Source organism: Agelaius tricolor, unplaced genomic scaffold (assembly GCF_023055355.1).
Source record: "Agelaius tricolor isolate 1412-34295 unplaced genomic scaffold, bAgeTri1.0.p SCAF_29, whole genome shotgun sequence".
NCBI classification, from domain to species: domain Eukaryota; kingdom Metazoa; phylum Chordata; class Aves; order Passeriformes; family Icteridae; genus Agelaius; species Agelaius tricolor.
The window spans coordinates 878,330-947,884 of NW_027269289.1; the positions used below are offsets into that span (position 1 = coordinate 878,330).

Here is a 69,555-nt window from a genome sequence, read left to right on the forward strand (position 1 = left end):
GTGCAGGGTAGAACAGGGGCTGAGGCTCTTAAACTGTAACCCTGAGTTTTCCTGGGAACCTCAGCAAGTGCCTCCACCTGCCCAGCCTCCAGACCCATCCAGCATCACCTTTCCGTGGTGCCCAGGCTGGGGGAGCTGTTTGGACATTGCTCAGCAGAGTCTCCTTTGACTTCTCATTGTCACCTCCTTCAACAGAACTCCATGGCCAGCCACAGCAAATGTCCAACAGCAGCTCCATCAGCCACTTCCTCCTGCTGGCATTGGCAGACACACGGTAGCTGCAGCTCCTGCACTTCTGCCTCTTGCTGGGCATCTCCCTGGCTGCCCTCCTGGGCAAAGGCCTCATCATCAGCGCCATAGCCTGTGGTCACCACCTGCACACGCCCATGTTCTTCTTCCTGCTCAACCTCTCTGTTCTTGACATGGGCTTCATCTGCACCACGGTCCCTAAAGCCATGCAAAATTCCCTCTGGGACACCAGGAACATCTCCTACTCAGGATGTGCTGCACAGGTTTTTTTGATTTTCTTCTTCTTTGGATCAGAGCCTGCCCTTCTCACCATCATGTCGTATGATCGCTACGTGTCCCTCTGCAAACCCCTGCACTACGGGACCCTCCTGGGCAGCAGAGCTTGTGTCCACATAGGCACGTATCCATCTGCAAACCCCTGCACTATGGGACCATCTGGGCAGCAGAGCTTGTGCCCACGTGGCAGCAGCTGCCTCAGCCAGTGGCTTTCTCTATGCTCTCATGCACATGGCCAATACATTTTCCCTGCCCTTGTGCCATGGCAATGCCCTGGGCCAGTTCTTCTGTGAAGTGCCACAGATCCTCAAACTCTCCTGCTCCAGTTCCTACCTCAGGGAACTTGGGCTTCTCATAGTTTGTGCTTTTCTGTTATTTGGTTGTTTTGTGTCCATTGTTTTCTCCTATGTGCCGATCTTCAGGGCTGTGCTGAGGATCCCTTCTGAGCAGGGACAGCACAAAGCCTTTTCCACCTTCCTCCCTCACTTGGCCGTGCTCTCCCTGTTTATCAGCACTGCAGTATTTGCCTACCTGAAGCCCCCCTTCCCTGCATCTGGCACTGTCAGTTCTGTACTTAGTGGTGCCTCCAGCCCTGAACCCCCTCATCTACAGCCTGAGGAACCAGGAGCTCAAGGATGCCCTGAGGACAAAGATGACTGGATACTTTTCAGAAGCAAAAAAGTGTTTGTTTTCTGCTGCATAGTTTTCAGAATGGAACTCATGACTGGACCAGTCTGCCTTCTCAGGTCTTTGGTGATGCCTATGGGTTCTTCTTGCCATAATGTGCTCAATTAAATGTTTCCCGCACCTAATTCCCTATCTGCCTCTTGAATTTGATCCAGAAGCTCTCTAATCCAGGATCTGTACTATTGCTTTGTTTGAACAAAATAAACTAGCTTGCAGTGCCTTGTTTTTCTGGGATCCCAACTCTGGGACCTGCATGAAGTTATAGGGGGGAAAGGGAAGGGTCCCAGCACAGCAGCACTGCCAGGGAGCAGCAGCACTTGGTCCTTTCAGAGCTGCTCTTCCCAAGTCCACACTCTCTTTCCCAGCCCTTCTATGGGTTTAAGGCCGGAGTGCTCTGGCAGCTTCGTCACTGTCCTACTGCATGACCATGCTGTGACTACAGGCAGAGACAGGCCATGGGCACTGCTGGGACACTGCTGAGCTCCACCAGAGCAGCTCCATCAGCAAAGGGCATCTCCTGAGCACAGGGCAGGAAGGCTTTGCCCTCTCTCCGTTTCCTGCTGTCAGGAATGTGCCCCAGGAATGCCCTGGCAGAGCAAAGCCAGTGCCTGGGGCAGGGGGGGGAGTGTGCAGAGGGGGCTCACAGCAGTGTTCTGGCACAGCCAGAGCTCCTGGGATGGACCTGAGGGAGCAGCAGAGCAGGGTCTGGGCTGTGTCCTTGTTCCAGGGACAGCCTGGGAAGGTGCCCCAGGGTAATTGTCCCACACCAGTCCCTGCAACCACCATTCCCAGCACTGGCCTCTGCCCTCACCTGCAGGAGGTTGTTTGTCCCTGCATGGAGGGACACCAAGTGACCAGGCCAGCGGGCCATGTTTGCTCTAAGGAGACTTCAGGAGCGCATCGTGTGTGTGTGTGGAGGGGAGATGAACCTGAGTGAGCACAAACACCATCATCAGCACTCGGGGGTGGCACAATTCCAGTGGCACAAACAGTGCCTTGAGGCCACTTCACTCAAGAGGAATGTCCTCTGGGAAACCACCTGAATTCTTTGCCTGGCTGTGCTGAGGACTGCATGGAGAGAAACATCCAGGGCAGGGAGGCTCCAGGGAAAATGCTCAGGACTGCCACAGACTGCACAGAGAGACATTGGAGTGGTGGCTCTGTGGGGAGAAATCACAGCTGCCTCCCTTCTGAACCACCCCCAGGACCTGGACAGGGCTCTGCTGTGTCCTGGGCACTAACCTGGCACTGAGGGATGTGGAAAAGGCCTTTGGTGTCAGGGATGTTGAGAAGGCTGGGCAGTGTCACTGTGAGACTTCTCTCAAAGCCCTTGGAAAGGCCAGAGCCATCCCAAAGGGTCCTGGGCACCTGGGAAGGGCAGACCTGGAAGCAGTCTGCAAACATATTGCAGTAGCTCTCTGGCCACGGAGAGCAAGGCACAACTTTCCCAGGCATTGTCCTGGGGAAGGCTGTGAAAAGATCAGAGAAAAGAATGAGAAACAATTATTTTCTTCACTTGCTGCACCTGCTGTTGTGAACATGTGGAATGTGTTATGGAGATTTGTTTACCAAAGGGTGATTTTTTTAATTGGCCACTGGTGATGGTGTTTGGATTCAAGGACTAATTGGGTCCACCTGTATGGTGACTGGCTGTAAGGGTGATGGGTTTCTTAATAAGTATAGTATAATAAAGTGATTGATCAGCCTTCTGAGAATCATGGCGTCAATGCTAATTATTACCCCTTTGGGGACCCCTGGTTATGGCAAGGGGTGAACTCTGGTGTGACCCGGGGGGAGCTTGCGGTTGGGAAAAGGCGCCTGCAGAAATGGGCATCCAAATTTCTATGCCAGAAGGTGAAACCCTTGCAGTGTGGGAACTTATGATTCATCATGAGACTTCTATGTTGGAAGATGTTCTCTACAGGCTTTTCTGTTGGGCCAAAATTCATGGTTTCCTTGTGGATGTGGAAACCTCACTGGATCTGCAGGCCTGGGACTCACTGGGTCTCTGTCTCTGGGGGAACTCAGGTGAGATGTGAGTGTACCTTGACTACTATCAATCTGGTCAATGCTTTCCAGAACTCTAAGGGGCCAGATCCCATGGGAAAGTGAATCCACCTTGATAGGCACATGCCAGTTGGACTTGGAGGAGTGCCCTCTGTGTGGGCAGCCACCAGCCCCTCTGCCACAGCCAGCTGTGGATCTGTTTACGGACAGCCACCACTGGCTCATTGCTCCCCTGCCCTGTGGGGGAGGCAGGGGGGCACTGCACCCAGAGCAGCTTGCTCCTGGCTTCCCGGTGCATGCACAGGAAGGTGTGAGAGATGGTCTGGAGTTCCCCTCATTTGCCTCACGACCGTCCCCAGGACAGAAATCGGGACCCTGAGGACCCAGATGGGAATTCTGGCCTGCGGGTGGTGGATGAACACCAAATAATCCTGAGGCCCCTGAGCAGAATTCTGGCCTGCCAAGGGATTGTTTGCAGCTGTGTCTACAGTGACTGCTTCTAGCAGGGCCTGCCAGGGGGTGACGCGCCCAATATGCTTGCACCTGCTTTGCGACAATAGCTTATGAATTTCCCCACCTCTTGGCCTGGTTGGACTTCTGCTCTTCAACCACCGTGACAGATGGACTGAAATGGGAGAAGCCTCACCCTCAAGGACTGAGACATGAGACCCCTATATGGAGAACCTCCCCCCTCCCAAGGACTGAGACTGAAACCCCCAACATGGGGGAGGTGTGTGGGGGAGCTGACCTGACCAAAGTGAGATATTTGCCTGCAGGTGTGGCCATTGGACCAAGAAGACAATGGTTCTCACCTACTGCTGAGAACATGGACTGTCTGTACCCGTCTTCAATACCTTCTTTCCCCCTCAACGATTTCAATAGACTTATTCTTTATTGTATCTGTTCCCCCTCAACAATTTCAAGATTTGTTCCCCCCCTCAGAAATAGACTATAATAAAACCTTGAGTTAACCAGGAGTTTTGAGATCTTCCCGACGTGACTGGGCAGACTCCATCAGCTGGACTATGAGGACTGCGTCTCTCCAAGTTTGGTAGCTATACTCCCTCTCTCTCTCTCCCACTCTTTTCTATTCTTTTCCTTTCTCTAATTCCTTTAACGCATTTGCTGTGGTCATTCAATAAAGGCGCATTTGTTCTGATTGATACTACAATCCCCTTTCCATGTTGGTTTTGCACTCTGAGATCAGTAAGCAAATAATCCGTTGGTATGAACGGATCGTGACAACTGACACCCATCAGGAGCAGGCAGGTAGACTGCGAGCGACATCATCACTGCGGGGATCCCAAGGGACATCAGTGGGATCCAACACACGGAGCGGTACAGGTGGGAACCCGGCACCAGCTGGTAACTGAGCTGTCCATAGACTTCTCTGACAGTGAATGCTTCCACTGCATGCCAGCGGGAAGACGTGGGCCATACGATGGTCCTTCCAATATATTAATTCTGGGAGACACTTTTCATGAGACCTGGAGAAATTTATGTCGTCCCCGAAGTCCAGACCATCAGCCCAGGGGAAGAAATTTTCGTACAGCTCTGTTGCACAGAACCTCCTTTTTATCTATCACAAGGGACTCCTATTGCACAAGCGCTCCTGTTACCTAAAGACAATTCGGAACAGGTTCCCCTCGACCCCATCATCCTGTGGCACAGGTTGTGAGCTCCAACAAACCCATCATGGAGTGTGGCCTGTTCTGCAAAGGGGAGAAGATTTACTACCTGGGCATGTTGGACACCAGGGTGGATGTTACCATCAGAATGGTAACATCCACAGAATGGACAGCAAATTGGGAACTACAGCCCGTGGTGGGGATGATTTCGGGGATTGGAAGGGCAGCGGTTTCCATGAGGAGTAAGAGAAATATTATAGTAGAAGGTCCCGAGGGCAAGATGGCAACCATCCAGTCATTTGTGCTGAGGGCACTGATCACCTTTAGGGGCAGGGACCTTCTAGCCCAATGGGGGGCCTCTCTAAAAATTCCCAGTAGGGATTCTTAGTGGGGGCCACTGTGGAGTGCACAAAACCCACCATTCCACAACTCACCTGGAAACAACAACATCCAGTGTGGAATGACCAGTGGCCCCTTTCTAACACCAAGTTACGCTAGAGGCCCTTGTGGAGGAGTAGCTTGCCAAGGGCCACATCACCAAAACCAACAGCCCTTGGAACTCCCCTATCTTTTTTTAAGAAAACCCAGCAAAGATAGGTGAAGGCTCCTCCATGATCTAAAAAAATAAAAGAAGTCATAGAAGATATAGGTGCCCTGCAGCCCAGCATGCTCTCGCCTTTGATGCTGCCCCGGGACTGGAAACATTTCCTGAAGGAAACAGGACAGGCTGTCGGGATCACATGCAGGGCAGAGCCAGGGAGAAGAATGACTTTTGCATTTTATGGAGTTGTGCCTTCCCTTGGCTTTGCTGGCTGACAATAAATGAACATCTCTCTGTGTCTCTGGCAGCTCCTTCTCCAAGGAAAGCAGGTGGGAACTGGAGCCAAGGAGCTGAAATCTTCAGGTGCAGCCTGGGCTGGAGGGAGCTCAGATTTGCACAAGGCTGCTCTGAGTGCCAGGGCTTGGATGGGGAAACTGGTGGGGCAGGGGTAGGGACAGAGTCTGATTGATTGTCATTTGTAAAGGGTCTTGATTTTCATATCTATTCCAAATGCATGAGGAGGTACTTGGGTTCAGTGTCAATTGGAGATTGCACATATCAATGAATTAACAGGGATAAAAAACCTAAACAGGACCAAAAAATCTTTTCTCACAGTCTTTGTAAATATAATACATTCACTTTGAACACAGTTCAGAAATCTATCGAATTAACCACGAAAGATTTGGAAATGTAAATCAAATTATTCCCAGAGGCTCAGCTTGTTAAGGTGTTCTGAATGTTAATGAGCCCTGGGGCATTGAATTCCTGAACTGAAGAGCTGAAGGCTGAACAAGCCTCTAGAGAAGTAAAATTCAGCATTAGCCTCCAAACTTTTAGAGTGTGTGGAGGACAACTTTTTGTCACAGCTGGTGAGTGAGCCCAGCAGGGGAGGGACTATGTTGGACCTGTTGTTTGGGATTAGAGATGGGCTGGGGGGAGATGTGGTGGTTGGAGGCCGCTTGGGGCATAGTGACCATGAAATGATAGACTTCTCAATATTTGGTGAAATCGGGAAGAACATCAATAAGACTCTTACATTGGACTTCTGGAGAGCAGACTTTGGCCTGATTAGGAAACTTATTCATAGAGTTCCTTGGGAAGCAGCCCTTAAAAACAAAAGGAGTTTGGGAAGGGTGGGTGTGCCTCAAAACAGAGATCTTGTGGGCACAGGAACAGACTGTCCCTGTGTGCTGAAAGATGAGTTGATGAGGCAAACATCAAGTCTGGATGGGCAAGGAGGTTTTGAAGGAATGTAGGAATTAAACGAGGATGTATCATCTTTGGAAGGAGGGTCAGGTCTCTCAGGGAGTATTTAGGGGTTTGCTAGGGCATGTTGGGGAAAAATTAGGGAGGCCAAAGGGCAGTATGAACTTAATTTGGCAAATTTTGTAAGGGATAATAAAAAAGGTTTTTACAAATACATTAACAGCAAAAGGAAGGATAAGACCAACCTTTGTTCTTTATTAGGTGTGGGAGGGAACTTAGTAACTGCAGATGAGGAGAAGGCAGAGGTGCTTAACGCCTTCTTTGCCTCAGTCTTTAGTGGGAAGACTTGCCTACCGGATAACTGTCCTCTTGGGTTGGTAGATAGTGTCAGGGAGCAGAATAATCTGCCCAGGACAGGGCCTGCACTGTCAGCCCAGAGCCATGTGGGGATCGCCCGGTACTGGCAGGGCAGCAGGGAAACCAGCAATGGGGGAGCAGAAACGGGCAATATGAGAGCTGGGCATGCTCAAGAAGCCTGGACACATTGGGAGCATGGACAGGGGGTACCCATGAATACCCCAGGACTCTGAAACAGGGACCCCAGACAGTGCTGACCCCTGGGATGCCTGAGATGCCAAAGTGGTGAGCCCAGAGAAAGGGAACCTGCAGGATTACCAGGAGCACCAGCAGCCCAGAGAAGGGGAACACCAATACAAACTTGACCTGGAGCAACCCAGACAGGGGGGGCCTCCAGGAGCCCAAAGTGGAGAGACCAGAGAGGGTAAACTCATGGTTGGGTGTTTTTGCTGCATCTTGGTCGTTTGTATATTTTGGGGGACTGAATCTTGGTTTTGGAAGTCTATATGGGCAGCAGATTCCCAGTGACTCCTAGAGATGGACTTGGGCAGTAGGAACTCCCTAACCCAATATGCTCATACATTGTATTTTTCCCCAAACCAGGATTTCCCATTCCCAAACCCTTGGCTGGATGGAGAAGGAGGCTGCAAGGAAGAGGAAGATGTCCTGGGACAGCCAGGCAGGTGAGGAGGAAGTCATTGCCCCTTTCCTCCTCTCTCCTGCTCCATCTCCCAGCCCAGCATGGCCCCTGGCTGCAGGACAATCCTGCTGCCGATGCCATCCTGCCAGGGACATATTGGGAGGATCTCCTTCCCTCTGGCATGGAGGCAAATCCCATCCTCTCCTTGTCCTTCCTCGCCCAGACAAGGAGCTGAGGATGGAGACCAGGGAGGACAAATCCTCAAGGTATAATCTCGTGGAAGAGGCTGTTTTGAGCAACTCCACAGCACACGAATTGAACAGGGAGGAAAATCCCCAGAGATCCTGCAGGTGGAGGGGCTGCAAACCCAGCCCAGGGTGCTCTGAGGAGGAAAGACCCATCCTATGCCAGGAAGGTGGACAGAGTTTCAGCCAGAGCTCGGAGCTGGTGGCCCATGAGTGGTTTGGAAAGTGGGAAGAGCTTCAGGCAGAGCAACACCCTGATCTGCCACCAGATGATCCACACTGGGGAATGGCCCTATGAGTGTGGCAAGCGTGGCAAGTGTGGAAAGGGCTTCAGCTGCAGCTCCACCCTCATCATCCACCAGTGCATCCACACTTGGGAGAGGCCCTACCAGTGTCCTGAGTGTCTGAAGAGGTTTCAGAGCAGCTCCCATCTCCTCCTGCACCAGCGGATTCACACTGAGGAGAGGCCCTTCTGCTGCCCTGACTGTGGGAAGGGATTCAAGCACAACTCCACCCTCATCAGGCACTGGCGCATCCACACCAGGGAGATGCCCTATGAGTGCTCTGAGTGTGGGAAGAGCTTCACCCAGAGCTCTCACTTGAACAAACACCAACAGAGGCACCCGTAAGGGAAGCCCTGGAATGACACAACTGAAGGACGAGCTTCATGCCCAGCTCTAGTTTCATCCCCTATTGGAGGATCCACGTTGGGAAGAGCCCTGGTGATCCATGTTCCCTGTGATCCATGCTGGGAAGACACCTGTCCCTTTTCCTGCCCCTGCCAATGACATGATGGGAGATGGAAGAATATGAGGGTCTGGTCTTGGCTGTGTCATTACATTCACTCCCACCTCAGGTCATTGCCAGGGGCAGGAAAGGGACTCTCTCTCTTCCTGAGAAGAAAGGTGTCCTTTCCAGGCAGGACGGAATACGTGGCCAGGAAGAGCCAGTCAGTGGTGATGTAGTTTTCCCTGTCAGTAGCTTTTCTTATCCCTTCTGTTATCAATATTATTTCTGTTCCTGTTTGTTCTTTATCTTGTTGCTGTTCCCAGTAAATTGTTCTTATCCCAGCCTGGGATCTTTGTCTTTTGTGCTTTCCATGGGAGGTGGGAGGGCAACAAGGGCAGCGCAGTTTATACGGGAGCAGGAATTTGAGGAATCCCGTTCCTAAACCCCGGCAGGTGGAAATCGAGCATCCCAGCTGGTCCCAGCCCTGGTGGCCATGGCAGCAGCCTTGGGAGCGGGTCCCTGGCTGGGGCTGTGGGAGCCTCTTCCCTCTGGTGCCCAGGGACAGGAGTGGAGGGAACGGCTGCAGCTGAGTCGGGGCAGGCTCAGGTTGGATGTCAGGAAAAGGTTTTTCCCCAGAGGCTGCTTGGGCACTGCCCAGGCTCCCCAGGGAAGGTCCCAGCTCCAGGGCTCTCTGAGCTGCAGCAGCGTTTGGACAGCACTGCCAGGCCCAGGCTGGCATTGTTGGGGTGTCCTGTGCAGGGCCAGCAGTTGGACTGGAGGATCCTGATGGGTGCCTCCCAGCTCAGCCAATTCTGTGGTTCTGGGATCCCATGACCCTGGATATGGGACTGCAAATGGTTGCCATGGCAACGGCCTCTGGCTCCAGGCCTGAGCTGGTGTCCATGGCAACTACCCCTGGCATGGGGTCTCCATGGAGCTGCCAAGGGATTGACCATAGCAACAGGGGGCTGGTGATGATTGCCATGGAAACTGACCCTAGCAACAGGGGGCCTGGTGATGGTTGCCATGGAAACTGACCATAGCAACAGGGGCCTGGTGATGGTTGCCAGTGGCACTGCTGCCCTTCTCTGCTGTTGCTGGGGCACTCGGGGCTCTGAGCAGCAAAGGTGACCCTGAGCCAGGAGCTTTCCTTGCCTGCAGCAAAGCCTCGGAATGCAAAGCCCTTCCTGGGGCTGTGCCCTGTGCCAGCAGGGATTGTGCCAGCGGAGCTGACCCGAAATTCCTTCTCCCAGGCAGCTTTAGAACATGCAACATGGAAAAGCCAGAGCCCACTCTCAGCTTTGTGCAGCCCTCCAGCAGAATCTTGAGTGTGAAGCAGCCTGGGAACAGGGTTTAGTGTCAGGGGAAGGGACCTCAGAGCCCTTCTCTCCCCTTGGGCTGAGGCTCTGCATTTCCAATGGCCCTGCAGCTGCCAAAGAGGCCTTTCTGACTCAGCTGAGAACAGTTCTGCTGAAAGCCTGTCCTAAACCCGATTTTCTGCAAATGAGCCCAATGAATTCTAATTTTCTGCAGCCCCGGGTCTTGTGTGAGTGCAGGTGTGACAGGTGAAGGATGGAACAGCTCTACTGGGGGGGAATGAGTGCTCTTTTTCTTGTTTTGGTTTTTTTATTGTATTGCTTTGTTTGTTTGGATTTTTTTTTTGTTCTTTATTTGGTTTTTGTTTGTTTCTGTTGTTGTTTTGGTTTGTTTTTTTGGGGTTTTTGGTTTCTTTTTTTTCTGATATGGTTTTGTTTGGTTTTTTTGTTGTTTATTTGGGGGGGTTTCTGTTTTGTTTTGGTTTTTTTTTTTTAATCAATTCCCCCGTCAGCTCTGGGCAGAGCTCTCTAACTGTGTCTGACACTTGTCTGTGGCACAGTGGAGGTGGGCAGGGGGACCTTCCCTGAGCTGTGTTCAGAGGAACCCACATCGGCCCAGGCTGGGGTGGTCAGTGGCTGCTCAGTTCCATTAAGGGTCACCTGGTCATAAAAGGAGACCAGGTTGGTGAAACACGACCTACCCCTCCTAAACCCCTGCTGGCTGGCTGATACCCTGGCCATCCTGGAAGTGCTGGGTGATGACACTCACTAGAAACTGTTCCATTACCTTACTGGGTACTGAGGTCAGTCTGACTGGCCTATAATTACCAGGACCCTCCTTCTCATCCTTGTTGTGAATGGGGGTCACATTGGCCAGCTTCCAGTCATCTGGAACCTCACCAGTGAGCTAGGACTGTTGGTAAATGATGGAGACTGGCTTGGGAAGCTCAGCTGCCAGCTTCCTCATCACCCTGGGGTGGATCCCATCTGCTCCCAGGGATTTATGAACATCCAAGCAGCTCAGCAATTCTCTGACAGCCTCCTCCTGGATAACAGGGGCCCATTCTCCTGCCTGATACACTTCTATGATGCTGTAGCTGCTCAATGACCTCACACAACAAACTCTGTGATGTCATAGCCCAATCTGTGATCTCACACAACCCACTCTGTGCTGTCACACAGCCCCTTTCTGACATCACAGCTGCTCTGTGCCTCTGTGACACAGCCCCATCTGGGACATCCCACAGCCCCTGCCAGTGCTGAGCCCCTGTGAGCACTGTCTGTGCACTGCTCGTGGGGCCCTGGCAGTGCCCCCAGTGAGGGGCCCTGGCAGTGCCCCAGCCCTGCTAGGCTGTGCACAGGAGCTGCTCCTGGGAGAGCTGTCTCTCTGCAGTGCTGCTCTTGCCAGGAGCTGCCTCTGGGCCAGGAGCCTGGCCCAGCTCAGCAGCAGACACAGCACAAGGACTTTATGACCCTCTTGGGGCTTTGGTGCTCTTTGCATCAGACCCAGTCCCTCAGAGTCTGCTCAAAGGACTTTTCAAGAACTCAAAGTCAGATTCAAAGTGCAAACTTTTATTCTTTTAATGGGTCTGAGGGACAAAACTCATGTGAAAGCATCCCCAAGTTCCAGTTGGAGCAGAACACTGGAGACAGTGATGACAGAGGAGACAAGCAAGGGAAAGGTGTCTCTGGTGCTGAGCAAACCTGGATGTGTGTCAGGAATGCAAAGGGCCAAGGCCTGAGCCCCAGCCCCTGACAGGGCAGATCCTCTCCCTCCCTCCTTTCTCAGGGCTCTTCCCAGGATGGGCACTGGGATGTGGGGATGTGCAATGCCAAGGGCAGGACCATGGGGTGGCCCCTGCCAGGCTGCTGAGCAGGGACAAGGAGCCAATGAGGCCCCAGGGCTGCAAGGGTCACTTGTCTCCTGCTCCTGGCTCAGGCCCAGGGCCAGCAGCCATGGCCAAAGTGCTGCCCAAGTTGGCTCTGTCAGGGCCTTGCAGCTGCTGCCCATCCCTGTGCCCTGTGCAGCCCAGGCTGTCCTACGGTGTCCCTTGCCCTGCGCCTCTGTCCCTGCAGACTGTTGTCATCCCCTGGCTGCCCCACCTTGCTGACCCCTTCCTTTGCTGACAGCTCTGCCTCCTGCCTGGCTCTGCCTGGGCACACAAAGCTTTGAGCTGCTCCAGGCCCCTTCTGAGGATGTGCTGCACCACAGAGCTGCCCTGGCAGAGGAATTCCTTTCTCCTGGTGCCCAGTCTGGGCCTCTCCAGCTGCCCTTGGCATTAATTCTGTCTCTCTCTGGCTGTTTTCCACTATGTCAAAAGGATCCACCATCCCTGAAATTGCTCTTTAAACACTCTCATGGCTCTGCTCCGATGTCCTCAGTCTCCACACCACTGAGCACAGAGCTCCTTTGTCCTACACAGTGCTCATGTGCCCAAGGCCTCCAAACACCACTTTGGGACATCTCTGGGCCCTCTCCAAGGTGTTCCCAAATGAAAACATTCAGCTCATAGTGTAAGAAAATCACCAGAGGACAGGGCCAGCCCAACCTGTCTGTCCTAGCTACTGTTGTCTGGGAGTTATCCTTGGATATGCAGAATTTGGGAGGCCAAATTCTAATTTTGGCCATGGTCCCTGGACAAGAAGGCTGGTTCTCTTCCATAGGAATGAAGGAACAGAGCCACTCTGTTTCAGGGACAGATGAGAGGTGACCACCAGAGGCCAAGGCCAGCCAGAGCTGGCAGCTTTTGTTCTGAGAGATACCCTTGCATAGAGGAAATTTTTTAGGGAGAGTACCAATTTTGGCAACAGGCACCTGAAAAGTCAGACAGTTCTTTTCCATTGCTAGGAAAGCACGGAGTCCCAGTGCTCCAGGAGCTGATGAGAGGCAGCCCTTGACTTCCCAAGATCAGCCAGACCTGTCAGGTGGCCCCTGGGAGGCCAAGCCAGCCAGAGCTGTTCCATGTTCACTGGGTTTCATGAGGCCCCACAGTGTCCCAATGGTCCCTTGCTTCCACCAGGCCCTGAGGTGTCATAATGCCCCCTTGGTGACACAAGGCCTGAAGGGTCGGAATGGTCTCCAAGGTTCCATCAGGCCCCACAGAGCCCTAATGGTCTCTGGGTCCATGAAGCCCCTCTGTGTCACCATGGCCCCTTGGTTCCATGGGCTCCGGTGGTGCCACCATGATCCCCTTGGTTCCATGGGCTCCAGTGGTGCCACCATGATCCCCTTGGTTCCATGGGCTCCAGTGGTGACACAATGATCCCCTTGGTTCCGTGAGGTCCCCACAGTGTCACAGGGATCTCCATGGGAAGGAAAGAACCCAGCCCCAGTGTGGCAGGGGCAGCCACCAGAGGCCAAGGCCAGCCAGACCTCTCTGTCCTGGTAGCTTTTGTCTGAAAGCAACCCTTGGATATAGGGAATTAGGGAGGTTGAACCCCAATTTCAGCCGTTTCTGCATAGATAAGAAGGATGGTTCTTTTCCATAGGAAGGAAAGCACCGAGCCCCAGTGTCTCAACAGCAGGGGAGAGACAGCCCCCAGGAGGCCAAGGGCAGTCAGACCTGTCTGTCCTGGCAGCTTTCACCTGGGAGCAATCCTTGGATGTATGGAGTTTTGGAGGTGGAATCCCAATTTTCGCCATGGTCAAGATGGGTGGTTTTTTTCCCATAGGAAAGTAAAGGACAAAGTCCAAGTGTTTTGGAAGAAGATGAGAGGTGGCCACCCTCAGGCCAAGCCAGCCAGACCTGTCTCTCCTGGTACCTTTTGTCTAGGGGCTTTCCTTGGACATTGGGCATTTTGGAGGTGGAATCTCAATTTTGGCCGTGGGCGCCTGGACAGTAAGAAGAGGTTTTTTTATTAGGAAGGAAAGCACAGAGCCCCAGTGTTTCAGAAGCAGATGAGTGCCAGCCCTCAGGAAGCCAAGGCCAGCCAGACTTGTCAGTCCTGGCAGCTTTTGTCTGGGAGCTATCCTTGGATATAGGGAATTCCAGAGGCAGTTGCCCAGTTTTGGCCATGAGTGCCTGGTCAAGATGGATGTTTTTTCCCATAAGAAAGAAAAGCACATGGTCCCAGTGTTTCAAAGGCAGATGAGAGGTGGCCCCAAGGTAGCCAAGGCAGCCAGATCTGTCTCTCCTGGCAGATTTCATCTGGGAGCAATCTTTGCATATAAAGGAATTTGGAGAAGGAATCCCAGTTTTGGCCATGGACCCCTGGAGGAGGATCAGGACAGTTTTCTCCCATAGGAAGGAAAGCCCAGAGCCCCAGTGCTTCAGGGGCAGATGAGGAGCAGCCCTCGACATGCCAAGGTCAGCCAGACCTGTCCAGCAGCCCCCGGAGGCCAAACCAGCCACACCTGCTCCCTGTGCCCTTGGTTCCATGGGGCCCCACAGTGTCCCAATGGCCTCCTTGATTCCATGATTCCCTGTAGTGTCACAATGTTCTCCTTTCTTCCGCATTGTCACAATGGCCCCTTGGCTTCCCTGAGCCCTTGCAATGTCACCATGGCCCCTGGGCTCGCTGTGGCTCCGCTGTGTCACAATGGCTCCTTGGTTCCATGGGCCCCACAGCTTCATCCTTGGCCCTTGGCTCCATAGGGGGCCTGAGTTTCACAATGGTCCCCCTGATTCCGTGAGGCACCAGAGTGTCACAATGGTCTCTTTGCTTCCACGAGGTTCCATAGTGCCACCATGGTGTCCTTGGATCTGCATTGTCACAAGGGCCCCTTGGTTCCATGAGTTCTGTACTGTCAGCTATGGTTTCTTTGTTCCAGAAGGGCCTTGATGTGTCACAATGGCTCCTTGGTTCCGTGACATTCCATAGTGTCATGAATGGAAAATCAGGCTATGAAAAGCCAGTGTCCATGAAGGAGATAGAGGAGTCCTTCAACTTTATTGGAACAAAGGGAGAGAATCCATCAGGGCACACACCCACGGGGTTTTCTCTCTCGAGGTTTCAGAGGGTGCAGCCTCCTTTTATCCTAAGCTCCTGGCTGCACACTGCCCTCCTCCTTTCCCCACTGGCTGAGGTACTAGGAAGGTACAGCCTTCCTGAACCTCCTACCCCACATTCCCCTCTTGAACCTGTCATTTTAACCCAAACATCAGAAACTCAAGCTTGTGCAGACCCACTTGTCTGTTTCAGGATCCAAGCTGTCCGGGCTCTGTAATAAAACTGTTGCTTGATGTTAGAAGAGACGTTAAGACCCATTTCAAAGATGTTAACACCCCCACCTTCACCCATCGAATCGTTGGTAAAGATATCTGTCCTAGGTTGACTATACGATGCTTTTATCCCCAATTGTCTTATTCTGTTTATGCTGAATAATAAGTTTTGCACCTTTAAGACTTGTTCCAGAGAGTGAAGAGGGGAGAGAAGAAGCGTGCAGTTTGTTTTCAGACACTGCACTCACTCCTCCACATTCCTGCTCCTGGACTGTTGTCTGCAGATGGACAGACAGAGGGACAGAGCTGTCCTTTGTTTTAACTAAAACTAACTAAAAAGGCAAAGAAATTCCCTGGACTGTGTTTTTCCCCCTTTTTTTTGGACCTGTTTAAACCTGCTCTGGACTGAACACCAGAAGAGCACCAGCAGCTCCACCTGTGGCCACCGGGCTGGGCCTGGGCCACAACATTTCCAGCACCGGAGGGACTGATAAGAGACTGAGTGAGCTGAGCTGCAACCCGGGGAGGGGACTTTCTGAGTTTGTCATCTCTTTTGGAGCAGCAAGGAGTTTTATAGTTTGATACTGTTTAGGTTTTATTGTTTAATAAAAAGGGTTTTTTCCACTTTTCTCCAAGGAGGTATTTTTCTCCCAGATCAGTTGGGGGAAGGGGAAAATTGAATCTGCTTTACTAAAAGAGCCCCTTTGGGGATTCTCTCCAAAATTAGCTGATTCAGGACAACATGACAGTTGAACTATTTTTAAAGGGAGCTTGGGAATTATTATCTGGAAATAATTATCCAAGTCCCCCCTGAATCGAGGTTTGTCAGCTGTTTGCAGACTCTGGGATGATTGTACATTATTGCAGAGATTGCTATTTACCTAATTCCACCTATGTTGTTATCTTTGTCTGCTATTTGAAATATTTCTGATTGTTGTATCCAAATTATTCCTAATTGCTGTAAGTTTCTTGTCCACTACATGTATTATTTTACTATGATGTTGTTTCATACTCATAACAAAAGACATACATCTCATTCTTAAAAAACAAAAAAGAAGAGGAATGAACACCTTGAGAACATTCAAATAATGCAATATTTACATGACAAATTTGGAAAAAAAGATCATCATATCTAAATCCCAATTGAGTGTACCACAGTGAAGCCTAATTGATTAATTAACTTCAGGAGAAGGTGTGCCTGTGTTTTATCATCAGCAGTTCAAAGCAGTCACCTGTTCATTCCATCAGATACTGATCAGCTCTGAAAAAATGAGGCCCAGTGCAAAGAGAAATAACCTCATCACCTTGCAGCCTTTGTGGCCAGAGCAGGAGCAGAAGGAGGACTGCCCAGATATGGCTGTGTCTGGAAACTGACAGAGGCATTTTGCCAACAAAAGCCTCCTGGCATCCTCATGGTACAGAGCTCCTACGAACCTTCTCCTTCTCTGTTATTCCCTGTTCCAGCTCCCAGGAGAATATTCAGTGATGTCCAAGATCAACATTTCCAGCTCATAGACTTTCTCATACTTCTCAACTCATTGGAAACAATGGTCATTTCTTTCCATTTCCTTAAGAGACATTGGACATAATTCTTTTGTTTTCTCATGCTGCAAAACCCTGTGTCAATGACTTGATAGAATTTGGTAAGTTTTGTTGATTGTAATTGGTCTTTTATCTATCTTATCCCATATCTAATAGATAACCAGTGATAACCTTGATGAGATAATACCCTTGTAAGAGTGAGCTGTTTCAGCATCAGAACATATGAGCCTTTTCTAAATTAACAAAAAGGGGGAGATGTCATAGACAGGCAGAATAATGATAAAAGAAAGGCCTTATGAAATCAGACTTTGTTCTGCCATATTAATAGCTGGCCTGTCACCTCTTCTGAGTGCAGCTACGCAGTTACAAGTTCCCATGTGAAGCTATTTTGAGAATGAGACTTTGTGAACAATCTATTCTGAGGGTGAAAAACAAATGCACCTACAATAACAAGGGATTTGTCCCATGAGAATCAGTGAAGAGAACAGGTAAACAATACAATAGAGAGATTTGATGCACAAGTAAAATCTATTTTATTAACCAATAATAGAATAAATGGCAAGAAATCTCTGAACTAACTAAAGTTGCTCACGAGGTCTGTCAAACTGTGTAAAATGAGTTGTGTGAATAAAGAGTAAAGAGTTCTTCTCCAACTCAGCTGGGTCCTCTGGGATTTCAGTTCCCCCCTTCTTTGAGGCCTTGGCTTCCCCCTTCTTTAGGGCTTTGGCTTCCCTCTTCTTTAAGGCTTTAGTTTCCCTCTTCTCTGGAGCTTTGGTTTCCTTCTTCTTTAGGGCTTTGGTTTCCTTCTTTTCTGGTGCTCTGGTTTCCTTCTCTAGGATTTTGGTTTCCTTCCTCTCTGGGAATCTGGTTTCCTTCTTTTCTGGAGGTTTGTTTTTCTTTTCTGGGAGTTTGTTTTGCTTCTTCTCTGGGAGTTTGTTTTCCTTCTTCTCTGATGCTTTGGTTTCCTTCTTCTCTGGGGCCTTGGTTTCTTTCTTCTCAGGGATTTTGCTTTCCTTCTTCTCTGGGGCCTTGGTTTCCTTTCTTGGGATTTTGGTTTCCTTCTTCTCTGGGGGTTTTCCCCTTCTCTGGGAGTTTTGGAGGTTGCTTCCCCACAGAGACACCGTTCTTTTCCTCCTTCCGCCTCTCTTCCTCCTCTAAGGGTTTTGCCTCCTCCTCAAGCTTTTGAGCCAGCTGCTTCAGCTCCCTTCTGCAGACAAAACAGAAAACATGGCTGAGAGTCCCACCAGAAACTTGGGCTCCCTAGTCCTGGCTGGCCCTGCACTTCATTCCTTGACCCTGAGGCCATTTCCATGAATTCTCCACAACCCACAGAGGTTAGGAACATCCCAAGTGAGGGCATTGGTGGAAGGGGACTTCCAGGACCAGCCAAACCTAAACTTTGCCATCATAAGGTCTTGACTGTGCAAGCTCACTCTTAAGGCACAGCCAGACTCCTCCAGCCCCCTGCCAAAGGCTGATCCACCAGCTCTCTGTGCTGATGCCTGAAAACGCCCTTTGTCTCTTGGCTTCCCAGTTTAAAGCAGAGCACAGATTGCTGACATCTACTTATCTCCCCTACAATTCTTACTCAGCTCATTCAGCCCCCTTCTCCCTGGGCATAGCTGAAGCATGATTTTAAAGAGTTCAGATTTCAGCTGAGGGTTAGAAGCAATTCACATTGATCAAGCTGTAAGTTAGACAGGCAGACCATAGGTTAATGATTATGAGATGCTTAAGCTGGAGCTGATTGTTCTATTGTTTACCATTAGGAGCTTCTTTCTAGGAGGAAGTAGAGTAAGTGAACTGTTATAAGAAACCAGGAGAACAATGGTTTAGCCCCTGGGATTGATGTCAATGAATCACTAAGCAGGGGACCTTGGATTGGTCACAGAGACCTGATGAAGACATTCCTGACTTCATTCTTTAAGACCACTGACCCAATTAGAGACCACTGACCCAATTCAAGGGAAGAATTGCACAGGTGTGAAGGACCAATGACCTCATTTGAATACAGAGCGGGGATGGGAGGTGCTGGGTTTGTGCAGATGTATTGTATATAAGATCTTGGGCAATAAAGACAGGGCAAAGAACCTCGGACAGCGCCTTTTAGGGAGGACTCTGGTGCCACCCGCCGGTGTTAATAAACATACCACTGTCTAACTTTAATTAGTTAGAGAGTCTCTGTCCGTGATCTTCAGTTTTAATGACTCATAGCCTGCTCCTTAATGAGAACAATCCTATCAGTCAGAAAGCAAATGCTGCAGGAACTCCTCTCCTGCAAGACAGGATCTTGTCAGCCAGATTTCCTGCTGGAACCCAGCTGTGACCAAGCAAACCAGTGCTGGCTGCCATGGAAACCATTGGAAGCAGCCTTGTCCGTCTCCTCCCCATGAAACCAACTTCAGAAGAAGTCCTGATACACAGGCTGGCTTGAAGCACCTCCACTCCCAGCTCCACACTGGGCCTGTGTGTCCTGAGCTGGGCTGCCTCGCTGGAGCTGAGCTTCTCCTGTGCTTGCCTACTGCTGCAGCTGAAGGAGAGCCTAAAGGACATGCGCTTTTCTGGGTGGTGTCCCACCATAAAGAGAACCCTGGCAGATCAGCATTGCAAGGATTTCATCTGTGGCAGGAGCAGGACCCAAAGCAAGGTTTGCTCTGTACCCCACACCTTCCCATACCACAATCCCACAGTTTTGGTGAAGAAGGGAGATGATGGAGATGCCACTCAACTCCATGGACTTCAAGACACCTCTGGAGGCAGTGCCAAGGCAAGCCCAGAGCCCAGCTCCCTGCAGGCAGCAGCTAAGCCAGGAGGGCTCAACACTCAAATAGAGAAGAAGATATTCTGTCTCAACAGAAGAAGGTCCTTCCTCTCTTGGCAGCCAGGGAGCTTAGAGTGGCCATCCCTGTGTTGCTGCTGGCCTTTGCTATGCAGCACCTCTGAGCTCAGAGTCCTTGGAGCAGGGAAGCCCTGCAGGGACAATAACCCATGGAAGAGCAGTAACCCATGGAAGGCTTACTCACCTCTCCCTGAGAGGGGCCTGAGAGCCACAGTTGATCTCCCGGGGGCTCAGGGAGGAGCTGAGAAGTGAGGCCTCCCCAGGCACCAGCACCTCGGAGGTGGGGCCTCCCTCCACGTGGCACAGCTCCGGGACACTGCAGGTGCTGCTGAGGTGGCCAGAGAAGGTGGAGGAGACCTGCTGGCTCTCTCCTGGCTGCAGCACACCTGACAGTGGCAGGATACTGAAAGCCTGGATGGAAGACAGGAGAGATTGAGGTGTTGAGCATGGGAATGGATGCAGAAGAGCATCTTGGAGCAAAGTGCAGCTGTAGCCAGAGGGGCCTATTCCCCAAACACTGCCAGAATTACCCTCACCTCATCCTGCATCCATGCCAGTGCAGGGACCATGGGGAAATTCTTCTCCCATACTCACGGGGTAATGCATTAATTAGTACATTACATGAAAATGAACTGGGATGTCTCCTGGCAGTAGAAATTCTCTCTGATGCACAACTTGCCTTAAAAAGTTTAAAAGCTTCCTGCTTTTAGAAAAGGAGGAGCCTCAGAGTGAGAGCTCTTGGAGCTGAGTGAAACGCAGCTCATCTGCGCTGAGCACAGCTCATCTGACTCCTGAGGCTCTTGCCCTCTCTCTCTGATTTAAATGCTGCTTTCTCAAGGTGCTACAGCAAAAGCTCCTGCAAAAATTTCCTGTGGACCACCTGAGGAGTTCCAGGGGAAGCAGTGCCCTCCAGAGGTGCTGCACAGCATCCTTGGGCAGCCCTACAACGTTTCCTGCACGGCCTCTCCAACAAGCAGCTGCTTCAGCAGCATTTTGTGATGGGCCTGCAGGGATGGGAGGCCCCTCTGTGGCCAATGCTGAGGGCCCCCAGTGGCACTGGGAGCTCCAGCCCTGCTTGCCACACTGACAATGGGCAAGTGAGACAGATTCCCTCTTGCCTTCTCCGCTCCCAGGGGAGTGTGCGCCACGTCCAGGGAGCACCTGAATCCCTCCAAGCCTCGTGGCAGGTGAGGGTTTGCAGGACTTGGTGCTGGCACCTGAAAAACAAGCCATTTTCTATGCTGGGAGGAAGAGACAGCCACTTTGCAAAGTCTCCCTTTGTAAGACAGCTTCAGGGCCAGCAGTGCAACAGCAGCTCTGGGTAAAAGCAGAGCCCTGCAAACAGGGAGTCTGGCTGCCTTGGGAAGAGGCTCCATGGAGATCAGGATCATCCCAGCTTGCTCTGGGAAGGAAGCTGGAGGTCTTACCATGATGATGCAGAGAAAAGCCTTATCTTACATTGGGAAGGAAACAAGGCAAAAAATCCCACACTCAACACAGGCCTGTAGGATCTGAGTCAGCTTCTCCAAGGAAAACTCTCCTGTTTCTCCCCCCCACTCAGCCCATGTCCAGCTACTGGCCCTGCTGCCCAGCCCACTGTCAGGGCACAGCAGAGCAGGGCAGCAAAAAGGGAGCTCAGCATGAGCAGGACTTAGTGCTGGCAGGCTGGGGAGCCAACACAGGCACTGGATGTACAAGAAAATCTACCTCTGCTCCTGAAGATTGGCTAAAATCCTGCACTTCTTTCAGGGCTGTGACTGGCTCCTCCACATTTCTGATCTTGAACTGCCTCCATTGAGATGCTGGGCAATCCAAACTGGTTCTTGTCCCCCTTGGTGGTTGGGGTTTGAATTTAGGTGGGTAGAGCTCATATCTGGAAAATAAATAACTATGAACAGGGGCCTGCAGTGGGAGGGAGCGACACCTGCACAAGCAGCTCCTGGTCAGGATGCAGCTCCTGGTCAGGATGCAGCCCCTGGGTGGGTGCTGGCATGTTGAACTGAGAAATGGTTTGATCCAGCCCTTCCCAATCCAGGCTGGAGCAGGTCTGTTCTAACGGCAGCCCAGGGATGACACTGAGGTGCTGCAGCAGCTGCAACTGCTTACACTGAGCAACTACAGAGGACAGGCATGAACACCTGGTGGGGATGCAAAAAGCACAGTGGGAGAGGGAAAGACAGAGAAGGCAAGCAAAAAGGTGAGATTTGAGGCACTCAGGGGCAGACCCAGCCAGTTCCCAGCCACCACAGCCCCCCCAGCGCCCAAGGCCAGAAACTCTGCAGCTCCACCAGGGATTTATCAGGAATGTTCCCCTGACACTGCTGGGGGGGTTGGTTGACATTTTCCAACACTCCCAGGTGACTCAGGTCGCATTCCCCATCCATCCATCCATCCATCCATCCATCCATCCATCCATCCATCCATCCATCAGCTGTGGTGCTGGGATCCTGCCAAGCTCTGCCAGCCTTGGGCTTGGGGAGATTTCTGCCAGCCGTCCTGAGCTCCGTAATTGTGCTCTCTCTTCCAGGAAGCAAGCAAGAAAGATTTTAAAAAAACCCAAAACAAACCACAACAGGGAAACCTAAAAAACCTTCAACAGCTCAACCCTGCTCAAGTTATCTCTTTAGGGACAGCTACCACTCTCCAGCTGAAATGATGGGCTTTTGGGGAAAAAGGAAATTACATGTTCACCTCCAAATTGAAAAGGATTAAGGTAAGAGAACTTTTCAAACTACAAATTATTGGCCCAAAGCTTTTACCTTTGCAAGAAATCTTTAGTTAAGACCAGGCTGACAGTTAAACAACTGGTTCTTCTGGTGGGGAGAAATTTCCTTCTCTTTAAGGGAAGCAGCCTGATAGTTGAAAGAAAATGTTTTGTCAAACTTCAGGCTCCCTGGCACAGCCTGCCTTGCCTGTCCTTCCTGTTCACTGATTTACAGGCAGTGCCACAATGGCCCAGGTTCAGATGTTTGGTGCCATCCAGGGAATTTGGCCTCATCATTTCCATGTGTCTTAATAGAAGTTTCAATCCTTGCAATCACTCTTCAGATGCCAGCTTTCCTTTCTTTTACAGAAAGCTCAAGGTTCCCAGAAGTTTTCTGACATCCTCTTTTGTGCTCAGAGAGATGAGATTTTCAAACAGATGTTTCCAAAGTTAACAGCATTTTAAAGAAAAATGAACTAAAATGACCCTGGATTCCAGCTTAGCTGAACTCCATTCTGTGTCATATAGTAGAGGAAATGTATTTGAATATAATTGGGCTGCAGCTGTGACCATTGAAGAGAACTGGGATAAAAGTGGGATAAAAGGGGGCAGGTTAGCCAGTCAGGGAGAGCCTTGGGAGGAGCCCTGACGAGAGAGAGAGAGAGAGAGAGAGAGAGAGAGAGAAAGAGAAAGAGAAAGAGAAAGAACAGCCTGCAGAAGAAGGAGTCAGTGAAGATCTGCAGCCATAAGAATACACCAAAGAGGTATGGACTTTAGAAATCTGATAGAACAACAGTATGAGACTCTAGAGAAATAATAGAACAACAACAGTGTCAGACACTGAGATTCCCACCTCTAAGGCAGGAGCTGTTTGTGCCACCCATCCCTCCTGTCCTTCTCCCCAGCAGCCTGTGCCTGTTTTCCCCGACAGAATCCCTGTCCCTGTGCAGCCTGCCAGGAGCAGTTGCACACAGGCACACATCTCCCCTTGCCCTCACCAGTGGGTTTCTCTCATCCCCAAACACGCTCATAACAACGTTGGTGCGATGAGTGCCCAGGGCCTGCACTGCCCCCACAACTGGGATCTCTGCTGTGCTCTGGGGCTGCACAATCCCACAGGGCTTGGGGCTGGAGTAGAGCATAGCAGAGTCCTCCTTGCGTTTCTGGAAGGGACAGAATGAAATGCAACTTCAGAGGGACCTTTGAAGAAACTTTAGACTCCTTAACATCCATTACAACAGCAACTTACACACATGTTTAAAACTCCCCAGGATAAAGGTAAAAGGCACAAACAAGATGCAAGAATTGTAGGCTTAGCACTTCCAGGGGATCCTGCAAGGAGGCTGCCAGCACAGGCTTTGGTGTCTGTGGATGCAGCAGCTTTTCACAACCCTGTAAGATCTCCCACAAGAAAACACTCTGAAGACCAGAACATCAACTGTTTCCTCAGGAGCTTCAACTGCCTCCTAAAGTTTACATTCAGATAAGATCCTGTTCTCAGCAGATCTTTAAGACTGAATAGAAACCAGCAAGGTCTTATCCAACCCCTTTTTCCCCCTAATAATCTCCTCAATAATATTTGACAGGAGGAGGTGGATGCGATGCCAAACCTGGGGAATAAGCCTGTCGCAGCCAGGAAGGTGCTTGGGATTCCTAATGAGGATCTTCCTGTCACAGGGCACCTTCAGGTGGCACTCATCATACAGCAGCACTTGGGGAGACAGTGGAGCTCCAGAACGAGACATCTGGGCAAAGAGATGACCCCAGGGCAATCATAGATACTGAAAGAATGGAGAATGTTTACCCCCAAAGATTGGGAAATGGAGCAGAACACATTGGTCACTGTCAAATGCACATTCAACAGCTTTACAGTGATAAATTGTCTTCTACCTCTTCCCACTCCAACATGTCTTGTCAAGGAGGGGCAAACCCTGAGAGGCAGCACCCAGAGGCTGCCAAGTGCCCCAGGCAGAGCACTTTGTGCCACAGCTGCCTCAGCCCCTCATTTACCCAAGAAGGCTTGCAAGGACTCCTGTAACAGTCCCAGTAACCCACAAGCTCTGGGGGAGCCTTCCCAACAAGGATGAGTGCTCACTAAGGCTCAAGGAACGCACAACTCCAGTGTCTCAGTAAAAATTACTCCCTTCTCTCCCATGGTGCTGTTGCCCTGCCTGAGAACTCAGCTCTTTGCCCCAGCCTTGGAGGGCACGAGACAGCAGCTGCCCCACAGAGGGGTTGATCAGCCCCTGCCAGGCCCTGCAGCTCTCTGGCTCCTTCACTGCACAGCTCCAGGCACTGACTGGCCCCAGCTCCACCTGCTTTACAGAATGGCAGCCCAGGCACTGACTGGATGGCTCTGCCTGGGACAGGGAACAGTACCAGGGAGCTGCATCCCTCTTGGCATTCAACTGACACCCACAGCAGCACGGAATTCTGCTGCAGCAACAAGGACTTTTGGTCTCAATTATGAGAACATCAAAGCTCAAAATGGGAAGCAGAGGGAAGGAGAATAACTGGAGCTGACCTGCCACATCAAGGGCTGCTTTCCCCTCGTAAGACCTTGCCCTTACCACTCTTGCTGGGAGCCACTTCCCCCTGCCATGTGCCCTCATGGACAGAGCCAGACCCTGACTCTCAGCAGGCTGCCTGGTGTGGCCCAAACCAGTGCACGGTGCTCACAACCAGCACAACTCCACCTCTTGCAGGAAGAAGGAGAGGAGGCCCTCGGGAAATTTGTTCCACCTCAAGCACCAAAACCCAGGCCAATCAATGATATCATTGCTGGTGCCTTTAGCAGAGGGCCCAGGACCGTGCTGGGCTGTGAGCAGGGGTGCTTTTCACCACAGGCTGCTGCCCAAGCACTGCTGTTCTCATGTCCAGCTGGCACAACATGAGGCCATTTAGCAGCACTTCTCCTTGGCAGCTGCAGCCAGCAAAGCCTGTGCAAGGCAGTGCCTGGGGGAGGCCAGGCAAGAGCTGGTACCTGGCTGTGATGATCAGGGTTGCCACTCCCTTGCCAATACCCTCCAGGCCCACCAGCATTCTCTGGTAGAACTCCATCACCGTGTTGGAGCACAGGGTCACCTGGTGGAAGAGAAGAACCGTCAATTCTTCCTTGCAAAAGCTCATTACCCATGTGTGATATCCTTCTGTTCCTGAGAGAGGATTTGGCCTTAATTCTTCTGCTGCTCCATGTGTAGAGCACAGTCTCAGAGTAACAAAAGCCTTCTGGCAATACCAGATTTGTTAAACACACCTTGCTATCAGGGCACAGGTCAGCTACATTAAAACATTAGACTACAGCTCTATGCACCACTGCATTCAAATTAAGGGTCCAATTTCTCATCTGACTACAGTGACATCCATGCAGAAGAAATCTGACTTGAACACAATGAGTTCAGCTTTACAGCAGGAAGCTGAGGGCAAAGTGTGGCCCAGCAGGTGCTGGGCAGTTCATGGCTGCTGTGGGACCCAGAGCCCGGGCTGGCTCTGAGAAGTCTGGCACCACACCAGGAGTGGGGAACTGCCTCAGGATGGGCATTTACCAGAGGCAGAACCCTCAGAGCCACTTGCTCTATGCTGCAAGAGACAAGCCACCACAGGGACCAGGCAGAGGAGAAAGGAGGAGGCTCTCTGTCCTGAAGTTCCACAAGGAAGGGTTTATTCCAAGCAAAGTGATCAGAGCCAAAAGAGCCCTGGGCACTCCTGTGCAAGGGCTTTTGTACAGACACAAATCAGGGTGTAGATACAAACAGCAAACCAATAGGGAATCCTCAGGGGAGCACTGAGGGGATTCATCAAGTGTCTGGGGCCACTTGGGGCAGGAGGGTAGAGAGGATGGCTCACAAGGGCCAATGGGGCCTCCAGGAATAGGGGAATTCCAAAGGGGTGTTGCAGACAGGGATTGGCTCCAGGTTAAATTGGCAAAGAAGGTTGTGGAAAAAAAGGGGCTGGGTTGCCTTGACAGGCAGGGAAAGAGCTCAAACAAGGGGCAGGGAATGGCATGAGGGACAGCTTTGAGCAAGGGTAAAACCCAGGGGTAAACCAACTCAGGGAGAACATGGGGGTACAACAGAACAAACCACTTAACAAGGAATCAATAAAATAAATTCAAACTGCTACACATGGCTGCAGAGTTTTTGTCTCCACTGGAGATTCCTGCAGTGAACACAAATCATTCTGCTCCCCAGAATGGGGGAAATGAGACCAAGAAAAGCTAACTGCTTTATACAATGACATCTCTCTAACAGCCACCTTCTACCCTCATCCTTGCTCTGCCCAGTTGCAATCAAATAAATCCCTCTCAGAAACACAAGAATGGCTTCAGGCCTTGACCATAAGGTATGTGACCTCAGCATATGATTTTGGAAACTAAACAGTGCTTCTTGAGGAACATCCTGAGTAAGCCAGCTAGCAGAGGCCTCCCAGCAGTGCAGATCTCTCACTGCCAGGATGCTCAAAGCTGGCACCAGAGCTAAAGCCCTCCCACACTGCAGTGCAGCTCCAGCCCTGGTGCTGCAGCGTCTGTGGCTGGGCTCTGGCCGTACCTCGATATCCTGGTGTCCCTGAGGGAGGATGGTGCCTTGGCTGGGATTCATGGTGAACTCCCTGGGCTCCACATAGAAATAGATTCCCTTCCTCCAGGCTAGGTCAGTGTCCCTGCGGATCTGATCCATGCTGTCCAAAGCCGGCTGCGTGCCATCGTCCGACATGCGGAGCTGGAACGTCAGGGGCACCGGGGAGCTGTTAGTGAGGCGGCAGCGCTGCGTGTAGGGAAAGCCTGGGGAAGGACACAAATATCCATTCAGGCACCCATTAGAGTGTGACTCCTGGTGGGAATATCCTGGCAGGATGAAAGCGGGATTGGAGTTGAGCTCTTTATTATCTGAACTACAGCTTACCAAGAAGCTGCATGAGGAATTAATCATTATTTGGTTCCCTTTGACACAGATTCCAGACTGCAGCCTTGAAAATGCCCACTCCTAGCCCTGCTGAACACTGCAAGCTTCTGTCTTTGTGATGGGGAGGAGCTCCTTCACCTGCCCTATGGAATATTATTCCCAATATTTCCAGGTGGGATGTGCCTGGCCTCGACTGACCCTTGCTGCTGGGCCAAAGGCGGCAGCAGTGGTGTTTCACCTCAGAGATACCTTTGGCTGGCGGGATGCTGCAGCTAGGCACTCACAACAAATCCAGGCATAGTAGAAACTCAGTTTACCTCTGGTGGAAAAGGTTCAGGTGACGGTGAAGAGAAACAGGAGAGGATTCTATCGTAGAGTTTTAATCCAGAGTTTATTCCAGGATGACAGACTCTGAATCTTGTAACAGCTCCCAACAGAATCCAGACTGCATGGTCCCATCTCCTTTTAAGCCCCGGGGACAGGGGGAGGGGAAGACACAGGTGAGACACCAACCAGGAGGGAGGAGGGGAAGGCTCAAGGGATAAAGACACTTGGACAGGCCAATGAGCCCGGACCTGAGGGGCACCTTTTGAACTTCTGCCAACCACACCACGACCCTGCTGGAATGTTAAGATTGACAGACAGCTCTCAGCAGGATGGAAAAGGGGGAGGGTAAAGGAGAGGTTGGCACACCTGGGGGGTTGGGATAGGTGAAACAGGAAATGGCATCACACTGCAACACTGCCCCAAACCAGCACCAGTTATCTCTCGGTGATGAGTGTGCATCCAGACCGAGCATTTACTCTGAGAATTGTCGTGGTTTAGGGCAAATTTGGAGGAGAATTTCCAAATTAGGGCTCCTCCAGTAAGCAAACCCACACAGCCCCTCCCCCCAAACCGGTTCGGGAAGGATTCCTTGGAGAGGAGTGGAAAGAACCTGTTTATTTAACAAGCACAGCACCCCCCAGCACACAAAATGAACAATACCGGATGGCACCGCTCTGAAAAAAGATGACAAATTCAGAAAGTCTCTCTTGGAGGGTGGTCACTCTGTTCTCAGTCCCTCCAGCGCTGGGCCAGCTGCTGCAGGCCTCAAGGTGCAGACTCTTGGTGTTTCCCAGGTCCCAGTCTGGTGCAGGTTCAAAATGAACTGAAAAAGGAAAGGAGAAACAGTCCAGGAAGAAATTGGACAGTTTAGCAAACTAGCTAATGAGCAAAAGCAAGCAGAAGCGAAGCAAGCAAGAGCGAGAGAGCAAAGCAAAAAGCAAAAGCAGCAAAAGCAAAAGCTGCAGTCTCTGTGTCCCGCCAGGCTGATAAGAAAACCAAAACAAAACTTTCCCTCTTCAGAGCCGGTCTTAAAGGTACAGAACATAATATCCAACATTAACAGAATACATGAATGGGGGTACAAGCATCATAACGTCACCCTAGGACAGAATTCAAGCTGCAAAATTCCCTGGTAAGCTTGCCAACACTCCCACCATTTTCAAAATATATGAACAGTGAGTCATCATTGAGAAGAAGCTACAGCAAAAGAAAGTGAGGATGGAACCAGGAACTAGAAAGTGAGGCAAAGCACCCTAATGCAGCTTCTCTCTGCAGGATCCTTAAGGCATCTCTTGGTTTGGGCCAAACAGACTGAGCATGCGACAGCTCAGAGCCCACTCAGCTGGGGGCACACCCAAGCCTTACTTTGAGATTAGCAATTAGGAACCAGGTCCCACCTCACCCAACAAACAGGGACATCACAGCCATGCTGCTCACTGTGATTGCTGCCTGCAAGGGTTTCCCCCACTTTAGCTCTGAGATTTGCTTTCCATCCTGCAAAGCCAGAGATACAGCCACTCGTGGTGGGGATGTCCTGCAGAGCCCGCAGAGCAGCCACAGCCTGCTCTGCAGTGCACATCTGGCTGGGCTGGCAGCTCTGTGGGGAGGAGACTTCTCCCCAGGCCTGCTCACCAAGAGTCACTGGAACACAGATGGGGAGAAAAAACAACTGCAGGTGCAGCCCGGAGCTTCTCTGTGCCCATCCAAGTGACCACTGCCAGCTCCAGCAGTGGCTCCAGCAGGGAGGCAAGAGAGGCGCAAAAAGGTCAAACCCAGATGTCAAAACCTCAAATGAGACTGAGGTCAGCACCTGCAGACAACAGTCAACAGTTACAAAGAAGCAAACATACAACAGCTGCCTTCAGCTGAAGAGACCTTAGGAATGAAATCAGATTCAGCAGGATCAATCTCCTGCTTCAGAATCATATTTCCATCTGTTACCTTTCTTGTTTCATTTCTTCAAAAGGCAACTTGACAAGTGCCTCCGTGGTGATGCAGGCTGGGAAAGAAGCAGCTCAGGAAAGGCAATGAGTTTCCTTCAAAAGTTCATGAACTTCATTGTTCTGGGTTTAGGCTTGGCAGTGAATGTTGCCCTTGGTCTGGGAAGGGGGATAGGGGTTTTGGCAGGTTTTGGCCCTGGGCTGGGCTTTTCCATTGGGGGTTTTTGGGAGTTGTGGCGTGATGCCGTGGGCGGCTGTGCAGTGGGAGCTGAGGCTGGGCAGGGAGCGGAGCTTCCCTCCCTCCCGCTGGGGATCGCAGCTCGGCCGCTGCTGCTGCGGGAGGTTGTGTGCTTGGCCCGGGACTGCCCTGGCTGCAGCTCAGCGCTGCCATCGACCCTGCCTGCCTGCCCTGCTCCTGCCTGCTGCTGCTGGGCACTGCCCACATCCCCCTGCCCTTTGGGGGTCTGCAAAAGGAGCATTTCCTTCCTGCCTGCCCTCCCTTCTTCCCTCCTTCCCTGCCAGTGCTAGCTGGGAGGAGATCACTGCCCTGAGCCCACAGCTCCTCCTGATGTGTCCAGAACTCCACCAAAGGGGAAAAACAGGACTTGGCACCTGGGAAACCTCTGTTCTTGCCTTGATGTCTGTGCTCTCCTGAGATAGTCTAGGAAAGAACTGTTATTCCTTTTCCCATAGTTTTGCCTGGGAGCCCTGTCATTTCAAAGGTACAATAATTTGGAGGGAGGGGCTCATTGTTCCATTGCAGGAAGATTCCCACCTTCCTTGGCAGACATCTGTCTTTTAAAGCAGCACAGAGACACCAGAAAATACTGACTTTCTATTCCTTGCTTCTATTGGATCTCACAATGGCAAAATGCCCCGTGAGGCAGCAGCAGCTGCCCTGCAGTTCACAGCCTGAAGAGGCTGCTGGGGCAGACCAGGAGTGAGGGATTCTTTTCTGTTGGAAGGCACAGATCCCTGACGCTGTGTCCCAGCCCAGGGAACACTCACCAAAGGAGATGTCCCCGAAGTCGAGCTCAGGGAGGTCGAAGTGTAAACTCGGTGCAGTGACGCTGCCCCTGGAGGCCGAGGACAGAGCAGGAAAGGGCTCGGTTAAAGGGATTGCAAAGGTCCGGCTGTCATGGCTCAGGGGCACAAAACCTGGGCTCAGGGCACCCTGGGTTTCCAACCAACACAGCACCATGTGCTCAGCACAGGGCCCTGTGCACAGGGGGCAGCTGAAGCCAAGTGGCAGCAGCCAACAGCCCCTGATGGGCTTTGGGCGCAGGGCAGGCAGGAGAAGCCCCCGGGTTGCTCGTGGTCCCATGAAGGACCCTGAACACACACCCAGACAGGGCTCTGTGCCTCAGTTTCGCCATCTGTAATGAGATGGACATCAAGGTGTCCCCACAAACTTCTGTAAGCAGCCCTTCCAGCCACAGGTTCCCTGCTTTGCTCCTTCTTAGCTGCCACTGCTGCTCCCATGGAGGAGCTTTCTCAGGAGAGTTTGACCCACACAATCATTACAGACAGAGTTCTGAGACATGAATCCAGGGCATTCCCAAACATCCTCTGAAAAGAGCAGCAACAGTTCTACCCAGGGGACAGATGAATCCTAGAAGAAAGGACCAGCTTGTCAGCAGTGCCCCAGCTGGCACAGCCAAGAGCAAGAGCTTCAACAAGCAAACAAGGCTGTCCTGAATCTAGCACAGCCCCTCACCTGTCCTTGAACTCAGCAGACAGACTCCAAAAGTCACCAACATCCACTGAAATCAGCACTTGGAGCTGCACAACACTCACCAGTTGATTTCATGGTTGATGCCAATCTGTGCCCACTCTGCCTTTTGGTTCAAAATCAAGGAGCACAGAACTGGGCCTTCTGTTGTATTCACAGGACTGCCCTTGGCTCTGCTCTGCACATCTCAACAAGAGACACCTGCCCTTGCTCAAGGAGAAAGCTGCTTATGCAGAAACACCCCATGACCACTTTGGGGGAGGGAGAGAGGAGAATCAATTGTTTGATGGTGAAAGATTCCCTCTTGATTTCCAAAAGAAAAAAGCAGCTCTTTTCCTCCAAAAACAAAGCCAGCATCATTGTGTCTCCACTATGGGCACACCAACTCACCACTTTTCTCTTGCTAAGTAATAACTTCCTTGTTCTTCTTTATCCATCTCCCTTATCTTATTGGTATCATCCAGTGCAGATTGCTTTCATTTCTTTACTGCCTTGAGCCAGTGCCTGCCAACAGCAGCAGCCCAGCTCCAAAGCTGCAGAGCTGCCAGCATCAGCTCTCCTGCTTCCACTCCATTATCCTAGCAGCACATGGCTCAGGCTAGCAGGGACAAGGCCTTACGCTGCTGTGGTGCTGAGGACTGAGCTCTGCCTCCCCTATGATCAGCCCTTCTCCCTTTTGCTGGGCCAGGTTTGTGTCTTGCCATGGCACCAGCCCATGGGATGGTGCCCCAGTCCTTGGCACAGTTCCTGCAGCACCGTTCCCTGACTCCCACATCAGCCCTTTGCTGGCTGTGCAAAGGAGGCACCAGAGCACTCTGTGCACAGGAGCTGGGAGCACAGCTTGTCCCCCACAGCATGGCCATGAGAGCTGAGCTGAGGCTGCTGCTGCCCATCTGGCATGGATTATTCACACAAGGTTTTACAAACACTGCTGCTGCTGCAGAATCACCCAGGCTAGCCCATCTGCAAAGCCCTGGAGGCCTTGCTGGTGTTCAGGTGGGACATCCCAGAGCAGCTGCTGCCCAAAGCTGATCCATCCCACTGCCTGCCACGGCCCAAGGCACCGGGAGATCCCTGCAGGGAGGAGTCATTCCAGCTCCCAGGCACCACCCAGGGCAGGAGGCATCCTCACACTAAAGCAATGCCAGGATTGGAGCAGAGATTCAGACCTCAGGAAACACCTTTTTTCTCTGCTCCACCTCAAAAGGAGGTAGGTGGGGGATTGTGGGATCTCAGCACATCGTTCCTGATGTCCAGAGATGCCAGGAGAACCCTTGGGGGTCTCGGAAATCCTGGAATGTTGCCAAGAGTGTTTGGTGGCTTGATTTTGATCCATCCACAGAAGTAACAAGAGTCTGAGGACAAGAGAATCACTTTAGAGTAAAAGGTGTAAAAGAGACACAATTAGAGGGTGAGATATAGACTTTAAGGTTTTTGGTACAGGGGGGTTATGGAGACAAGATGGAGGGATCAGGGCGCGTCTTGTCCTTCTTCTTTCTTCTTCTTGTCCTCCATCTCCTGTGATGATGTTGGCACTTAGAGATTGGTTTATGGTGAAGGTGCACTTGCTAACATGGGCGAAAAGCATTGGGAAATAAAGGTAAATATTGTATACGTAGGTTTTAGTATAAAAAGACATGACCGCCCCGTGGGTGGTCAGAGAGTGCCTGTGACTGCTTGCAGATCAGACCTCTGTTGGGCAGACAGAAAAATTTTGTAGATAAGAAATAATAAACAACCTGAAGACCGAAAGCTGAAGAGTCCAGACTCGTCCTTTGCATCGCGTGCCACCCAAGAACCACTCTACCCGTGTCGGGGCAGAGACAGACAGCCGGACCCGACAGGGGATGTCCCAAAGACAGCCACAGATGTGCCCACCCAGCTCCCAGGGTCCTTACTTGATGGTCAGGATGGCAGGCCTAGGAGATCCAGCCACACTGAACTGGAACTCTTCCTCAAAGCTCCCCAGCACGGTGGCACTGAAGGAGATCTGAACACTCTGGCTCCCACCTGCTGCAATGATGCCCTCCTTGGGTGCAAACTTGAAGCAGAAGCCCACCTTGGTGGCTGAAGGGATATAGGTGAAGGGAGCATCAAGAGCTCCTTGGTTCATCAGTTTCACCTGCAGCAGCAAGAAAGCAAAGTGGAAATACATGTGGAACCTTCCCTTCTTGTGAGATCTTGTCTAATGATGCAATGAACACCCAGAAAAGGCAGAAGATGCTTTGTGCTGCTGAATGGCAGAAGTCAAAAGATACAACAAGACAGGTTCTGCCTTTAGGTTTTCATGCAGAGCAGTGGCAACTCCACAGAACTGCAGTCACCCTGGGCTTGTCCCATGGACACAGAGCAGTGCACCTCTGCTCAGTAGCACCAAGCTCATTGGGAGCTGGCCCTGAGAGCAACGTGTGCTCTTTGCAGCTGCAGAGTGAATCACCCCAGAGCTGCTGCTGCCCCACTGAGCACAGCTCCAACAGCACCATCTACTCATTCACCTTTCCCATACCATGAAACAATACATTGAGAATGAGGCATTAGCATCAAAATGTACAGACAGCACCATCTTTTGGTAAGAAAACTCAGGGTGTCTTTCTCTTCCCCAGCCAAGCTTTTGAAAGTGTCTGGCATGATGCAGTGCCTCATTTTCTACCTCTTCAGTTGCTCTCTCATGAATTTTTTGCAAGCTTGACACTACTGTGGGGGAGGCAAATAGGTAGAAAAATCCTTTGCTTTATTCCCAGGAACACTTTTCTCTTTCTAGAGCCAGAGATGCACCAAGGCTGAAGTGTGGTGAGGGACTGGTCAGCAAGAGAGAGAACTCCCAAGGCTTTCCTGTGACCTGCAGGAATAAGCAGGAGACACTTGACAGGGAGCTGTTTGCAGGGGCTGAAGCTCACAGGCAGCCAGTTTGTTGCAGCTGCTTCTGCAGAGCCCAGTCCAAAGGTACCTTGTGTCTGGCACTGCCACAAAAGCCTCTGAACATGCAGCTTTTGGAGCCAGTGCTGGTTTCATGTGCCAAGGGCTTGTTTTGAAGGAAGCCTCCCAGCTGATCCCTAAGGAAGGCTGCCCAAAAGCAGGGACTGGGGCTTCAGGAACAACAGACACACCTTTCTGACCCTCCCAAATTTGAGCAGTACATCAAATATTCCCTGCTCACAAGTGCCCAGGTTGGCAGCAATTCCACAGCTCCACCAGGCTTGCTGCTGCCTCAGGAGCTATCAGGATCCATCTCAAGCCCTGCTGCTCACCTCATGGGCATGGGGGGTGTTGACAAAAACGTTCCCAAGGTTCAGAGTATGAGAGCTGTGTTCAACCAAGGGTCCTTGGCCTTCCCCTCTGAGCTGCAGGGTCAGCCTGCTCTCACGGCCTGGGGAGAGATGCCCATTGCAGTACAATCATTGCCTCTGTCACACTGGATTTTCCAGGCTGCCTCAGTGCTAGTCCCTGACTCTGAGCTGGATGCAACCAGCTCCTGATGCTGCAGGAGAAGATATGGACCCTTCTCTCCCTTCAGGAGATACCTTGGGGCTGACTTCTAATTTCTAACCCATTCCTCCAGCTGCTTTCCAATTTGAGCCACCCGTTTGCTGAGTTTAAAACATCTCTGGTGTCCTGTAGTGACAGGCCAAGGAATAATGGGTAGAAATTGAAAGAAAGGAAATTTAGGTTAGATATTAGGGTAGAAATTTTTTACTGTGAGGCTGGTGAGACACTGGAGCAGGTTGCCCAGGGAAGTTGTGGAGGTTCCAGCCCTGCAAGTGTTCCAAGCCAGGCTGGATGGGGCTTGGAGCTACCTGGTCTGGGGGTAGGTGTCCCTGCCCATGGCAGGGACCTTGAGACCAGATGATCTTTAAGGTCCATTCCATCCTTAACATACTGTGATTCTGTGGTTTCCTTCCCATGCACCTAGAGGAGCTTTGAAATCCATTCAGTGAAGGCACAAAGCTCATACAGAGTTTGGTAATTACCAAATTCCCTGGCCCAGTAGCACAGGACTTTGTTGCCCAAGTGCTCCCCTTCTGACACTCAGCACTGTGTTCTATTTGCACAGACTGAGAGCTGCAAGGTGACAACTCCCACATAGGGAGAGAAGCAGCTGCTGGCCAAGGCTGCTCCCTCTACAAACAGCCTGGGCTCAGTGGGGCTCAGCCACCTCTGCTCTGCTGCTGTCTGGGCACTGGGAGGTGACCCAGGCTCAGGGAGCCCATTTCTAACTCAGCTCCTACCACCTGATGATGGATCCATGGCAAATGGACCCATCCTGGAGGCCAGGGGCCTGGAGGGCCTTAGTGCTTGTTCACTAAAGCTGTTCTGCTCTGGAGCTCTCTGGCCTTTGAGGGAATGCTGGCAAAGCCATGGCATGAAAACCTCTCCCTGCACTGCCTGGCTTGTTCTGGGATCAGTCAGGCAGACACAGCATTCTGAGCCCTGGCCTTGCACAGGAGACTCCCTGGAAGCTGCAGGGCCAGGGGGGGATGTGCCAGCACTGCCCTGCTGAGCAGGGACTCTTCCCAGCAGTTCCATGTGAGCCCAGTGGGTTCAGGCTTGCACTATGGCCTCACTGAGGGGGAGAGAAGCAGGGCAAAGGAGCTGCACCTGAGATGCTGCAGTAAGCCACACTTCCATACTCCAGTGCTTCCAGGGGTTTGAAGGTCACCTTGATTTCAGCTGAACAATTTGGCCCAATTTCTCCCTCCTACAGCAGAAAGAGACAGCAAAACATTGCTCTTCAAACTTCACATTGCTTGTTTCCACCACACTCCTGTAAGCCTTTGTTTAGAGCATCAATGGTGAGTGAACACTCCAAACCCAGCTCAACACAGCACTGGAAGCTCTCAATGCTCAGCTGATCAGCTCCCATTCTCCACAATATTCCTGCTGCTCTGACACAAGTCACATCATGCTGCTGTCAGCTACAGTGGGATGCAACTGCCACTGTGCACTGCTGGCTCTTGGCCTTAGATGGGCCATAGGAGTAACCAAGAAGAGAACATGATTCCCTTCCTTGAAATGCAAGTATTAGTTATCTGTTTTGAAAGAAAGCAGAGGTTGGGATTATTCTGGGCTTTACTCCAGGACGAGAAGGGATTTTGCACTGTGCAGACACCAGGCATTCATCATCTCTCACAATGCCAGTTGTCAGAATCAGGGCTCTGGTTGATGGGAGCATGTGGCAGTTTGCTTGCATCACCAAAAAAGGAAAAGGTTTTCTGTCCCTGTGTGCAGGAGAACTCCAAAAGCCCATTTCAACCTTGCACCCTTGTGTCCAGGCTCACAGATAATACTGGAAGGCAGACTCAGAAATAGTGCAAGGTGTGCTTACAGGAGGGGATGGGCATTTCTGTCATTAACCTTGGGCTGAATTTGGCCTCCTTTTACCAGGGAACCATTGCAAGCTTCAGGTCAGTGTGTGAGCTGGCAGTGCTCCAACAGCCTCTGCTGAGCCCCATGTGTGGGGGGAGCCCCTGCCTACAAGAACTGCTCCCTGTGACACTGCAAGGACACGCACGCGGGGCCTTGAGCTCCAGCCTGGCAGCAGAGCTGGGCTTTGTCAGGCTCCCAGCCCTGCCTTGAGCCTGCAGGGCACAAATGCTTTTAGCAGGGAGCTCTGCAGCTGCTCCAGAAACTCCATGTCCTCCCTGCCAGCACATGGGGCCAGCTGAGGATCTGCCCAGTGACCACAGCTGGGGGAAGGGAGCAGGGCAGGGTGCTTGGGAGGAGCAAGAGGAAGAGGAGGAGGAAAATGAGGTTCTCAGCTATCACTTACCATTGGCTCAATGAAAAAAATGTCACGGGAGAACAGCATGGGGTCTTCTCGCACCTTTGCCATCTTCTCCTGGACCATGCTGCTCAGGAGGCCAGTGTGATCTCCACAAAAGCCCTTCACTTTCTCTATTTCTCTCTCCTCTGGGAAGTTTTCCTGGGACACCTCTTTGGGCGGCTGCAGCAAGCACTGCCTGCAGCCCCAGGGAGAGACAAGGCCAGCAGATGGTTTCATGAGCCACAGATTTGCAGAGAGAAGTGGGAGTGCAGGAGAGCAAAGCACCTGGGGAGGAGCAGCAGCAGCAGCTCCCCAGCAAAGGCTGAGCCCAAGCCACAAGGGTCCCACATGGATCGGAGGATAACTTGCTGTTCACTGGCACAGCAGGGAGTTTTACTCCACACTTGCAAGCTCAGCAGAGGTTTCCAAAGCCAGCAGCCCTCCAGAGAAGCTCCTGCCTCAAAGCCTCTGCCACAGCTGAGGGAGAATCCAGCGGCCACCTCAGCTGGCTTTTCCTCCCATTGAGCTGCTCAGGGGAGGCACAGAAAGATCACAGAGCACCCACTGCAGCACTTCCCTGGAAAGGGGAGACCAAGCTGGCTTGCAGCTACGTGTTACCAGCATCACTCTTTGTTTCTTCCATTTTGGACCTGCCCTGTTCTCTACTCTGCATTTCACAAGAGCAGCCCAGAGCGCTTCCAAAGGAAATTGATGAATTCAGGCACTGAATCCCTTGAGTGACATTCAAGGTTTATATGCAATATGTATGAACAGAGGCTCTGAGAGGGGAAGGGACTTTGTTGTTTAGGAGGGAGACAGCAAACTCCTGGAGAGACCTTTTCATGAGCCAGAGCTTTTTGGCTCCCATCCCAGTGCATGGTAGTAGAATGTCCTGAGAGGGAAAGGATCCTGCACTATCTTCTCTCATAAAAAATCCTCTCTGCTCTGAGATCTCAAAAGCTTCTCTGACAGCAGGACAGGGGGAGACAACCAGCCCACATGGGCAAGGAGCTTTTGAAGGAACTAAGGAAAAAAAAAGAGGGTGTATCACCTTTGGAAAGGGCCTGGCAGCTCAGGAAATGTTTAGGGATGTTGCCAGGTCATGTAAGAAGAAGATTAGAGGGACAAGAGCCCAATTAGAACCTGAGAAAATCCAGTCATCACAATCAACCTTTCCTTCCCAAAATGCCATCCCTGGTTGGAGTATAAATGGAACTGGAATGCTGAGTGCTGAGCTCCTGAAGCCCAGGGACACACACCCCAGTGCCAGGCATGGTTTACTTGGCCTAAACCATTCAAAAGCACCAACAACCCCCTGAGGCCACACGTTAGTTTCAGTCTTGGGCCTGTATCTCAATGAAATGCATCTTTCAAACCAACCTCCTCTTGTCTTCATTCTCTTCTTCCTCAGTGGGAAAAGCCCTTCACTGAAGTGGGCTGTGATGTTACTCCTGTTTTCAACGAACACAGTTCTGTGGCTTGACATGGTGATGAAAGTCTTGTCAACCCCCACAGAATTTGTACTCAGCCCAACGTTGACATCTACAGCTTTTCCGTGGAGGTTTGTGTGGATTCCTTCTTCACCTTGAACAAAGCAAAGGGGAGTCTTTGCTCAGCTCACTGTCTGATGGAAGCCAAGGAAGGAACAGAGCAAACCACAGGGCACAGAAGAAAGTGTCACAGTTTTGAGCTGAATGAGCAATTCTGTGGATCAGTCCATTTATCACATCCTGACAGCTCTGTGTGTAGAGGGTGGGGATGTCCTGGGCAGCACCTTAAACACCTTATTTCTGAGGGTGTTGGTAGAGATTTGGCCCCAAGGTGACAGGATGGGCAGGGAGATTGGTCCATGTGCTCCAGTGATCCACTCAGATCACCGGGATTTCTGCATCCAAGTCCTTCAGGTGACAGGGCTGAGGAGCCCTGTTCAGTCCTGCCTTGCCCAGGGTCTCCCCGGGCATCCCAGGAGACTCCTGTCTCTCCTGATGCCTTGGATCCCTTCTTGCTGACCAGCAAATATGCCTGGGGGCAGGTGGGCAGCAAAAGGAGGCCCAGAGGAACAAGTGAAGTGACAGCCCAAAGCAGGAGGGGACACAGGTGAGGAAACACAACCAGCCTGGCTCTGCAATGTGACAAACCACTACAAAATGAGCACCATGAAAATCATCATCATCATCTCCCTGTCCAAACCCATGGCCACATCACTCTTGAAATATTTTATAGTGTTCTGATCTGAAAAACCAAGCTGGAGCATTGCAAATCAAATAAAAAAGGGACAAAGGAAAGATTAGTAAGTACAGAGCAGCTTCTACATTAAGACTGAATGGGATTCCTCAGTCTGGAAATCAAATGGGAGATAGATGTGAGAGGTTTGCAACAGGGTGAACGGCCTGGGAAATGGGGACAGGGAAAAATTTGTTTTGATTTGTCACAAAAAAGGAACTAGAGGGCCTGAAAATGTTGTTGTGCAGAAACTACATCTATGTGTAAGGGCCACATAGAAAAAGGGTCTGTGGCAAGCCAGTGGAGAAGCAGCATATGGGACAGAGGTATGCAAGAAATCCATTGCATTGGAGAGAGTCTGATGGAGACTTCACCCACAGCACTGCCCAGGAATCAAATAAAACTTCAGCCAGGCAGTGCCACATGGTAGTGGAGAATCAGGGATCCTGCTTCCTCCACTCAGCAACTCCAGCAAAACAGGAGTCAAAAATCTTTGCCTTTGTTAGAGGGGATCCACTTTCTCAAGCCCCTGAACACCAAGGAGTTCTCAGTTTGCTTTGGGGTAAAGCTGAACAGTGGAGGCACCTCTAGAGGGAATGCAGGGGATGGGACAGCAGGGAGCCATGTGGAGAACTGTCCTGTGCCCTGCAGGGCCCAGCACTCACCTGAGCTGCAGCACACGGCCAGGGAGCCGCAATGGGCACCGCTGGCCAGCGGGTGAAATGCCACTGTCACCTGCACGGTGTCACCAGCGCCCAGAGCTCCTGTGGCCGGCACCACAGAGAAAGGACTGCAACACAAAGAGAGGCATCAGGCCTGGGGGACACCTGGCCATGAGATTCCTGCTGCACTGCAGCTCCCTGCAGCTCCCTTGGGCAAGCAGGGAGCAAACCAAGCACAGGCAGCAGAAGACAGCCAGAACAGACAGGATCAGAAACAGCCACTGAGCCACTGCTGAGGAGATCCAGCCCTCACAAGACCCTGGGGGTAAAATGACCTGAGCTCCCCCATACTCCGCATCCAGCTCTCTGCAATGAGGATCAAGGATCCAGCTGCCACCAATCCCATCAGAGAATAGTTTGTGAAGAGCACAGAGAGGGTTCAGAGCTATCTGCATGCACAACTTGACACTGACTGCCTCAAGAATTTCTCTTTTCCTGCTGCCTATAAACCTCATCTCAGGAGATGCAAATGTTAGGACACTCCCTGTCCTGGGAGATTACAGCCTAGGAAGCAGACAGGGAGAAGGAACTTTTCCCTGAAGACCAAGGAATAGTTACTGTTGAATTTGCAGTGGGGTTCTTTGGTTTCTTTTACCTGGAAAACATCCTGATTTAGCCTAAAAAGGACACATTTTATCAGCATTTCAATGGAAGCTGCTCTAAGAAAAGGAGCAATCAAAACTCTGAAAGAGTGCAAATGCAGATTAGAGAAATACAGTGACATGGAAACAAGACCCAAAAGGAGGATGCCATTTACAGTCTGAAGGGTCCAATCCCAGCTAAATGAAGCACCATTAGCAGGAGCACATCAAGGAAGCAGAACAGGAGGTTTCTTTGCATTTACCAGCAATGCAGTCTGGGACTCTGGGCTGTCATGCAGGCTGGTAATTGTTTGCTTGGCCCAGCAGAGAAACTCTGTGCAATGTGTTGGAAATAATTATGCAGATGTGTTGGTGCACTTTGGATTTACCATGAGCAATCAGGATTGGTCACCAGGTAAACAGCTCTTGCCTGACAAACACAAGACTCTGTGCTTTGAAGCTCAGGGACAGCTCAGGGGAAATGTGCTTGTGCCCAGCAGCTGCTGGGCTTTGTGCTCTTCTACAGCCCCAGTGAGAAAACAAAAGTTCCTGGCCTTGGTGCTTTGCTGCTGGTCAATCTGTCACTTAAAAGTGTCTTTTGGGGACTTTGGTGATGAATGCATCACACACAAGAACAAAGAGAACATCTGGCAAGCTGAACGTTGTTCATGTTTCTTTCTCGTTGCTTCAGGTTCTGCTCATTCAGGACCTCTTGCTGCAATGATGGGCTGACCTGTTCCCATTCCCACTGGTGAGAACATCACTGCTGGCTGATGGAGAAGCCTTGGGCCAGCAATGTTCATGTGCTGGACGTGAGACTTTGGAGGGAGGGGAGGAAAGACAAGGCCCCAGCAGCCCCAGAGCCAGATCAGTGCACGTGCTCCTGCATCTGCCCCGGGGCTGATGCCAGCACTGCTGCAGCTCTGCTGGGGCTCGGGGGGATCAGGGCCTGCTGGGGGCAAGGCATAGCATTCTTTTCTTAGTCTTTTGCCAGAAATTTCATCAGAACACAGAAGCTGCCAGTTAGGGGAACCCCTGGCCATACTTCAGCACAACCTTCCATTCCATTCCTGTTGTAGTGCGTTTTTATATTTTGTAATACTTTGAAGTAGTTTTGTTTTGTATTCCCATATTTTTCCCAAATGGTTTATCCCAGACTGTAGCCCCCTCCCTTTACCTGTGTAATTCCTCTCCCGGGATGAGATCATCCCCAAACCCCCACCCTGGCTCTCTGTCAATCACTCAGCATCCCATCCCTCCATCCAGAAGTTTTGGTCCAAGTCGTCGAGTGATTAGCCAGAGGCCAGGGGTCAGCCCCCCAAGCCTTGCCCCATACACTGTCCTATATGTCTATCCCCCAGTACCCATCCCTTAGGGTCACTCATTGGTTGGTAAAATGTTATCTACTTCTGGTTTCCACCTCCCTTTAAACGTGACCTTGGCACATCTCCCGGGGCTCTCAGCAGGAGCCCCCTGAGGTGCAGGAGCTCCTTTGGGATCCTAATAAAACCTTGGATTAACCCCTGCTAAGAGTCGGCCCTTTCTCTTCTACCGATGTCTCTGGAGTCTCTTCTGCAGCAAAGGCGACCAGCCCAGGTGCCCTCAGTACCCTCGGGGCACAGAGAGTGTCTCCCCCCAGCCCAGGTGCCCTCAGTACCCTCGGGGCACAGAGAGTGTCTCCCCCCAGCCCAGGTGCCCTCAGCACCCTCGGGGCACAGAGAGTGTCTCCCTGCTGTCGGCCATGTCGGGGCTGCCCTCCCCGGTGTCTGCCGACTCAGGACTGGCCCAGGGTTCCTGAGAGGCTCGCAGAGAGACAGAGACACATTCCCTTCCCACTTCTGCCCCATGTTACATGCTCCCATGCTCCTGCCTTCAGATGGCAGGATGGGAATAACATTCCTGGGGGTGACTTCAGGGCTTGCCTGAGAAAGAAGGTGTCTTCTTCTTTTCAAATTATCAGGAGAAGAGGATCCAGCCAAGTTCAGGACTCAGTTGTCAGGACTGAAAAACTGAGTGCAAATCAGCCTCTGCATCTCCTACATCCCTGGGCTGTACCCACCAGACTCCTCTGTTCCTGATGTAGCAATCATCTCTCAACTCCTCTGAATTTCAGCCAACATCACTAAGCTGTTCCCTAAGCCCACAGATAGAAGAGCTGTGAAGGAGAGATTCCTGACACTGAAATAACCAAATGAAAGCCACTGCCAAGAGATGGGGCTGGCAAGCTAAATTTTGGCCTTTTATCTGTTAATTGTGGGCTGCTCCTTAAGACACTTCTCATCCTGTTAGATCCATCCTCTCAATGAATCTGCACCTGACAGGCAGAAAAGATAAGGGATGGAGAGGGTTTTAATAGGTTGTTTTCTTCTGCTTTTTAACTAGGTCCATTGACATGTTTGTTTCCTTGTATGGCATCTAAAGACAGACCCAGATCTCCCAATGGCACCTTGCAATCCCCAGACACTGCTCTTGCTTTGAGCAGTGTGTGTGCTCAGATGATTTCCAGAGGTCCCCTCCAGGACCACTGCAAAGCCACGTGCCTGTGGCCTCCCAGAGAATGGCTCTGTTTGGCTGACAGTGCTGAGGAAGCATTTCAGAAACTGCTGGTGCTCAGCAGGGTGCAAGCCAGCTACCAACATGTTCCAGCAGCCTCCAGGAAATCTGGGACAGAGAAAGCTCAAAGGCCACTGAAAGAAAGAGCAGATGCCATCCATGCTGCTCACTTCCAGCCAGGCTGCAGGGCAGCAGATCCAATGCTTGATTCCTTCTGTTGCTCTTTCCCAATTCTGTTATCACCCAAGGTGTTTTGCACAGGGACAGATGAGCTGCCTCACCTCTGGGTGCTCAGCTGGTACCGAGCTGCCCGGGCACCAACATTGCACACCAGCAGAGTCTGCCGGGTGCTGACCTTGACTGGACACTTGGAGAAGTCCAGCTGGGCAGGGAAGTCCAGCACAGCTCGGGCACCAATGGCCCAAATTCCTTTCCCTTGCAGTGATGCAGACCAGCTTGTGGCAATAATCCTGCAGGAAAAGAAAAAAAGAAACTGCCTCAGCACAGGGCATTTAGTGCCATCCCCATGCCAGAAGAAAATCCATTTCTATAACCCTTCAAGGGCATCAATTTACCTATTGCACCCTCAAATGAACACTAAGTTCTTTTTAAAATATGTCACATTTTAAAGGCACCAGTGCACTTTGCAAAACCTATCTCTGTGGCATTCAGCTCTTGTGTCACTTGGGTCACACCCATACCCAAGGCCACCATAATTTTTACTCTAAATTTGAATGATGTTAAAGAATTCCTAAGTCCCTTCTAAGGAGCATGGAGCTAGGGAACACAGGACATTCCTCTTTAGGTTTCTATATTCCCACTGTCTGAGAATAGGACAAAGTGTTCAACTGACTCTAAGCAGCAAGGAAGTGTTCAACTGACTCTAAGGAAGATGAGAAAACAGCTGCACCCAAAGAGATCCTGCACCTCTGGCCTGGTGTAGAAACATTAGTTGGCTCAGAACTCCCCTCTCACCTTGCCTCTCCAACCAAGTCAGGAGAACAGTGCCAAGAGGCAGCAGGATGCTGTTGGAAAGGGCCTCTCTTTGTTTCCCTGCAAGGCTTCCTCCCTTCCATGCCACGTCCTCAACCCTTCCGTATGAACAAGCCTCCAGATCAGAACATTAACCCTCCAGATCCCAGCACTGAGATCAGACTTGCCAGGGCCTCAGCACTGCTGTTCAAACCTGCCCACAAAAGCACCTTTGGCACGGAATGGGTGCCAGCTGACAGAGCAAGCACAGTGACAGGCATGAAGACAGAGCCACAGCAGTGTCACTGCCATGGGCTCTGAGCTCACAGCTCTGCCTGCAGCTTGTACCTGCCCTACACCAGCTCCTTCAGGCAGGTGTCCAAGTCCCCTGCAGCTCAGCAACCTCCTGCTGACCAAGGGCACCCAGAGCCCAGTGTGCCTGTGCCAGGCCGGGCTCACAGGCACAGCACATCCTCTGCCCTGGGCCTGCAGCTGTGCCATGGTCACCTGTGCTCTGGGACAGCGCAGCTGCAAGGCTGGAGAACAGAGGGGGTGAAAAAGCACCGTCTTTGCTCCAGCCCAGGGGCAGGCAGGGAAGCTGTTGCCAGTCAGGAAGGAGGAAAGCTCTCTGACCTCTTTGCTCCTCTGGTGTTTTCCATCATAATGAAACCCCTTCCACTGGACCTAGAGATGGCCCAACATCTATCAACAGCCCTCTGTCATTTTCATCCTGTTCCCTGTGCATCTTCCCCTGGCAATGCTCAGGGATGTGCAGGGAGGGGAAGCAGAGCCTGTCAGGCCTGGCTGCAGTGCCTGCCAGCACGTGCCAAGGTGTGACTGGCTGCAGGCTGCCTGCCCACGGCCTGGAGCCCAGCTCACAGCATGCAATGGGCTGGAGTCAGAGTGCAATGGCTTTGAAGATCATTCTGTGCTTTGGCTCCTCCAGCCTCACCTTGTTCTCGTCGGGGCTGAAGCGGATGCGCACGGGCAGAGGCGCCTGCTGGCACCATATGGTACACATCCCTGGGGCACGCCAGCTGGAAATAAGGGCAGCTCTCCATGCACACCTTCACCAGCTGAGGCATCTGCAGCAAAGACAGGAAATGATGATTTTGCCACTTGTGGAAACAGGACGAGAGGAGACCTGTCCGTGCCCTGCTGACATCCCTCCCTGGCCCCTTTTCCAAAGCACTTTCAGCTGTGCAGGCACAGGCACATCATTCACAAGGCTGAACTTGAATCCCTTCTGTCTGGCTCCGGCATTTTGGCCAGGGCCATTAGGGCAGTGCCTGCTGGGAAGGAAGGGCCGAGCAGGTCAGCACCAGCAGGATGGAGACAGAACACCTGAACCAAGTCATCTGCATATTCAATAAGGCCAAAAAACCTGCTGGCTTCTGCCACCACACAGCCATGAAGTTGTCATGGTCCAAAGAGGGAATGTGCTACCTAAAAGCAAAACAGCACATTATCCTGGGGGAAGGAAGCAATTCCCTTCTAGCAGATCAGGTTGGGGTAGGGACGTTGTGGGGATAGAGTGAGGCAGGTAGAGCAGCAAGAGAGGAGAGCAAACGCTGTGGCCTTACTGGAAATAAAAGCAAACCTGAAAAGCAAAAGAAGGAAGGAACACAGCAAGACAATCCCTAAAACAAGGAGATGGCAAAGAGAATTTAAATGGGCAGTAAAGCAGCAAGAAAGAATCATAAAACCAGGAGAGCAATCAGCTTGCCAAAAGTGACAGAAACACAGACAGGCTGTGCCTATTGACTATGGGCTTCAAAGGCATTTTCTGCCTGGAGAAACATGACCAGCACTGACTGACAGTGTGGTTCCAGTATTAAAGCAAATCTTGGCTCTCCAGAGCTTCTTGCTGCCTGTGCAAGCAAGCTGGGCTGCTGGGCATTCCTGCCTGCAGCCAGCAGGCCAGGTTCTGCCCTCTGGAGTTCACAGACACAGCAAACAGGCATTTTCTAGCACACTGATATCATCAACCCCTGAGCACCAAAATGCTCTCCAAAAGTCTAAACCAGATGATTTGGATTCCCTCCTGTCTCCTCCCACCAGCCCACTCTTGGCGCAAGCCTCGCTTGAGAAAATGTTTCCCTGACTGAAATTCAAATGGTCTCAAGTTTTCCTCTTTACACTGGAACACAGCTGCTGACATTTTTCAATTTTTCCCTCTCAGCTCTGTTGGGAAACTGTAAAACAATCCCAATTTCTTCAAGTGAAGGTGGAAATCTCCAGGAGCACATGGCTTTGGATGTCCTGTGTTCTCCAAAGGGAAAGCAGAGCACCATGTTGCTTTTGGAAAAGCTGAGCAGAGCTGGATGAAGCTGAGCAGGAGCCTCAAGTGGCACCTAAAGGCCTCTCACTGCTTCTGCTCCATCAGTCTGATTGCAGGGCTCTTTCAGAACACCTTTCCTGCAGTGCCAGTGCCATTAATAAGAAGTGATTCCAGCATAAAGTGGAGAAGACTCAGCCCCTGAGCTTTGACTGTGAGCTGCACAAAGGGAGCCAAACTGGCCTAGAGAGGCAGAGATTCCTACCAGGAGCCAAGATTAATCAAGGAGACACAGGGTGTGCTATAGACTCAAGGCAAAGCATGAGAACAGATAAGAACTGTACAGACCTCAACATTCCCATCAATCCAGAGCTTTCAAGAGAAGGAAACTCCTTTGGGATAGACACCATCAATGCATGGCCAAGATCAGGGGACAATTCCCAGCACAGGAAGATTTCCACCATCTTGCAGAACAAGGTGCTGAGACATTTTCTTCTGCATGTGCTGCAGCAGATAACTTGCTTTGCTGTACACTGGGGGAATGACAGCTCTCTCCTCTTCCGGCACAGTGTTAAAGCTCTGGGTGCCAGCACTTACCTTGTCCTTATTCATGAGAGACAGCACCATTTCAGACACCTCCCAAGCAACGAAGTTCTGAAATACCATCTCTGGTGGAGAAATCCCAAACCAGCTCTGTTTTGGGGCAGCTGACAGCAGCTGGAGAGGAGAGAGAGCAGGGAGAGCTTCAGCTGCTGGGAGGAAGTTTCATGCAGGAGAATCTTCCACTGATCCCCAGTGAAGTACAGACTCTGGGTGAGCACGTCTGCCCAGCCCTGTGATGGTTTGACAACTGGGCAAACAGTAGCTCACCCACCTCTGCTCTGAGCTGATCCAGAGCTGCTGGGCCACACAGAGGAGGCTCAAGCCAAGCTGCTCTTTTGGCATGGATTTCTCCAGCTTTCTTTCTCCAGAATGCCAGGCAGCACTTTCCTTAAGCACAGCTCTGTGCCCATGTGGTCACAGAGCTCTGGGGCACTGACTGAGCACTCATGGAGTAAGTTAAACCCATGAATTGACAGGAGACCCCATGGGAAACAATTTTGGGATGTCCTTTACTCTGAGACAGGGAAACCGAGGCCCACACAACTGCAAATATCTTTTTTGCTCTAGAACTTTGACATCAGAAAGAAGAGCACAGGACCAGAGGAGGTGTGAGAGATGAGGTGATATTTGGCTGAAGCCAAAAGGTTATGAAGCAAAACAATGGAATTTGTTGGTTCTGTGTGTTGTTTGTGGTTTGGACTTGTTCAGGTTGGTTTGTTGAGTGTCGCAGGGAGAGGGATGGGGTTGAAGACCTGACCAAAAGGAAGGAGGATGAGAGGGGAGGGGACAGAAAAGTTGGTGGTCAGTAGAGAATGGAAGCTCCTAAGACCCATCCAAAGGGAAAGGGGACAGGGACCGCCCCAGCCGGGTACAAAGGGGATACAAAGATTGCCATTTTCTCGGAGGGTGTGTGTGTGTGCTTGGCTCTCGGGGAGGGAGACATGCCCGGCTCAGCTGAATTGTGACTAATAAACACTTTTCTTTTGCTTTGATTATTTTGTCGCCTTTCGTTGTACTTAAAAGTTAGTGTGTTTCAAACAGAGGGAAAGGCAAGAATAAAAAGACAAATGAGCTGAAAATAAAAAACACAAGTGAGGTGAATGCTGAATGAGGATAAGGTTCAGTTATTTTCTCAGCAACTTGGGTAAAAGTAGAGTTGGTATCTCCTTTTTCCCTGAGCTTTACATGGGTGCTTTCTTGTTATTACTGCTATCTTATTTAATGCCATTGTAGAGGCACGTCTGGAATGACACAACAGCAAATGCTTCTGGAGCAGAGACATTGCTTGGAGAAAACTCTGCCCTGCTTTGTCTGCCTTCTCCAGCCACACTGCTGTCACTGCAGAGACGCAAGCAGGTCTCCTCCGTGACTTCACAGCAGACACATTCTGCTGAAGGGAGTGGCTGCAGCACACTGTCCCTTAGCTGTGACCTTCCCTGAGGTGTTCCCAAGGCCCCTCTCTAGGACAATCCTTAACCTGGATTGTGTTCCGTGTCTCTTGCTGCCAATTTCCTGCTCAACAGCCCACCTCAATCACCTACCCCTTTGGACTGTGCTTTCTACTGAGCCAGTCCTGCCAGAAAAGCAGCTTTAAACACACCTCTAAGTAGGCACTGATCCAGATAAAGCACATCCATTCCCCTCTGCCCAGGGCCAGTCCCCTGTACATCTGGCAGCCTGCAAAATCTAACAACCACTCCAGGTCCAACACATTGTTCCAACTCAAAGCAGTAATGCAATTTGTTTTGCTAAATCTGAAGTAATTCCTGCAGATCCTTGGCCTTCAAAGGCCAACGCTGCCACTCTGGAGGCAATCCTGTGACCCCAAGCATTTGATGGTGACCACACCAAAGCAAGAGGTGGCTCCTTCAGCAGGAGAATGGCAAATGGCAATGTTGTGCCTTTGTGTCCCCAGCCTTCCCCCTGCTAGCAATGGCAGCTACACTCCAGCACACCCCAGCAACTTCAGCAGAGGTTATTTGTGTTGGCTTAGTGCAGATCAGGACTCCCAGTCCACCACTACCAGCACTCTGCAATGACAACAGGACCTGGGCACTGAGGTATTTTGCTGGAGGCAAGCCTGTCACAAGCACACACTGTCTTCAAACTTCATGTTAAACAAAAAGGAAAAGAGCAGGAAAAGGCTACCTTTGGGTGAGTCTCAGTCATGTCTAGAAATGGGCCAATTCTGGGCAGAATACTCCCCCCAGTGCTGGCCTCCTTCTTCCTGCTGAGAAACTTCTCCCTCTGGAACTTAGAGGGAAGCAGCTGAAAGGCAAAAATACACCAGCTAGAGCCTCAGAGATGCGCTTGTTCAGAAAGACTTTTCTTGAACAAGTGGCACTGGTGAATAACTTGTGATCACAGCCACTAGGACAGTCCTGGAAGGCCTGGAAGTTTCCTGCTGAAATACTTAGCATCAGTCAATTAATAATACAGAGTGCAATACACATACTCCAGCCACATGGCTCTGTCCCATGAGCTTCTCCGTGACTGGATGGGACATGGTTGGGGATTTCTGCTCTTTGGGCATTTGTTTCCTCTTATGTTTCATTGGATTGAGGCAGTGACCTTTCCAGAGAATGGGGAGGAGCTCTCAGAACTGCCTGAACTCCATCCCTACACGACACTCAGAACTCACAGCAAGGAGATATCGCTGTACCAAGAAGGAGGTGCACAGGAATGTGTCCAGGTTTTAGTTCTCCCTGTTAATTGTTTTCTCTGTCTGGGCTGACAGAGCCCTCCACAGAAGAAAACAGAGGGATCTCCTGGACAGAGCCTCAGCAGTGGGGCATCTTCAGTCAAGTGAGCTGCAGACAGCAAGGGACCTTTGTGGCCCTGGCCCCAGTGCTGCCTGCAGGGCTGGATCTGTGCCCACACAGGAGCTGGGAGAGAACAGCTGCTTTGGAAGCTCTTCCAGCTGGGACCAGCCATGGCTCTCAAGGCTTTGGGCTAAGTTTGAGCTTTCCTCCGCCACATGTCCGGGTGCCAAGGGCAGCTTGGTCAGAGCAGCACAGGTGAGTGCCCAGCCTATCAGAAGGAATTCCTGTGGCAAAGGGAAAGGGACAGAACACATGCTCAGGGCTTCAGCTGTATATTGGTTTCACTTGGCTCCACTGGCACAGCCAGACAAGGCACAACTGAAGCATCCCACAGTGTTCCCTAGTGCACCAGGATAGCCCCCAGCAACAGGAGCACGGCACAAAGGGCTGGGGAGGGGCTCTGCAGCTTCACAGCACTGCTGGACAACAGGGCCAGGGAGAGCAGGGACACCAGGGCACTGCCAGCCTTAACACAGCCCCAGGGGCTACTCACAGCATCAGGCTTCAGTCCTTTCCTGGACAAAAGACGAGGTGTTGGTGTCTTCTTTGGCAATCCAGACGCCATTTCCAAGAGAGGATGTTGCAGATGAGTGACAATGCCTCAACAAAACTGGAAGGAGCAACAATGGAACTCTGAAAATCCACAACCCAATTCATGGCAGATTCAAGGCATATACTGGTGCTAAAAAATTTGATATGATTTGAAAGTAGCTAAGTGCTTGTTTGGCATAAGTAGCTAGTATTGTCAGGCCTCTAGTTGGACTTTATTTGAACTCTATGGCTACCTTGTGCAATTCAAAGATGGATCATACTGAAACCTGGAGCTCAAAAGCTAAACATTAATAAGAGTTGGAACAGACAAAGCTGTAACTTAAATATTACTTCAAAATAGCTAGAGTGGGCCTCCTCTTCTTTAGGTTAAACCACCCCTGCTCTCTCAGCTGCTCCTCACAGGACTTAGGAGAGACTGGAATGTTATGGCTAATGGCTTAAATATTATTATGAAGGACTTTTTGCCCATTGTGACAAATAAAGAAGCTGCAACTACTGAAGCCCACCCCTCCCTGAAAATGCCTCCTGACTGGAACTTGGGATTGTGAGTTAAGCCACCTAAGGGAACTTGAGACAAGATCAAGGTGACACTATTGTCCTGTTAGCTCAGGTCTGGGGAGAACTAAATAAGGCTAATTGAGAAAAATGTATCCACAACAAAGCCAAACCCAGCAGCTGTGCTGAAAATCAGCTCCGTCTGCCTTCAGGCTGGGAAAGTCATAGCCACAGACTCATCTGCTGAGGCCACGTTTGCACAAAAACCTCCCATCAACAGAGGCAGGAGGAGGAAATTTTGGGCGTGTGGCGCAACCTCTGGTAAGAGGCAGTGGACACCCATCCTCCCTCAGACAAACTGACTCAGCTCTAAAACCCCCCAGCCCCAGAAGGCCATCTCCAGGGGACATTATGAGGGGCAGCTGAGGGGGTGTCATAACCCATCAAAGACCTCCAAAGTGCTCCCAGACCCATTCCTGAGGCCTTGCACCAGGTGACTGCATGGCATGCAAAGTAACACAACAGATCTGAAAATCCACAACCCAGTTCACAGCAGGCTCAAAAGGATATACTGGTGCTAAAGATTTTCTATTATTTGAAAGTAGCAAGAGACAGAGTCCAACTTGCCCCATCCCAGGGAGGTACCTGGGCAGTCCCACCTTCCCCAAATCTGCATGAATCCATTGGAGTCTATGTTTTGCAAGACCTCACCACAGAGAAGACCAGAAGAGGATTTCATGGTATGCCAGTGAGATCCATGCAATGGTGATACTTTCTATTTAATCTGTCACTCTCTCCCCCTCCCCAACTCCCTTCTCTATTTCTCTCTCTCTCTCTCTCTCTTCCTCACATTTGCTGTTACATAAAATCCAGACCACTGATTTTGGCATATGGTCTCGTTTGCACCTTAATTCAGGGGCATCTCCGTAATAATTTTAATAACTAGATCATAATAACAACCCACTGAAACTGGAGCAGAACTCATTCACCTTTAAGCAGTTTAAGTATTCACTAGAGGAAAGAAAATTTATAGACTAGTACATTTAGGAAATTCTGCATTTCTTCAGTGAAAAAAAACCGCACAATCGATATATAGAGAATATATCGTTCATCTATTCAGCTGTACATGCCACTGAACTGCTGCACCAGAAGAGTGGCATGATCATATCCTCTGTTTCCCTTTGGAATTCTCTTTCAGAGCACAGATGTGACATAACCAAAAAGTACAACTTGAGTCAGTCTTTACCTTCAAACGAAATTCAGGCCTCCTCGCTGGCAGAGACAATCTCTGTGCACAAGTCCCTCGGCGAATGGCTGAATGCAGCTGCTGCCCGAGCCCAGGCTGTGAACACCCAGCCCGGAGCGCGCTCTGCGGCCCCTGAGGCGGCAGCGCCGTCACAGCCGCTGTGGCCGCGCTCGCGGTTCCCCGGCAACCGCGGCACCCGATTGTCGGGGCCGGGCGGGGCCGGGGACGCCGGGCGGGCCTGGGGCCCCGCTCGTTCCAGCCCTGGAGCTCCCTCGGGCCCCGGGCGGAGGGGGAGGAATCCGCTCCGGGTCCCGGAACGTCCCGGGCCACAGCGGCAGCGCTCGATATCGCCGGAGCCTCGGCCCCAGCTCCGGACTGCTCCTGCACAAGGAAGGCGGGGCCAGGGGGAACCCAGGCTCTCGACATTTTGTGTGCAGCGCATGGGACAAGTGGGAATCAGCCAGCTGAAGCAGTAACAGGGACCTGCTCGTTCTTCTTAGGGACACACAAGGAGCAGAAGGCATTTCCTGGTGTCATGGTTTATCACCTCATCAGCAGCCAGGAACCAGTGGTCCAGAAGACTGACATGATCACATCCTGTATTTCTCTTTGGCATTCTCTTTCAGAACACAGATGTGCTAAAAGGAAAAAAACCTACAATTTTTATCAACCTTTTATCTTCGAATGAAATACAATTTTCAGTTGTATTCCCAGCATTGTAATAAAAACACACTAGAATCAGAATTGTTGTAAGTTTCCTTGCAGTAAACTCGAGATTCTAATACTTTTTCTGAGTTTATCTGTAATAGGTAGGTTTATATATTCTAAAGAACTTAGGTTTTTTTAATTACTGCATCCACCTTCCTGCTGCTGAGCAATAGCACAGATTGATTGTGTCTTCAGCAGAACTGGTTTGTCTTAGTAGAAAGAATTAGAAATGAAAAACTTTCTGAGTTAACCAGAATTAAGAAAGTACTTTTGAAAAGGAGGGAAGAAAAGACCAACCCTCTTAGTTTATGATGTTTCTAAGTCTACCACTCTGTGCAGCCTAAGGAAGTTGTAATGGAATAAGGGAACAGAGATCTTACAGCCATGTTATCCCTAAGTGTGTGGAAAACCTTCCCACAGAGTGCCTGCATGACCGCTTTAAAGACTTGGTGACAGAAGAGCAACACAGGATTGAACTAAGACAGACAAATATCCAATTCAAGTCAAATTACAAGCGATTTTCTTTTCAGATGGGGCTGGAGATTGTACGCTGCTCACCATCCTGGGGTTCAGGATGTCCTGCAGCATGGCTGAGCCATAAGACTTGTGGAGTAGAATTTTTAAAAGGTGAAGCACAAACATTTCTTATGCACCTATATTGCATTACCAACTTGGCACCTTAAAAAGTGTTTTGCTCTTTTAATGGAAGTTGATAGCTGGAATTGAAGTTTTTTTAATTATTGAGAAGCTCTGAGTGGAAGCAAATATTCTTGCTGGGTACCTGTGGTAGGTAGGTACATGATACCTGGCAGTGGAGGAATATGCATGTACTTATAGTTAAACCTCTGAAGTATTCATTATATACCATTCCCATCAGTCACTATTGTTTCTACCTTTCTACCAATATTCTGTCCACACAGCATCTGCATTGTGGTTCTTTCTAACCAATCACCCTGTGCTCCCAACACTACAGAAAATGGAGTAGATGAAGAACAAGAAGGAGATCAGACAATGCCCAAAATCCTCCATCGTCTCCTACCCATCTCCATACTAAAAACCCAAAACTCAGAGTTTTTCACTCTGTGATAAGCTGTACTACTATTTATTTCACACACTCATAGATTCCAATTAATCTCAAAGTCTTGGAAGCCTTCTCCATGGAAATAAAAGTTAAAAGCAGTGTTTTCCTGGGGATCAGGACATCTCAGGACAGGCAGAGAAATATTCCCTGTGCCCTGGGTTCCAACAACTCATGGCAGCCAAAAATGAAATAACCAATTACTGCCATTTATTTTAAATTGGCCAGAATAGCTTCCTACATTTAAAGATAAAACTAGAGACAGGTGTTCAAGGAAATTTCAGAGAACAGATTATAGTAGCGCAAGGCAATGGATATAGAAGCTCATCCTGGCTGGACTAAGCATATTCTGCAAGTACTCAAAATTGATCAGCCCTAATGGTCCAAGAACATGCAGAATGAACTCGCAGCTGAGCCCTGGGTGAGTGTCAGCAGTTCTGTTCTGCCTGGTTTAGTTACTGTTTTCTCCATGTCTGAAAGCCAGTGAAGTGAAAGCTTAAGTACAGCATTGGTTTTAGATCAGGTTTGTTGATGCCTTGTTGATTGTGGAGAGACACTGGCAGTGGCACTGGGATTGGCTGTCTCAGGCTGTGCCACAGCACTGAGAGCAGCTTTAGTGAGTGCAGAGCTGCTCATGGCTTGATGTTTGACTGACCCAGCTGGACAGCTTGAAACATTTCTGCCTCTGGGAAGCTGCTGGTGGCGAATACACAGGCAGGGTATGAGATTCTGACTGAATTAGAATCATCGGTCAAAGACAATGATTATTTGGGACTATGAGAACACATAAACATTATTATCATTTGAAGTATAAAAAAAAGAAAGACGCCTTTAAGGATAGTCACTGCCATCAGTATAAAAAGTGCTGTTTGTTTTGTTGTTGGGTTTAGGTTTCTCCAATATTCCCATGTCCATTTTATTCTACCTAACTACAGCTTAAATGCAGTGATAATGCTCCCTGCAATTTGACCAGCTTCTTTTGCCTAATAATCATACTGATTGCAGTATTTAATAGACTTCAGCTTTACAGTCTGCTTTTGCAGTTATAAATGCACAGCGTTTTTCTGCCAATCAAGTTAAAGGTCAGCCTTCTTGCCAAAGCTGAGCTTCCTGCTGCACTTGATGAGTGACACCACAACTGCTTCAGCTCAAGTGAGGGATGAGCTTTGTCTGTGTGGATGTAACTGTGGAATAAAGGGTAATCTTGATGTGTGAATAGTCATTACTGCTTGGAGCTACTCCAACAGTGCAGCTTTGTAGCTGTTACTTGGTTTAACAACTCCCCTCACTGAGAGTCTTGAGTACAAACAGTTCTGCTACAACAATATCCTCTGTGAAGCATTTTTTAAAGCCTAATGAAAGGTTCAAAACCAGAACTTTAAGGACTGCATCAGTTTGAGCACCACATCATCACAGCAACTAAAGCCTTGGCATTGTTGAATATTGCCTTGGCATATGATGAATTATACAGTGTCAGCCCATAATAATAAAGCAATCTACTAAACTGTCATACAAAATAATTAAATTTTTAAATAATGAGTTTATAACTTGATGAATTAGGTGTTTAATTTAGTTTCAGTCTCAGCTGTTGTTCAATTACTGATGTAAGTTTCTAAGTGGAAAAAACAAAATTAACTACGGCAATTTTGTACAGTAGAGACATTCATAACTATTGTTTCATCAGCACAGAATGAAAGAATGTGAATATAGGTATGTTAAAGTCAAATAATGTCATGCATTTGTAGAAAAGTGAGTCTATCAAGATGCCTTTGCTCTGAAAGCTATCTTTTCTGCCAAGTAAATGGAAGAACCAAAGCCTTTCATTAGTCAGTATTTCTAATGTTCTACTGGTTTTGCTGAAGCTGACCTTTCCTCCCCTGCCAAAGCTCTCTTCAGGCAAATAATCAAACACAAGGACATTATGTTTTCTTCCCTGCCATGAGCCATAATCCTTCTCTGAACTATGCTCTTGCAGAATGAGTTTGTGTTACTACTGCAGTTTGGCTTGCTCAGTTTTAATCTTCCAGTCAGATCATGACTTGCTTCTAAAAGGTCAAAATTGCCATCTTTCCTGCAGGAAGCATTACTTCCTTACTAAGTGAGTACTTCCTTCTAACTAAGGCACTGACATCACAAGCCCAGATTCTTACCTACTCCAATTAACCAGAAATAAAATGGGCTGGAGCCCTGCTGTAACCAATGAGAGTAAAGATGTGGAGAATGAGGGAGATGGAAAAGGGAAGCTCATGAGTCCAATTAATGGGAAGGACTAGGTAGAATAGTGGGGTTTTTAACTGAAAACATACATCAGCTGTTTGGTTGTAGCAGGTGGTGTAGCAGAATCAGTGTTGTATGTGTTAAAGGTAAATTTGTATACCATTTTCTTACACAGTGTTTGTTTACACAATCCATTGTTGTGGCAAAGTCCATGTCTTTTAAAAATTCATGTTAGAACTTGCTGTCAGAAAATGTCAGTCAGAGGTAAAGCAGAATAAACAAAGCATATTTTTAAAAGGGCCTTGAAGGAGAGGTCTGCAGCTGTTGAGATGTGGTGAACCCTGTCTGTCATTGTTCCAGGTCAGCCTTTCATAAAACAAGAGAGTGATAGTTCCAGTAACAAGATTCACATCACTTAAAATCCAATCATGCTGACATTCCCTGTCATCGGATTAGTCTACCAAACTGCACTATTACCTGGGATTGACATGAAAGTCTGAAATTTCTAAAAATTAATCCTACTTGCAAAATGAGCGAAAACCAGCTTGCATGCAACATATTACAGGATGTTCTTACTAGATGGGGTATATTTTATTAATTCAACTAGTTTTCTGTTCTCTTGGCGTGGGAGTACAGTAGCAAATGAAAGGAGATTTTTCTTGTTTCTTTGTAGTCTTACAGTTGCTCTTCAGATTGTGGCGGGTGACACCTGGGATAATATAGAAAATCTGTTCCAATGGATTAATGGGCATATCCACAACCTTAAGTGAGACATTAAATAGTAGTTCTTTTGGGAACTGTTAGTGCCTTGAGGCTACCTGACCCCTATTTGATCTAGTCAGCAGGACCTTCCTTCTATGAATTCCCTACTGTACTTCCTCTACATCCGTGAGTTCCATATCCTGAGAAAAGCCTTGCTTTTCTAATTCCTAGTGGAAGGTGGCCCTTTCTAGCTGACACCTTTTTTGGTTGATTCTCATGTAGTTTTCCACATTTAAACAGAATTCAGCCTAGTTTTGCTAAAATCAACAGCATGAATGCAATTACTTGTTTGAAGCCTCTTTCTAATCAAAGCACTAATTATTGGCCCTACTCTCAGTTTACCATTTCCAGCAGTCGAACTGAGCACAGTGTCTGAAATTGTAGTGAAGAAATAAATACTGTATGCATATCTGGTATGATCTGTAGCTCCCAGCTTAGCTGTGCTCATTTTAAAATGCCCTGCTTTTCTCTGTATTATAGAATTTTGTCTGTGCGTAATCTCTGTATAGGCAAACCTTGACTACAGATTACTCCTCCTTTGCAGTCTGCTCTCTGAACAGGCCACTTGAAAATATTTTCACATGTAATAGATTTGCTTTTGTTCTGGATATTAGAAGGCCACCTTTGCTTTCTGTAAATTGTATAACCCCCTGAAATTTTCACTTGAGGGAAGTTGGTTCCATATTACTCACATTTCTATAAACTGTACATTGGAGCTTGCAAATCTTTGTGTCTCCTTTAGGCACTGTACTCTTAGATCTGACCTGAACTGGTTCTAAAGTTCCAAAGTCCTGTTTAATTCTGTTTCAGAAAAGGCTTGTAGAAAATCCCTCTCGCTGACTTACTTTTGCATTTTGGTTGCATGAGGAATATTAGCTTAGTGACAAATGAACAGTGATTTTATTGATTAGAACTCATGTTTACTCTTTCATTAAACTTTTAAGTTGGTTCAAGAAGTCTCTGCCTACTCTCTTTAAAAACTACTTCCCAGATCGTATTTGTTCAAATGAATTTAGGCTTCTCAGTAAATTTCCACAGGATTATTATAATAACCAGACACCACAATCACCTGGCAAGTACTTGAAACAGCAGTAAATATGTTAATGGTATCAATTAGCAATTTGCTTTGTGTAAGTTACAGCTACAGTGAATGTTTTTATTGTCACATTCTGAAGAAAAAAGTTCTCACAGGTAAAATGCTCATACTTAAACAGCCATTTGTCATTGCTGAATAATGAAAATAGAATGTAGACAGCTGGCATCCTTGCATGGCTTCTCTGTTGTGAATGATGTGATCACACTCCCATAGGAAAGAACAAAAAAGTTTAGGTATATATGTATCTGTTCCTTTTGGGAACCCCAAATGAACCTTTTTAAAATTAAGTGTTCTGAGGAAACCAAATCAGGTTTCAATCTCTTGCCCAGCTCTAGATAATAGGATGCTGAAAGAGCCAGTAAGTATAGCCTATGCAAACAAACTGGAAATTAATCAGTTCAGCACTGATAGCTTGGTAAACAGCAGCCAGTCAATACAGAACAGCACTGCTCTTGGCCCTGCATCTATTCCCTGAACTATTGAATCAGTAACTACCTTTCTCAGGACATGATTTTGCTGTTTCCATATCTGAGTTTGTTAAACAGGTTTACCTTCGATTACTGTTTGGAGTGACCGGTCTTGAAACTGCTGCAACCATTTTAAAGGTTCTCCAGAAACATTGTATAAACACTACTAAAGTCCCGAGGGGCATTTCCTATGAGTTGTTTTCGTTCAGGAGGCAAACACCTGCAGCTGGATGTGTGGTACGGCTGCGCTTTGGTTCCCGGGCCCTGCTGAGCAAGCCTGGCCGTGCTGCAAGAGGGCAGCGCCGGCCAGGGGGAGCGCTTCAGGATCGGTCTGGGAATCAGGAAAAGGTTCTGCTTCCCCCAGAGGGTGCTGAGCACTGTCCAGGCTCCCCAGGCAATGGGCACGGCCCCAAGGCTGCCAGAGCTCCAGCCGCGTTTGGACAGCACTCCCAGGGACGCACAGGCTGGGATTGTTGGGGTGTCTGGGCAGGGACAGGGGTTGGACTGGATGATCACACAGAAAAGGATGGAGGGGGACTGTTCACAAGGAAAGGCACGGAGTGCAGGACATTAGCTCAGTTGGTCGGAGTATGGTGTTAATAACGCCAAGGTTGTGGGTTTGGACCCTGTTTGGGTCATTCACTTCAGAGCTGGACTTGCTAATCCTTGTGGGTCCCTTCCACTCAGAATATTCTGTGATCCTGTGACATGGGGGAATGGATTCCTACTGACAGAATGCAAGTTTAGATGAGATATTGGGAAGAAATTCTTGACAACGAAGGTTGCTGAGACCGTGGCACAGGGTGCCCAGAGAAACAGCACCTCATGGCTCCTACTGCCTGGACAGGAGGGGTTGTATTGAACAGCTGCTTCTTGAGAGCAGCTTCTGAGGGAATCTGCTGCTGGGATCATCCTCTGTGTCCTTCCTTTGAGGCATCCTCTCTGTTCTTTCCTTGCTCCATTCCTGTGGCCCAGCTTAGGCAGAGCTGCTTCCTGGCCACTTGTTGGCTCTGTCTCTCTAAACACACCGTTCCACAGCATCCCCATTATCGCCTTTCACCCCCCACCCTGCCCCTGGCTTAAACCAAATTGTTCCTTTGCTTTGTGCTCTCTTCACTGTCAGGCCCAGCTAAGTCAGAGATGAGGTGAAACAGGGTCCTTAAACCAGCACCACTGGAGGAAGAAGCTATCAAATTCCTTCTGGGGGAGGGAGAGAAGGAGCTCCTCATGGGGAAGTGTCTAATGCTGAAATCAAAGATTTTTATTTGTCTTTAGCAGCTGTGAAAAATGCCTATTTTATGATTGGGTTTTCACAAATATTAAAATGAATATTATATGTGTTGTGTTAGAAAGTAATGCTGTATTAATTCTTTTGAGTAGTGTGTTAAATACAGTTTTAAGTTATTAAAAAAAAAAAGTTAAAACAGAAACTATGCTATGTAGGATGCTTTTTTTTAGAAAGGACTCGCAGCGATATAGCAGCCACAGGAAACCTAAATCTTTCAGAGAAAAAGAATTTATTGCCTTCTTATCAGAAGAAACTGACTTCTTTCTGCCTGGCTAAGGATCGAAGGCGCCTTAAGATTAGGAGGAAGAAGTTGACGATGACCAGACCGAATCCTTTGTTTGAATGGAATTTATACATCATGTATGAGGTGTATGAATATGCAACAGGCTATTGTTTTTCAGGGTTAATCCTTTGTTAACGTGTGTCCTTTTTCGAGTTTGTGCTGCCCAGAAAAAGGTACCTGGACCGTCCATAACTCTTTGTTTCTATTGTCTAATATTGTCCTAATTCAAATTGTCCAAATTATTATTACTCTAATTGTATTACTATATTTATAACCATTTTATTACTATTAAGCTTTTAGAATTTTAAAAACCAAGTGATTGGCGTTTTTCACACTGTATTTCCCTTTGGCATTCTCTTTCAGAGCACAGATGTACAAAACCAGAAAGTACAACTTGAGTCAATATTTACCTTCAAATGAAATTCAGGACTCCCTGGCAAAGACCAATACTTTGCCAGTTCAGGACTCCTTGGCAGAAACCAATGTTCTGCCAATTCAGGAGTCCCTGGCACAGACCCTCCTGACCCAACTGTGATCTATCCCCTGAACTCCCTACGAGTCCCAGGTCCCATGTGTGACAAGAAAAAGTGCTCGCTTCCCCCTTGACCGACCACTTCCCTCGCAGGAGAGTGGAACTGCGATCATGGGGTCCACACTCACTTCATGATAGAATCATGTCTCACACACATGCTCGATCATACCCCACTCAACCACACGGTACTCATGGTTCCTTTCCCATGTGGATTCTTCATGCACGTCGATTTTCCAAGTGAAAAAAAAAAGCACCGCAGCCTCAGAGATTCTTCTTCAGATTGTTCTGAGTTTCCGAGAGCTCAGAACAATCTGAAGAATTTTATCCCATTTTATCCCTCTTTGGCTGTGGTTCTGGCTTCGGTTTGGTGTTTGATTGGTTTTGCGAATTCCCAATCCCGTCAGGCTGCTGAAATCAGCAGGGCGCTGTAGCATTGTGTCGTTTATACAGGTTTTATTGTAAAGTTGGTTATTTTTTATAAGTTAAGATTTGGTTTGACCCTCAGTTCCCCCTATGTTCTCCCTCATAATGGTTTGTTCCTCCCGCCAGTTGCCTGTCCATCATTATAACCACCCCCCTTTCATTTCGAGAACTTTCTATGTCAATCTTCCCTTACCTAACATATGATTTGTCCCCTGAGCCTTTTCCCTCCCCTGGACCATTCCTATTGGTTCAGTTGTGTCCCTCGCTCCTCCCCTGGGCTTCGTTCATTGGTCCCTCGTGGCTTCTCATGTCACGCCCTTCCCCTTTAAAAGTGCCTCCCCAACGGTTTTTCTCTGACACTGTTACTGGCCCTGCCTTGGCATCCGTACATGTGTCCACTCCTTCCTTCCTTTGCCTCAGTGCTTCACAGTCCTGCTCTCGCCTGTGTCACTACGCCGCAGACGGAGCCACTACTCAGGGGTTCTCACAGAGGATCTGGGAGTGGCAGATTCATGGTCTCCACCGGTCACTCCAGGAGCAGCTAGCTGGCACCTGTCAGCTCCAGTGGCCGCGGGACGAGACTGCAGGGCACCTCCTGACCGGAGAGGGGTCCCTGAACCCCAAATTCAGATCACGTCAGGGTCACCAGAACTGTTGTAGATGATCAATCGAAAGCCAAATTATCAAAATTGCAAAAAGATTTATTTATCTTTTTCCATGACCAAAATACGGTCCTCAAAACCACCACAGCCAAAGAGAAAGCGTCAAGCCTGGGATCAGCGCTGGGTAAACTTGGATCCAACCTCTATCGCATTGAATCCCCCCCCATTCACATGAGCCGCTTCTAGCGGGGATGTTTTATACAGTTTATTGTGCTCGAGGCAAAGGAGTCCAAGTTTCTTTTGTAACTCTGCATATTCCTAGTTGGTTCTTTCACTGTACAGAGCTGGACAATCACCATTTCCTGGCTGATAGCCAGCGTTGATTGAATCCCGGGAAGTTGCATATTCACATGTATCTTTCTGGCAACTTCGGCTATCTTGATCGATGTTATCAACAGGGCTATCTGATCGATGTTATCAACAGGGCGATGATTGCTCTTAGGCAGATGGCTCGGGATAATGGTGATCATCGCGCTGGGTGCGTCTATTCATAAGCTAAATGCCGATTGTTATCTGGCCACCTTCAGGAATTTCAGAGTTTGAATAGACATCCACCTCCCAGGCTGCTTGTGGTCAGAGACTCATTTGGATTTCACAATCTTTATAAAATACATTGTTTTTATAGCATGAATTATTTCTAACATACATTACATATGTGAAGCAGGGTGGGAAGCCCTCCCCGTGCCCCAATTGATCAGGTTTTGCTTATGCTTTAGTCAAACTACTGCCAAATTTCTTTTCTGTAACTACTGAATTTGAATTATATCTGATTGTATTAATTAATCTCAATCAAAATCGCAAACCTCAATTAAAACTGCTGTGATTTATTTAATTGCACATATGGGACCTCATTCATAACAGGACAAAGTTGTACAAAGGTTCAATTCTACCTGTATAATCCTTTACACATAAATCCTTGACAGAGTCTGGGGCTTGTATTGGATCCAGGCACTCCCAGGCTCCTCTTGAAGAAGTTTAGAAAACCTGGTGGTCCTGGTTTGGGGGAGTTTAGGGGTATAATTGGGGTGTTGAGGGTCCTTTCTACACCCTGTGACCCAACAGGAGCTTCTCTAATAAACTTTGCCAGAAGCTCCCACTCTGCCCATGACAGGAACCCCTGGGAGTGTATGTGACATCTGGGCTCTTTGGCAGCCTGGGAGCTCCTGGGATGTCACCCTGGAGCCCCTTGTAAGTGTCTGAGACATCCTGGCTCATTGGCAGCCTGGGGACTCCTGGGATGTCACCATGGAGACCCTGTGCCTGAACAGCTCTTTAGCATCCTAGAAACCCCAGTGTTGCAGTCCGCAATGGCGGTAGACACAACCTTCTCCAAGAGTGTCTTGTGCCAACAGGTAGGAGCCATGAGAGTGCCTGCACACGCACACACACACACACAGCAGTTTGGCAGTGAAGTAATGGGAGGGTGCAGAGACGGAGTTCCAACGTACTTTATTTCAGGTGATGCTGAAAGCGTCTAGGGGCCAAAGACAAAGGAGGGTCTAGGGCATAAATACAGGAAAAGATGGCGTAAAGCGTCCAGGGGCCAAAGACAAAGGAGAGTCTAGGGCATAAATACAGGAAAAGATGGCTTGGAAAAGAGCATCAGGGCCAATGAGATGAGGACACAGAGGTGGTACAAAGGACAGAAACCAATAGGAATGCTAGGGTGGATAGGTGGAGTTACATAAATGAATGGGGTAACAGGGAAAGGAGAACTTACTAGAATATGAACATAAAAGGGTAAAAGGGGTAGGGAAGGCCAACGGGCCAATGGGGAGGACAGAACTGAGACAAATTAACATAGTGTTGCAGAACACCATGGGGGAAGATTCCTTCCCCATCCTGAGCTGTGAGGAATGCCTGGAGCCTAAGGTGCATTTCTCTAGGGCATTGCTATTGCCCTCTCCCCAGTAGGCTCATGGGTTTGCACACCCCTGGAATCTATTCATTCCTACTCTGGTGAGTATCGACCCTTAGCAACTTGAAGGTTCTTTGATGAATTTTAATTCTCAGCTGGCTTATTCAGTCCTCAACTCTTTAGTTCAGGAATTCAGTGACAAATGGTCATTAATATTTCAAATCATTCTAACACGACAAGTCCCTGGGAATAATTTTGTTTTAAATTCTTCAACTCTTTTGTGGTAAATTAGACAGATTTCAGAAATGTACTCAAAGTGAATATACTGTATCTTTAAAAAATGCAGGGACTTTTTTTTTTGTCTTATTTAGCTTTCTTTTCCTTTTTATAGATTGGTATCAGCAATCTCCACTTGACATTGATCCCAAGCACCTCCTAATGCAGCCTGAAAATCAAGACTCTTTATGTCTAACAATCAATCAGATTTTGTGCCTATCCCCACCCCACCATTTCCCCCATCCAGCCCCTGGGACTCAGAGCAGCCTTGTGCAAGTCTGAGTTCCCTCCACCCCAGGCTGGACCTGCAGCTTTCAGCTCCTTGTCTCCAACTCCCACCTGCTTTCCTTGGAGAAGCAGCTGTCCGACATACAGAGAGATGTTCATTTATTGTCAGGAAAACAAAACCAAGAGAAGGCACAGCTCCATAAAATGCAAAAGTCATTCATCTGGTTATACATTAAATCCACTTTCCACAGCAGACAGTCTCAGACTAATGGAAAACACCTTCTGTGCCCAGAACAGATCCTGATATTCCCCAAAACCTCCCTGAACCAATTCTGTCCAGATTTGCTCTTGCACACACAAGTCACATGCTGAAGTCACAAGCTCCCTCCATGCCCAGAGGGAGAAAAAGAGAGAAAGTGGGTGAAAAGCTCTCTTGTGCAGATCTACAGCTGCACTAATTCCAATATTCTGGGCTCACAGGAATTTGATACAGCACACTGTGCAACATGCATACCCTGTGGGTCTCTGTTCTGGGATTGGGGTTTTTTGCTCATTCTCAACAGTAGGTCCTGGCTGTGGGCTCTCAATGTCAATAGTTGGCTGAGGGTCCTGGCCATTGGCACAGGGTCCTCCACCACCTGCCAGTGTCTGGGGTATATGGATCTTCTTACCTGGGTCACCTGGAGCTGCTCGTGGCCATCCCACAGTGGGCGCAGGGCACCCCAGGTTGCCCAGATGGGGGTCACTGTGTCCCTTGGGGGAATACACCCCAGGGATAGAGCCAGGAAAGCAGCAGGAACCCAGAGCCTCAGACAGGATGTGACTGATGTGGCCACTGGGACATGAGGAAAATAAAATCATGGGCCAGGGGTCTTGGGGTGCCTCAGGTGTCCTGTCACAGCAGGAGATGGGAGAACCCCCCTGTAAGAGACAGTCTGAAGTTTCTCTCATTTACCTCACAACCATCACAAGGACAGAGATCAGGACACTGGGGACCCTGACTGGAGTTCTGGCCTGGTTGAAGTGGGATGCTCGCCAAGTGATTGTTCGCAGCTGTGTCTACAGTGACACCATGGCATACTGCTTGTAGCAGGGCCTGGCAAAGGACCATCTTGCCCTATATGCTTGCACCCTGCTTCTTGACAATAGCCTATGAATTTCCCCATCTCTTGTCCAAATGAACTTTCAGGGGTAACTTCAGTGGTCCCCCATGGAAAACCCTTCATCTGCTTCACTACCACCGTGACAGATGGAGATTGAAGCCCCCTCCCGAGGACTGAGACTGAGACCCCTATAATCCTAACACGTGGTGTGGGCTAGCCTGATCAAAGCAAGATGTTTGTCCAGGTGTGTTCCCTGGACCAAGAAAACAATCGGTCTCTCTCACTGCTGAGGACATGGACTGTCTGTACCCGTCTTCAATATCTGTTCCCCCCATCGGCGGTTGCAAGACACTTATTCTTTATTGTCTTTTACCTGTTCCCCCCACCCTTGGTGAAGGATTATAATAGACCCCTGAGTTAACCAGGACTTTGAGGTTCTCCCTGACATGACTAGGCAAATTTCCATTGACCTGGACCACAAAGATTTCATCTCTACGTTTGGTAGCTATACCCCCTTTCTCTCTCTTTCTCTGTCTCTGTCTCTCTCTCTCTCTTCATCTTTTTTCTCTTTCCTAATCCCTCAACCGCATTTGCTGTGGTCATTCAATAAAAGGTGTATTTGTTTTGATCAATACTGAAATCCCCTCTGTGTTGTTTTTGCACTCTGAGATCAGTTAACGAATCATCACAACCCCGCTAATACTAGCAGATCGTGACGCCCCCAAACCCTTGTGCCCTGCCCAGTCCCGCAGGGATTTCCATGGGGTCTCGTGGCTGTGGGGTTGAATCTGCTCACACAGGAGGAGGGGCTGAGCTTGGCTGTGCCACATGTCACCAAGGAGGAGCGGCAGAGCCCTGGACAGATCTGCAGCCACATCAGGTGAGCTGGGGGCTTGGGGGGGACAGTGTGGCATCCATGGGACATTGCTGGGGACAGCCTGGCAGCCGTGGGGACAGTGTGGCACCAACCGTGGGGACAGCCTGGCACCAACTGGGACAGCCTGAAACTCATGGGGACAGTGTGACAGCATCCATCAGGACAGTCTAGCACCCATGGGGACAGCATGAAACCCATAGGGACAGCCTGGCACCCACTAGGACAACTTGAAATCCAAGGGGACAGAGTAATACCCATGGGGGCAACCGGACACCCATCAGGACAGGAGTCAGTTAGGTCAGCCTAGAACCTATAGGGACACCCTGGCATCACTGTGGACAGCCTGACATCCATCAGGATAGACTGGCACCCATGGGGACAGCCTGGCACCCATGAGAAGAGTATGGGACCCATAAGGAAAACCTGACATTTCTGGGATGGCCTGGCAGCCACTGCTTATCAGGCCATGACAGCCACAGGGACATTGTGACCCCTATGGGGACAGCTTGGCATCCATGGGGAAAACCTGTCATCTGTTGGGAGAGCCTGACACTCATGGGGGCATTCTGACATCCCTGGGGACACACCTCCACCCACCCATACCTCCTGTCCTCAGCAGCTCCAAGTCCTACATACCAGTACATCTGCAGGGCCAGATCCAGTGGCACAGCTTCCTCCCATGCCAGCACCTCCGCTCCAGCAAATCCCTGTGGGAGCTCAGGGGCTTCTGGACACACAGGCCCCACCTGAAATTCCAGTCCCTGCTGGCCCTGAAGTGGCTCCAGCACCTCTGCAGTGAGGAGTGTCCCTGCATCCCCTGCCCGGGATCCAGCGTGGATATCGCCATCCTCGCTGGAGAGAGTGGGATGTCCTGGAGCTGCAGCAGCTCCAAGGTGCTGGTGGTGGCTGCAGTAGGGGTCCCATGGCGTGGTGATGTGGGTAGCAGCAGTGCTACCCCAGCAGTGTCGCCACAGAAGCACCAAGACTTGTGCAACATCCTTGATATCACTGACATCAGCACTGAGCAGGCAGTGAGCCGGGAGGGCGGCCCCTTGCAGAACTGGCTCATCACCCTCCCCAAGATGGACAGCCAGGTGCCAGAGAACTGGGGGCATTCTGGGGGGGACCCAGAGGGTCCCTGCCCTGATGAACCCAGCTGTTGCTCCACAGCCACGCTCCAACTGGGATTCCAAGTGGTGCCAGGTATACCAGGGTGAGGGTGGACACTCATGGCTGTCAGGGGTGGTGCACAGGTTCTACAGCCTGTGGGATCTGCTGGGCACCTCCAGGCACTGGGGACTGCAGGCACAGGGGGCTGAAATGCACCTGGAGGCCACCCCTCCTTCCCACTCAAAAGGTGACACGAGGGCATGTCCAAGAGAGAGGGCTGTGAAATCTCAAAATGGCTGTGACAACATGAAGGGGCTGTGTGACATCACAGAGTGGGCTGTGATATCACTGGGCAGCTATACAACATCATAAAGTGAGCTGTGTCCTCACAGAGTGAGCTGTGACCTAATAGGGTGTCTGCATGACATCATGGAAGGGGCTGTAACATCACAAGGCACCTGTATGACATCACAGAACAGACTTTGACATCACAGAGAAAGGCGTGACGTCACAGAGTGGTGGTGTGACATCACAGGGTGCATTGTAACATCACAGAATGGTGCACAGGGGTGCTCACACAGGGGTGCTGTGTGAGGTCACTGGGTAGATTAACGTCATGGTTTAAAAAACAGGTGTCTGCCCAGGAAGATGGCAACTTTCCTAGAATGGAAAGATCACACCCCCCCCCCCCCCCCCCCCCCAATCCAATTCTCAATTATGACTTAGTAATTGCAAAAATATAGGAAAAGGAATAACAAATTTTATATACATATATATATATATATATATACACATACAAAACAGAACAGAATAAACAACAGCTGAACAATCCCAGGAGTTCCCTTCCCCCTTGAGTGCAGTTCTTGCCACAACCTGCAGGGGGCACTGGTGGCCCCGGAAGGACAGGGCAGGTGCTGTCTTGCAGCCAGCAAGTACCGGGGTGGGACCTTCCTGGGCAGTGATGGCACAGAAAGGGACCTGGTGGACAGCCCCAGCCCCAGGTGGCACTGCACAAGCTGGTTCCAGGCTCCCAGGGAGCAGGGAAGCAGGGAGACTTTGGTGGCAGTGCTGAAAACCCCAGGGCAGCAATACCCTGGGCAGCCACACTCACTCTGTCACCCACACTGCCACTCCTCGTTCCTGAATGGAAGGGGCAGCCTTGGCTCCACTCCAGCAGGGTCCTGGCCATGCTCACACCTCTGGTGATATCCCTCAAGCTGCGGGAGGTCCAGGGGGAACACTGACCATTTGTGGCTCAAATGACCATCGGATACCCCATCACCATGAGCTACCCCCGAAGACAGGATTGGGACAGATAATATTTGGCATTGGATCCATTGGGATTTGAACTTGGATCTGTTGGAATTTTGGGTTAAACCAATGGGATTTGGGGCAAAAAAGGCAAAATCTGAGTGAGGGAAGAAAGCTCCTCCTAGTTATTCCTCCACTCTCCCAACCAGAGGCATTTATTGATGGTTCCTGGAAATTCCTGGAGATTCCCAGAGATTCCCAGAGATTCCCAGCTACTCCAGAGATGCGTCCAGCACTGGCCAGAAGTTCTCGTTGCTTGTCCTCATTGTCGTCGGCCTCACAGGGCTGGGCAGGGGCTCCTTGGGGTCAGGATCCTCAGGAATGCTGGAGCCAGAGCTGGATGCTGACAGAACCGCAATCACTGGCGTTTGGAAGCTCCAGGGATCCTGAAGATGGATCTGTTTGGATTTCTCCTTCTTTTTTACCTCTTCCCCATCTCCTTCTCCTCTTCCTCCTCTGGAGCATGGAGTTTTGTCTGTGTGCATCTGGAGCCAACGCCCAGAGTGGTCCTGGCGCTGTCTGGCCTTTGGAATCTTGGGATGATCCCTGGAAGGATCCAATGAGAAAGGTCATCCTGAGCTAGGAGACACCATGTTGTCTCTTAGCCTTCAGCCTCACCTGTTTGAGGACTTTTCCAACTTCTTCCTCCCCTTGGTTTCTGACTTTTCCAACTTCTTCCTCCCCTTGGTTTCTGACTTTTCCAACTTTTTTGACTTTTCTGACTTTTCTGATTTCTCCAGCTTTTCCAGCTTTTCCAGCTTTTCTGACTTTTCTGACTTTTCCAACTTTTCTGACTTTTCCAGCTTTTCCTTCATCCCTTTGGATTCGGACTTTTCCAACTTCTCCTTTTTCCCCATTTCTGTTTCTGACATTCCTGATTTCTCCTTCTTCCCCAATTCAGTTTCTGTCGTTTCCAACTTTTCCTTCCTCCACAGTTCAGTTTCCAACTTTCCCAATTTTTTCTTCCTGTCCAATTCAGTTTCTGACTTCTTTTTTCCCAGTTTGGTTTCCGACTTTCCTGACTTTTTCTCCTTCTCCCCCAGCTCTGTTTCTGACTTCCTCTCCTTTGCCTTCCTTCCCTGGGTTTTCTGGTTTTCTGGAATCTCTTCCTCAGGTTGTTCCTCTGCTCCTGACATTCCAGAAGCTGCCTCTGGAACTGAGAAGGAGAAGTCAAGTCAGAGGTCACATCACTTGTCCCATTTCTTCTCTTTTCCCCCACATTTCTTCCCCTTTTTTCCCCCACATATCTTCCCTTTTCTCCCATATTTCTCTCTTCTTTCTCCATTCCTTTGCTTTCCCACCTCTTCTTTCCCATTTTTTATCTATTTCTTTGCTTTTCCCCCCCATTTCTTTGCCTTTTCACTCTCATTCCCCCTTTGTCCTTTCCCCCATTTTTCCCCGTGTTCTTTGATTTTCCCCCAATTTCTTTCCTTTCTCCTA

General features: G+C 49.8%; 3 protein-coding genes and 1 pseudogene across 11 annotated transcripts; 2 read left to right on the forward strand and 2 right to left on the reverse strand.

Annotated features, from left to right (window-relative positions):
- Window positions 1-1,228, forward strand: part of LOC139600885 (olfactory receptor 14A16-like) — a 6,321-nt pseudogene extending 5,093 nt beyond the window's left edge.
- A 6,817-nt stretch (window positions 1,229-8,045) lies between these two features.
- Window positions 8,046-8,465, forward strand: LOC139600887 (zinc finger protein 3-like). The gene has a single exon (XM_071449461.1). The coding sequence runs from the start codon at window positions 8,046-8,048 to the stop codon at window positions 8,463-8,465; it is 420 nt and encodes a 139-aa protein (XP_071305562.1).
- An 8,629-nt stretch (window positions 8,466-17,094) lies between these two features.
- Window positions 17,095-27,940, reverse strand: LOC139600879 (retinitis pigmentosa 1-like 1 protein). Of its 2 annotated transcripts, XM_071449445.1 has the most exons (6): window positions 26,676-27,940; window positions 25,112-25,212; window positions 21,132-21,297; window positions 19,609-19,835; window positions 17,614-17,792; window positions 17,095-17,565 (listed from the first exon to the last, which is right to left on the reverse strand). In XM_071449445.1, exons 1-6 carry the CDS (start codon window positions 27,054-27,056, stop codon window positions 17,333-17,335), a joined length of 1,287 nt encoding a protein of 428 aa, XP_071305546.1. In that variant the 5' UTR covers window positions 27,057-27,940; the 3' UTR covers window positions 17,095-17,332. The 2 variants fall into 2 exon arrangements, with proteins under 2 accessions (XP_071305546.1, XP_071305547.1); XM_071449446.1 differs by having other exon boundaries at window positions 17,095-17,792.
- A 13-nt stretch (window positions 27,941-27,953) lies between these two features.
- On the reverse strand, window positions 27,954-52,295 carry LOC139600880 (hydrocephalus-inducing protein homolog). Of its 8 annotated transcripts, none has more exons than XM_071449447.1 (11): window positions 51,837-52,284; window positions 50,037-50,153; window positions 48,870-48,989; window positions 46,716-46,835; window positions 44,793-44,925; window positions 43,150-43,338; window positions 38,170-38,373; window positions 34,277-34,395; window positions 32,927-33,150; window positions 30,305-30,372; window positions 27,954-28,179 (listed from the first exon to the last, which is right to left on the reverse strand). In XM_071449447.1, exons 7-11 carry the CDS (start codon window positions 38,273-38,275, stop codon window positions 27,971-27,973), a joined length of 726 nt encoding a protein of 241 aa, XP_071305548.1. In that variant the 5' UTR covers window positions 38,276-38,373; window positions 43,150-43,338; window positions 44,793-44,925; window positions 46,716-46,835; window positions 48,870-48,989; window positions 50,037-50,153; window positions 51,837-52,284; the 3' UTR covers window positions 27,954-27,970. The 8 variants fall into 8 exon arrangements, 6 of the variants coding, with proteins under 6 accessions (XP_071305548.1, XP_071305549.1, XP_071305550.1 ...); XR_011682695.1 differs by having other exon boundaries at window positions 28,063-28,179; window positions 28,989-30,372; window positions 51,837-52,283; XR_011682696.1 differs by having other exon boundaries at window positions 28,064-28,179; window positions 29,298-30,372; window positions 51,837-52,283.
- Window positions 52,296-69,555: the final 17,260 nt, after the last annotated feature.

Coding starts and splice junctions, on each gene's coding strand:
- LOC139600887 (XM_071449461.1), top strand. CDS start 8,046: ATGAGTGGTTTGGAAAGTGGGAAGAGCTTCAGGCAGAGCAACACCCTG.
- LOC139600879 (XM_071449445.1), bottom strand. CDS start 27,056: ATGATTAATTCCTCATGCAGCTTCTTGGTAAGCTGTAGTTCAGATAAT. Junction 21,298..25,111: donor ACCCTGATCATCACAGCCAG/GTACCAGCTCTT, acceptor TTTATTTTCCAG/ATATGAGCTCTACCCACCTA. Junction 17,566..17,613: donor TCCCAAGAAAGGAAACCAAG/GCCCCAGAGAAG, acceptor AAAGAAACCAAG/GCCCCAGAGAAGAAGGAAAC.
- LOC139600880 (XM_071449447.1), bottom strand. CDS start 38,275: ATGTCAAGCCACAGAACTGTGTTCGTTGAAAACAGGAGTAACATCACA. Junction 34,396..38,169: donor GAGAATGAAGACAAGAGGAG/GTTGGTTTGAAA, acceptor ATCTCTCCCCAG/GCCGTGAGAGCAGGCTGACC. Junction 30,373..32,926: donor CCTGCCATCCTGACCATCAA/GTAAGGACCCTG, acceptor CTCGGCCTCCAG/GGGCAGCGTCACTGCACCGA.